This window comes from Gobio gobio, assembly GCF_949357685.1.
Source record: "Gobio gobio genome assembly, chromosome: 11".
Lineage (NCBI taxonomy): Eukaryota > Metazoa > Chordata > Actinopteri > Cypriniformes > Gobionidae > Gobio > Gobio gobio.
In genome coordinates this window covers 6,331,570-6,403,658 of record NC_137104.1, presented here as the reverse complement: position 1 = coordinate 6,403,658, position 72,089 = coordinate 6,331,570, and the positions used below count along the sequence as shown (strand labels likewise).

General features: G+C 39.0%; 4 protein-coding genes across 6 annotated transcripts in view; 3 read left to right on the top strand and 1 right to left on the bottom strand.

The window, feature by feature from the left end:
- klhl43 (kelch-like family member 43) overlaps positions 1-2,419 on the bottom strand; it is a 16,410-nt gene extending 13,991 nt beyond the window's left edge. The window contains exon 1 of the mRNA XM_079829195.1: positions 2,124-2,419. The gene's annotated coding sequence lies outside the window, so the exon portion shown is untranslated. The remainder of the gene's footprint in view (positions 1-2,123) is intronic.
- Positions 2,420-13,025: 10,606 nt separating this feature from the next.
- eloa (elongin A) lies at positions 13,026-33,663 on the top strand. The gene is made up of 12 exons (XM_079829194.1): positions 13,026-13,304; positions 15,192-15,248; positions 15,347-15,462; positions 16,520-17,049; positions 17,357-17,631; positions 17,708-17,819; positions 21,293-21,445; positions 21,735-21,832; positions 22,148-22,328; positions 25,553-25,679; positions 27,866-28,014; positions 33,056-33,663. Exons 1-12 carry the CDS (start codon positions 13,233-13,235, stop codon positions 33,115-33,117), a joined length of 1,932 nt encoding a protein of 643 aa, XP_079685320.1. The 5' UTR covers positions 13,026-13,232; the 3' UTR covers positions 33,118-33,663.
- Positions 33,664-34,897: 1,234 nt separating this feature from the next.
- Positions 34,898-46,975, top strand: pithd1 (PITH (C-terminal proteasome-interacting domain of thioredoxin-like) domain containing 1). The gene is made up of 6 exons (XM_079829675.1): positions 34,898-35,281; positions 36,515-36,558; positions 36,706-36,783; positions 44,921-45,025; positions 45,114-45,222; positions 46,525-46,975. The coding sequence occupies exons 1-6, from the start codon at positions 35,081-35,083 to the stop codon at positions 46,624-46,626; spliced, it is 639 nt and encodes a 212-aa protein (XP_079685801.1). The 5' UTR covers positions 34,898-35,080; the 3' UTR covers positions 46,627-46,975.
- Positions 46,976-49,790: 2,815 nt separating this feature from the next.
- lypla2 (lysophospholipase 2) lies at positions 49,791-69,709 on the top strand. 3 transcript variants are annotated; one of them, XM_079829673.1, is made up of 11 exons: positions 49,800-49,840; positions 50,915-50,944; positions 51,060-51,152; positions 57,585-57,616; positions 57,703-57,768; positions 57,896-57,943; positions 60,679-60,749; positions 60,943-61,016; positions 61,105-61,206; positions 63,381-63,557; positions 67,949-69,709. In XM_079829673.1, exons 3-11 carry the CDS (start codon positions 51,075-51,077, stop codon positions 67,997-67,999), a joined length of 699 nt encoding a protein of 232 aa, XP_079685799.1. In that variant the 5' UTR covers positions 49,800-49,840; positions 50,915-50,944; positions 51,060-51,074; the 3' UTR covers positions 68,000-69,709. The 3 variants fall into 3 exon arrangements, with proteins under 3 accessions (XP_079685798.1, XP_079685799.1, XP_079685800.1); XM_079829674.1 differs by having other exon boundaries at positions 49,833-49,976; XM_079829672.1 differs by lacking the exon at positions 50,915-50,944 and having other exon boundaries at positions 49,791-49,840.
- Positions 69,710-72,089: the final 2,380 nt, after the last annotated feature.

Sequence of the window (72,089 nt, the reverse complement as noted above, 5' to 3'; positions counted from 1 at the left end):
GACGCTAATTCACGCTGCTCTTGGTAGATTGTGTTGGTCATTATGGAAATGATTCGGCTGCGTCTGTGTTCTTTCATTTGCGTGTCGTCAGTAGATCATGTGCAGAACTTTCCACTCTCTTCAGCACTTTTTTTGGAATTGCGCTCTCACACTAATTTACCGTTTAGTAAATCTGGCTCTAAGATACTTCTCTCTCTTGAGATGGTTACATTCAGTTCTGGGTATATTTACAAAATGTAGTTATTGATTCCAAATTACATTTGACAAAATTTTTTGTAATCCATAACATTACAAATTTAAGGTAACAGACTACTTTTGGATTACTTTTAGATTACTTTTGATGTAACTCGTTTAATTTGAATAGGATAGTCTTGTACCATAATAATATAAAAATATAAAGAGGAAAAAAAAAAAATTCTTTGTTATCAACAACATTAAGTGTACTAAATATTACATTACGTCACGGTTTCCTTGACTAGGTTTTGTGAAGGAACTGCATTTTTTTTTTAAAGTTTAATAATAAAAAAAATAATAACAATCAAAATAAACCACTAAAAAAATTGTATGTCATGTGACCATTAACCAACATCAGAGAACAATGAACCTAATTATTATTATTGACTTAATTTTAATTTTAGTTACTTCAAGTAAATATATTATGTCAAAGAGTCAAAAACGTTGAGGAATCTCTGCATTGCATGTAAATATGAAATAACATGAATTTGTACATTTTAATGTGTTTGAAAGACTAAAACCGTCTCAAGACAGTAATACAGGTTAAATGAATTTTAACCTGTATTACGAGAACCTGTATTACGAGAATTAATTTAAATAATGAATGTGTTCGTTAATGTGTTCGTCAGGAGTCGATTAGATATGCAATGTTGAGAAAACACTTGATCTCTGTATTTTTTGGTCTCAGTTTGGAAGACTTTCTGAACGTATATTAGAAGTAAGCTTTCATAGAAAGGAAAATTTACAAGATTAAAAAGTAGAGAATCAATGGATTATGAATAATTTACTGCCATTGTGAGATTAACATGTAATCATGTAATGAATAAAAAGTAACTGTAGTTTGATTACGAGTATTCTAGAATGTAAAATAATCTAATTACAAGTACCTATTACATGTAATCAGTTACATTGGGTATGCAAGTTATATGTTGATGCTTGCCTTGATTTTTCTATCATTTGGATCAGACCTACAGTTGTCTGCATATGTTTAAATAATTTCAGGAGTGTTGCAACATAATGTCAGTCATAAAGACACTCTGTCACTTCTTATATTACACCACGGCAGCTGCTGGCCCTGCTGACCATGACGCGCACACACAAATCCACAGCACATTTACAGCTATTTACAGCGTAGGGAGGAACATGCATGAGGGGGATGAATCAATTACTAAACATGTTTTCAGTAGTTTGATGAACGTTACAGCGATGGAACCATCTGACCCAGATATCCTAATAAACATCAACAGGAGACCCTGTAAGGTTAATGAAAGTGATAGGCTCATGTTCGTCAATCTGATGCTGTAAACATGAGTTCAAGGCACTCAAGATGAAAGGTGAGAGGTAAGCAGGGGACAAGGACATTTCTATTCCTTGCGCAAAGGGAAGGATAAAAAGAGAGGGTATGAGAGGAAATGGAAAAGAAGCAGCTGTCAGTCCTAAAAGCTGAAGGCCAGGCTATCCGTCTTCTATCTAAAAAGCTGTAGTGACATGCAAAGTCCAACTATAGTATTTGTGTCCAACCTCCAACAAGCTTCTCCCTCTGCTGGGTATTTATAGAGTGAGAAACAACCCTCATTGTGTAAATTTAGACCACCCCACTACAGTAGGATAAGAAAATCTAAGTGTCTGTGTTTGGATTGTGAGATGTCAGGGATGCATATCCAAAGTTTAGTTTTAATCATCTCATATAAATTGAAGCATTTCTATATGCAGTGACCATATATTAAGCTGATATTAAACCCAGAAAGAGTTAGTTTGTGCTACTTCATGCATTAAAAGTATATGCAATGTTCTGTTGCCGTTAAAACATTCACATGTCGATGTCTAAGATGCATTATTACGCCTTTATGCATTCATCAAAAGAAAGAAAAGCAGTTTGGATGTTTTACCTCTGCTTTACAGCTCTCTTCCTGCTCTCCTTCTTTGTCCTTCCTTGTTCTCTTATTCGCTTTCAGTTCTTGAATCCGCACTGTTTTCTTTCTCTTCTTGCTAATCTGTCTCTCTCACTGTCTGTCTGTCTGTCTGTCTGTCAGGCCGAGCTCTGTTGGCAGCAGGGGTTAGTGGAAAAGATGAACCAACCACAGCTCTGCAACACAATCCTACCAGTCCCCAACCCCACCTCCATATACAGCCATCCACCCCTCCCCAAAAACACTGTCCATATCCAGCTTGCCCTCCTAACTCCATCCTGATAGGACATAGAGGCTGTGTTATTCTTACAGCCATGACAAGATCGTGGCCATAACCAACATAGCTATTGCTTCACCCAATGTTTAGATCAGAATGTGTTTTTCAATGGCAGATTCTAATGCTTTGATGTTTGGTCAAATATCCTAATAATAATATTATAATAACCAGCCAGTACGGTGGTATTGACACAGCATGTAAGGCTAATGTGTGATGTTATGTATATTTTGCTTATTCACTGTACATCACTTGAACGTTTGCTTACATCCTTAGGAGATGCTTTACTGTTGTTATGGCGAGTCCTTGTATTTTAATCATTTAAAGGGATAGTTCACCCAAAAATGACTAATTAATTAATCTTCTGAACACAAATAAAGATCTTTTTGATGAAATCTGAGAGCTTTCTGTCGCTTTACGCAACTACCACTGGCGCTTCAAAAAGTTCATAAAGAGATCAAAATTATCCATCTGAATTGAGCGGTTTAGTCCAAATTTTGAATTATGAACAGATTGAATTTAGGCTTTTATTCACATATAAACATTGATCAGCGAACATAAACAGAAGCTCAACTGAACCTGCTTGATGCATGAGAACAAACCTCATTGGTTCTCGCTGAAGCTCCGACGTGATGCGCAACACGAGAATGAACCTCATTGGTTCTTGCTGAAGCTCGAACGTGATGCGTAACACAAGAATTAACCTCATTGGTTCTTGCTGAAGCTCAAATGTGATGCGTAACACGAGAATGAACCTCATTGGTTCTTGAGAAGCTCAAATGTGATGCGTAACACAAGAATGAACCTCATTGGTTCTTGAGAAGTTAAAATGTGATGCGTAACACGAGAATGAACCTCATTGGTTCTTGAGAAGTTCAAATGTGATGCGTAACACGAGAATGAACCTCATTGGTTCTTGAGAAGCTCAGACGTGATGCGTAACACGAGAATGAACCTCATTGGTTCTTGAGAAGCTCAAACGTGATGCGTAACTTGTGATAACCTCATTGGTTCTTGCTGAAGCTCAAACGTGATGCGTAACACGAGAATTAACCACATTGGTTCTTGAGAAGCTCGAGCGTGATGCGTAACACGAGAATGAACCTCATTGGTTCTTGAGAAGTTCAAATGTGATGCGTAACACGAGAATGAACCTCATTGGTTCTTGAGAAGCTCTGACGTGATGCGTAACACGAGAATGAACCTCATTGGTTCTTGAGAAGCTCAAACGTGATGCGTAACTTGTGATAACCTCATTGGTTCTTGCTGAAGCTCAAACGTGATGCGTAACACGAGAATTAACCACATTGGTTCTTGAGAAGCTCGAGCGTGATGCGTAACACGAGAATGAACCTCATTGGTTCTTGAGAAGCTCGAACGTGATGCGTAACACAAGAATTAACCACATTGGTTCTTGAGAAGCTCGAACGTGATGCGTAACACGAGAATGAACCTCACTGGTTCTTGCTGAAGCTCGAACGTGATGCGTAACACGAGAATGAACCTCATTGGTTCTTGAGAAGCTCGAACGTGATGCGTAACACGAGAATGAACCTCACTGGTTCTTGCTGAAGCTCGAACGTGATGCGTAACACAAGAATGAACCTCACTGGTTCTTGAGAAGCTCAAACGTGATGCGTAACTTGTGATAACCTCATTGGTTCTTGCTGAAGCTCAAACGTGATGCGTAACACGAGAATTAACCACATTGGTTCTTGAGAAGCTCGAGCGTGATGCGTAACACGAGAATGAACCTCATTGGTTCTTGAGAAGCTCGAACGTGATGCGTAACACAAGAATTAACCACATTGGTTCTTGAGAAGCTCGAACGTGATGCGTAACACGAGAATGAACCTCACTGGTTCTTGCTGAAGCTCGAACGTGATGCGTAACACGAGAATGAACCTCATTGGTTCTTGAGAAGCTCGAACCTGATGCGTAACACGAGAATGAACCTCATTGGTTCTTGAGAAGCTCGAACCTGATGCGTAACACGAGAATGAACCTCATTGGTTCTTGAGAAGCTCGAACGTGATGCGTAACATGAGAATGAACCTCATTGGTTCTTGAGAAGCTCGAACGTGATGCGTAACACAAGAATTAACCACATTGGTTCTTGAGAAGCTCGAACCTGATGCGTAACACGAGAATGAACCTCATTGGTTCTTGAGAAGCTCGAACGTGATGCGTAACACGAGAATGAACCTCATTGGTTCTCGCTGAAGCTCGAACGTGATGCGTAACATGAGAATGACCCTCATTGGTTCTTGAGAAGCTCGAACGTGATGCGTACCACGAGAATGAACCTCATTGGTTCTCGCTGAAGCTCAAACGTGATGCGTAACAGGAGAATGAACCTCATTGGTTCTTGAGAAGCTCAAACGTGATTCGTAACATGAGAATGAACCTCATTGGTTCTTGAGAAGCTCGAACGTGATGCGTACCACGAGAATGAACCTCATTGGTTCTCGCTGAAGCTCAAACGTGATGCGTAACATGAGAATGAACCTCATTGGTTCTCGCTGAAGCTCAAACGTGATGCGTACCACGAGAATGAACCTCATTGGTTCTCGCTGAAGCTCAAACGTGATGCGTAACATGAGAATGAACCTCATTGGTTCTTGCTGAAGCTCGAACGTGATGCGTAACACGAGAATTAACCTCATTGGTTCTTGCTGAAGCTCAAACGTGATGTGTAACATGAGAATGAATCTCATTGGTTCTCGCTGAAGCTCCGACGTGATGCGCAACACGAGAATGAACCTCATTGGTTCTTGCTGAAGCTCGAACGTGATGCGTAACACAAGAATTAACCTCATTGGTTCTTGCTGAAGCTCAAATGTGATGCGTAACACGAGAATGAACCTCATTGGTTCTTGAGAAGCTCAAATGTGATGCGTAACACGAGAATGAACCTCATTGGTTCTTGAGAAGTTAAAATGTGATGCGTAACACGAGAATGAACCTCATTGGTTCTTGAGAAGTTCAAATGTGATGCGTAACACGAGAATGAACCTCATTGGTTCTTGAGAAGCTCAGACGTGATGCGTAACACGAGAATGAACCTCATTGGTTCTTGAGAAGCTCAAACGTGATGCGTAACTTGTGATAACCTCATTGGTTCTTGCTGAAGCTCAAACGTGATGCGTAACACGAGAATTAACCACATTGGTTCTTGAGAAGCTCGAGCGTGATGCGTAACACGAGAATGAACCTCATTGGTTCTTGAGAAGCTCAAATGTGATGCGTAACACGAGAATGAACCTCATTGGTTCTTGAGAAGTTCAAATGTGATGCGTAACACGAGAATGAACCTCATTGGTTCTTGAGAAGTTCAAATGTGATGCGTAACACGAGAATGAACCTCATTGGTTCTTGAGAAGCTCTGACGTGATGCGTAACACGAGAATGAACCTCATTGGTTCTTGAGAAGCTCAAACGTGATGCGTAACTTGTGATAACCTCATTGGTTCTTGCTGAAGCTCAAACGTGATGCGTAACACGAGAATTAACCACATTGGTTCTTGAGAAGCTCGAGCGTGATGCGTAACACGAGAATGAACCTCATTGGTTCTTGAGAAGCTCGAACGTGATGCGTAACACAAGAATTAACCACATTGGTTCTTGAGAAGCTCGAACGTGATGCGTAACACAAGAATGAACCTCACTGGTTCTTGAGAAGCTCAAACGTGATGCGTAACTTGTGATAACCTCATTGGTTCTTGCTGAAGCTCAAACGTGATGCGTAACACGAGAATTAACCACATTGGTTCTTGAGAAGCTCGAGCGTGATGCGTAACACGAGAATGAACCTCATTGGTTCTTGAGAAGCTCGAACGTGATGCGTAACACAAGAATTAACCACATTGGTTCTTGAGAAGCTCGAACGTGATGCGTAACACGAGAATGAACCTCACTGGTTCTTGCTGAAGCTCGAACGTGATGCGTAACACGAGAATGAACCTCATTGGTTCTTGAGAAGCTCGAACCTGATGCGTAACACGAGAATGAACCTCATTGGTTCTTGAGAAGCTCGAACCTGATGCGTAACACGAGAATGAACCTCATTGGTTCTTGAGAAGCTCGAACGTGATGCGTAACATGAGAATGAACCTCATTGGTTCTTGAGAAGCTCGAACGTGATGCGTAACACAAGAATTAACCACATTGGTTCTTGAGAAGCTCGAACCTGATGCGTAACACGAGAATGAACCTCATTGGTTCTTGAGAAGCTCGAACGTGATGCGTAACACGAGAATGAACCTCATTGGTTCTCGCTGAAGCTCGAACGTGATGCGTAACATGAGAATGACCCTCATTGGTTCTTGAGAAGCTCGAACGTGATGCGTACCACGAGAATGAACCTCATTGGTTCTCGCTGAAGCTCAAACGTGATGCGTAACAGGAGAATGAACCTCATTGGTTCTTGAGAAGCTCAAACGTGATTCGTAACATGAGAATGAACCTCATTGGTTCTTGAGAAGCTCGAACGTGATGCGTACCACGAGAATGAACCTCATTGGTTCTCGCTGAAGCTCAAACGTGATGCGTAACATGAGAATGAACCTCATTGGTTCTCGCTGAAGCTCAAACGTGATGCGTACCACGAGAATGAACCTCATTGGTTCTCGCTGAAGCTCAAACGTGATGCGTAACATGAGAATGAACCTCATTGGTTCTTGCTGAAGCTCGAACGTGATGCGTAACACGAGAATGAACCTCATTGGTTCTTGCTGAAGCTCAAACGTGATGTGTAACATGAGAATGAATCTCATTGGTTCTTGCTGAAGCTCGAACGTGATGCGTAACACGAGAATTAACCTCATTGGTTCTTGCTGAAGCTCGAACGTTATGCGTAACACGAGAGTGAACCTCATTGGTTCTTGAGAAGCTCAAACGTGATGCGTACCACGATAATGAACCTCATTGGTTCTCGCTGAAGCTCAAAGGTGATGCATAACACGAGAATGAACCTCATTGGTTCTTGCTGAAGCGCAAACGTGTTGCGTAACACGAGAATGAACCTCATTGGTTCTTGCTGAAGCTCGAACGTTATGCGTAACACGAGAATGAACCTCATTGGTTCTTGAGAAGCTCGAACGTGATGCGTAACACGAGAATGAACCTCTTTGGTTCTTGAGAAGCTCGAACCTGATGCGTAACACGAGAATGAACCTCACTGGTTCTTGCTGAAGCTCGAACGTGATGCGTAACACGAGAATGAACCTCATTGGTTCTTGAGAAGCTCGAACCTGATGCGTAACACGAGAATGAACCTCATTGGTTCTTGAGAAGCTCGAACGTGATGCGTAACATGAGAATGAACCTCATTGGTTCTTGAGAAGCTCGAACCTGATGCGTAACACAAGAATTAACCACATTGGTTCTTGAGAAGCTCGAACCTGATGCGTAACACGAGAATGAACCTCATTGGTTCTTGAGAAGCTCGAACGTGATGCGTAACACGAGAATGAACCTCATTGGTTCTCGCTGAAGCTCGAACGTGATGCGTAACATGAGAATGAACCTCATTGGTTCTTGAGAAGCTCAAACGTGATGCGTAACATGAGAATGAACCTCATTGGTTCTTGAGAAGCTTGAACGTGATGCGTAACATGAGAATGACCCTCATTGGTTCTTGAGAAGCTCGAACGTGATGCGTACCACGAGAATGAACCTCATTGGTTCTCGCTGAAGCTCAAACGTGATGCGTAACAGGAGAATGAACCTCATTGGTTCTTGAGAAGCTCAAACGTGATGCGTAACATGAGAATGAACCTCATTGGTTCTTGAGAAGCTCGAACGTGATGCGTAACATGAGAATGACCCTCATTGGTTCTTGAGAAGCTCGAACGTGATGCGTACCACGAGAATGAACCTCATTGGTTCTCGCTGAAGCTCAAACGTGATGCGTAACAGGAGAATGAACCTCAATGGTTCTCGCTGAAGCTCAAACGTGATGCGTAACACGAGAATGAACCTCATTGGTTCTTGAGAAGCTTGAACGTGATGCGTACCACGAGAATGAACCTCATTGGTTCTCGCTGAAGCTCAAACGTGATGCGTAACATGAGAATGAACCTCATTGGTTCTTGCTGAAGCTCGAACGTGATGCGTAACACGAGAATGAACCTCATTAGTTCTTGCTGAAGCTCGAACGTGATGCGTAACACGAGAATGAACCTCATTGGTTCTTGCTGAAGCTCGAACGTTATGCGTAACACGAGAGTGAACCTCATTGGTTCTTGAGAAGCTCAAACGTGATGCGTACCACGATAATGAACCTCATTGGTTCTCGCTGAAGCTCAAAGGTGATGCGTAACACGAGAATGAACCTCATTGGTTCTTGAGAAGCTCAGACGTGATGCGTAACACGAGAATGAACCTCATTGGTTCTTGCTGAAGCTCAAACGTGATGCGTAACACGAGAATTAACCACATTGGTTCTTGAGAAGCTCGAGCGTGATGCGTAACACGAGAATGAACCTCATTGGTTCTTGAGAAGCTCGAACGTGATGCGTAACACGAGAATTAACCACATTGGTTCTTGAGAAGCTCGAACGTGATGCGTAACACAAGAATTAACCACATTGGTTCTTGAGAAGCTCGAACGTGATGCGTAACACGAGAATGAACCTCACTGGTTCTTGCTGAAGCTCGAACGTGATGCGTAACACGAGAATGAACCTCATTGGTTCTTGAGAAGCTCGAACCTGATGCGTAACACGAGAATGAACCTCATTGGTTCTTGAGAAGCTCGAACGTGATGCGTAACATGAGAATGAACCTCATTGGTTCTTGAGAAGCTCGAACGTGATGCGTAACACAAGAATTAACCACATTGGGTCTTGAGAAGCTCGAACCTGATGCGTAACACGAGAATGAACCTCATTGGTTCTTGAGAAGCTCGAACGTGATGCGTAACACGAGAATGAACCTCATTGGTTCTCGCTGAAGCTCGAACGTGATGCGTAACATGAGAATGAACCTCATTGGTTCTTGAGAAGCTCAAACGTGATGCGTAACATGAGAATGAACCTCATTGGTTCTTGAGAAGCTCGAACGTGATGCGTAACATGAGAATGACCCTCATTGGTTCTTGAGAAGCTCGAACGTGATGCGTACCACGAGAATGAACCTCATTGGTTCTCGCTGAAGCTCAAACGTGATGCGTAACAGGAGAATGAACCTCATTGGTTCTTGAGAAGCTCAAACGTGATGCGTAACATGAGAATGACCCTCATTGGTTCTTGAGAAGCTCGAACGTGATGCGTACCACGAGAATGAACCTCATTGGTTCTCGCTGAAGCTCAAACGTGATGCGTAACAGGAGAATGAACCTCATTGGTTCTTGAGAAGCTCAAACGTGATGCGTAACATGAGAATGAACCTCATTGGTTCTTGAGAAGCTCGAACGTGATGCGTACCACGAGAATGAACCTCATTGGTTCTCGCTGAAGCTCAAACGTGATGCGTAACAGGAGAATGAACCTCAATGGTTCTCGCTGAAGCTCAAACGTGATGCGTAACACGAGAATGAACCTCATTGGTTCTTGAGAAGCTTGAACGTGATGCGTATCACGAGAATGAACCTCATTGGTTCTCGCTGAAGCTCAAACGTGATGCGTAACATGAGAATGAACCTCATTGGTTCTTGCTGAAGCTCAAACGTGATGTGTAACATGAGAATGAATCTCATTGGTTCTTGCTGAAGCTCGAACGTGATGCGTAACACGAGAATGAACCTCATTGGTTCTTGCTGAAGCTCAAACGTGATGTGTAACATGAGAATGAATCTCATTGGTTCTTGCTGAAGCTCGAACGTGATGCGTAACACGAGAATGAACCTCATTAGTTCTTGCTGAAGCTCGAACGTGATGCGTAACACGAGAATTAACCTCATTGGTTCTTGCTGAAGCTCGAACGTTATGCGTAACACGAGAGTGAACCTCATTGGTTCTTGAGAAGCTCAAACGTGATGCGTACCACGATAATGAACCTCATTGGTTCTCGCTGAAGCTCAAAGGTGATGCATAACACGAGAATGAACCTCATTGGTTCTTGCTGAAGCGCAAACGTGTTGCGTAACACGAGAATGAACCTCATTGGTTCTTGCTGAAGCTCGAACGTTATGCGTAACACGAGAATGAACCTCATTGGTTCTTGAGAAGCTCGAACGTGATGCGTAACACGAGAATGAACCTCTTTGGTTCTTGAGAAGCTCGAACCTGATGCGTAACACGAGAATGAACCTCATTGGTTCTTGAGAAGCTCGAACCTGATGCGTAACACGAGAATGAACCTCATTGGTTCTTGAGAAGCTCGAACGTGATGCGTAACATGAGAATGAACCTCATTGGTTCTTGAGAAGCTCGAACCTGATGCGTAACACGAGAATGAACCTCATTGGTTCTTGAGAAGCTCGAATGTGATGCGTAACACGAGAATGAACCTCATTGGTTCTCGCTGAAGCTCGAACGTGATGCGTAACATGAGAATGAACCTCATTGGTTCTTGAGAAGCTCAAACGTGATGCGTAACATGAGAATGAACCTCATTGGTTCTTGAGAAGCTTGAACGTGATGCGTAACATGAGAATGACCCTCATTGGTTCTTGAGAAGCTCGAACGTGATGCGTACCACGAGAATGAACCTCATTGGTTCTCGCTGAAGCTCAAACGTGATGCGTAACAGGAGAATGAACCTCATTGGTTCTTGAGAAGCTCAAACGTGATGCGTAACATGAGAATGAACCTCATTGGTTCTTGAGAAGCTCGAACGTGATGCGTAACATGAGAATGACCCTCATTGGTTCTTGAGAAGCTCGAACGTGATGCGTACCACGAGAATGAACCTCATTGGTTCTCGCTGAAGCTCAAACGTGATGCGTAACAGGAGAATGAACCTCAATGGTTCTCGCTGAAGCTCAAACGTGATGCGTAACACGAGAATGAACCTCATTGGTTCTTGAGAAGCTTGAACGTGATACGTAACACGAGAGTGAACCTCATTGGTTCTTGCTGAAGCTCGAACGTGATGCGTAACACGAGAATGAACCTCATTGGTTCTTGCTGAAGCTCAAACGTGATGTGTAACATGAGAATGAACCTCATTGGTTCTTGAGAAGCTCGAACCTGATGCGTAACACGAGAATGAACCTCATTGGTTCTTGAGAAGCTCGAACGTGATGCGTAACATGAGAATGAACCTCATTGGTTCTTGAGAAGCTCGAACCTGATGCGTAACACGAGAATGAACCTCATTGGTTCTTGAGAAGCTCGAATGTGATGCGTAACACGAGAATGAACCTCATTGGTTCTCGCTGAAGCTCGAACGTGATGCGTAACATGAGAATGAACCTCATTGGTTCTTGAGAAGCTCAAACGTGATGCGTAACATGAGAATGAACCTCATTGGTTCTTGAGAAGCTTGAACGTGATGCGTAACATGAGAATGACCCTCATTGGTTCTTGAGAAGCTCGAACGTGATGCGTACCACGAGAATGAACCTCATTGGTTCTCGCTGAAGCTCAAACGTGATGCGTAACAGGAGAATGAACCTCATTGGTTCTTGAGAAGCTCAAACGTGATGCGTAACATGAGAATGAACCTCATTGGTTCTTGAGAAGCTCGAACGTGATGCGTAACATGAGAATGACCCTCATTGGTTCTTGAGAAGCTCGAACGTGATGCGTACCACGAGAATGAACCTCATTGGTTCTCGCTGAAGCTCAAACGTGATGCGTAACAGGAGAATGAACCTCAATGGTTCTCGCTGAAGCTCAAACGTGATGCGTAACACGAGAATGAACCTCATTGGTTCTTGAGAAGCTTGAACGTGATACGTAACACGAGAGTGAACCTCATTGGTTCTTGAGAAGCTCGAACGTGATGCGTACCACGAGAATGAACCTCATTGGTTCTCGCTGAAGCTCAAACGTGATGCGTAACATGAGAATGAACCTCATTGGTTCTTGCTGAAGCTCGAACGTGATGCGTAACACGAGAATGAACCTCATTGGTTCTTGCTGAAGCTCAAACGTGATGTGTAACATGAGAATGAATCTCATTGGTTCTTGCTGAAGCTCGAACGTGATGCGTAACACGAGAATGAACCTCATTAGTTCTTGCTGAAGCTCGAACGTGATGCGTAACACGAGAATTAACCTCATTGGTTCTTGCTGAAGCTCGAACGTTATGCGTAACACGAGAGTGAACCTCATTGGTTCTTGAGAAGCTCAAACGTGATGCGTACCACGATAATGAACCTCATTGGTTCTCGCTGAAGCTCAAAGGTGATGCATAACACGAGAATGAACCTCATTGGTTCTTGCTGAAGCTCGAACGTTATGCGTAACACGAGAATGAACCTCATTGGTTCTTGAGAAGCTCGAACGTGATGCGTAACACGAGAATGGATCTCATTGGTTCTTGCAGAAGCTCAAACGTGATGCGTAACACGAGAATGAACCTCCTTGGTTCTTGAGAAGCTTGAACGTGATGCGTAACACGGGAATAAACATTGGTTCTCGCACGTCAAACGAACATGCTTGCCATTTACCTATTTGTCAAGTAAAAACTCCCCACTCTATTTGGCCTCTCTACAGGATGTACCTGAAATGCCTGCTTAATTATAAAAGCGTCCAATAAATACATCATGACATCATCGAGTGATCAAGATGCCGTTATGACAGCGGCATGACGTGTTTCCGGGTTCTACACTCGGAGTGACGGAAGTTCGTAGCAGTCAGAAACAACAGCAGGCCCCCACCACTGCTGCGGTGGCTTCCGGGCAACATGTACCAGCTGTAAACATGGCGGAGGAGCTATTGGAAGCAGTCGAGAAGTTGCAGTTGAGGCTCGCAGAGAATCAAGAGCCTCGCAAGGTAATAAACCTTTTCGCTGAGACGAAGCGAACCCGTATGTACCGTGTATGACTGTGTTATACGCGCTTCTGCCCGTGGCTAGTCTGAGGATCGGGCAAAATTGCTATTCACAAATCCCACGTATAACAATTACAACAGCAGCAGACCGTGAAATTGATGATCGGTTGGATAGATCGATCGGGATGGGGCTTTTCCCCTCAAATATGCCTCGATTTAGTCGATCAGGATCAGATACTTTCTCACAAGCTTGAGCTCGGTTAGCAGAAATGACAACCACAGCGATTTAATATGATAACAGTGACAGATGAAGACGGGCCGTGAGTAACGTTAGTGCTACAGAGTTACTCTACAAGACGCGATTCCTCCTCAATAGTCAATGTACTTTACACTAAGGCTGTGTCTTTATTTAACGAGCTGCCTACGTATTATTGGGAAGAGCCGACTTTCAGATCGATGCGACCCCCCCTGTTCCTCTGTAGGCCACGACGACACTTTAAGTGCACTTAAATGTCTGTATAGCTAATTCTGTCATTAAAATGAGGGTTGGACAAGCTGATATCGCTGTCATTTACACTGATGTCTATGTGTACACACAAAAAAACATGTTTTTTGGCTTGAACCATTCATTGAAATATGTAAATCTCGGTGCATTGTATGGTCCTGCCAGTGTTTTTCTAAGGGTAATACATCCATATATTTGATATGTATTTGGGTATATTATGTGCTATCTATAACTGTACTCTCACATCTCTTTTCTGTGGTTAGTTTAAGGTTTATACAATGATGTGATTTAGTATTTTAGCATTATATCATGCGTTAAATACATTGTGAATGATCTTTTTAGGTAATAATAACAATAGTGTAATTGTCCACATACAGTGCAGATAAATGAGTGATTTGTTCACAAGGATTTTGACAATATGTTCTTTACAATATTGTTGTTGTCATGGTCCAAAATGATAATTTTCCACAATTGGCACTGGTGAGTTTTATGAGAATGCAATAGCCATATATATATATATATATATATATATATATATATATATATATATATATATATATATATATATATATATATATATATATATATATATATATATATATATATATCATGACAATGGATTAATATGCATATTTTGCACGATTAATGAATTTGTAATATACACACAGTTGCATTGAGGGTAATAAGTATAGTATTTATGGCTAATAAATTCTCTCATAAAACTCACCATTGCCAGTTGTGGAAAAAAAATCATATTTATCTGCCGAATTTGATCAAATTACATCCATTGGCATATCGGCAATAGACCCTTTACACATTTCTGTGTTTCTCAGAAAATAAGTTGCATAGTTGGGTTAATTATTATAGTTGTGAATGAGAGAATACATTAAATATTTTTTTCTGTGCCCATTTGCTCAAATAGCAAACGAAAACGTCACAATAGTGATTTCACAACTTTCAAAAAGAGGGAAAAAATAGAGTGAGATTGATAACGGCAGTGAAAAGAGAGAAATATGTGAATTTTTACCATCACTCCCATAGACGCTGTATTAGAAACAACCTCACAGCAGCGGTATTTTGTTGTTTGTAATTTGATGCAAAAGTAATAAAATACAAAGTATTAGTGTTATAAATTTACATATATTTAAAAAAAAAAAACGTTGCAGGATTTACTATATCACAGTCTGTGAAAAGGGTCTGTATAGCATGAAAAAGGCAGATATAATAAACCAATGGGTTATTAATTAACTGCATGAAAGGCACTGAGTTGTATAATATCTGTTGCATAATCCGGGTAAAATAATGAAATAATCATGACAATGGATGTATTAATTTCTTGTCTGTGAGATGCATTCTTATTTTTTCCTTCGTCTTGTTCTGTCCAGCTTCTGAAAACTCTCAAAAGGTTGGGGGATCTGCCTATAACTGTAGACATCCTGGTGGTAAGATCAAAGTATTAATATCTTCAAAATGAGTACTTTTGGTTTGAAAAAAATGCAGTTGGTTCGCTAATACGTTTTAGTACGTTTATGTCTTGCAGGAAACTGGCATTGGGAAGACTGTGAATTCTCTGCGCAAACATGAATTTGCTGGAGACGCGGCGAAGAACCTTGTGGCCAAGTGGAAAAAGCTGGTGCCCGAGAAATCTGCAGACCGGTAAGCTTTTTAAAGCGATCTGTTATCTGCACATCTCATTGCAATGATTGTTTTTAGGTAATTAAAATGCAGAACTTCTTAGTAAAGATGTTGAAAGTGAAACAACTTCTTTAGAATATGGTCATGGTCCAAAAATAACTTCTTGCCACAACTGTCAATGGCGAGTGAATTGAGAAAAATGTATGGGCCATAAATATTTCTATACAAGTTTGAGGAAAGCATCTCTTATGCTAAGCAAGTCTTTTTGATAAATTCAGTAAAAACATATACTGGGTAAACCCAGCCTGATCTACCGGCTATTTGATTTCGCCCTGCAACTCCGTCTGGAAACCTGTACATTAATTTCTACTGCTTCTGTTACACTTTTGCGGGAACCAATCAGAGACTGGCTTATCCACCTGGCGCGCTATTGGCGGGTTTAACACGATGACGGCTAGAGAAGTGATGGATCATTAGTCTGATTGGTTGAAGGACTATCCAATTGCATACAGAGTCATTTGAATTATGCTCGTTTATCACGCCTCTTGTGCAGTAGAAAATACAGAGCAGACTCCCCAGACCAATGTTCAATCTTAAATTGAGCTTGGTCTGGTGATAGCCAGACAAGTAAAAACAGTAATATCGAGAGAAATCAATACACGTAACTGCTTTTTATTGTGATATATTATAAAATGTAATTTATTCCTGTGATCAAAGCTGAATTTTAAGCATCATTACTCCAATCTTCAGTGTCACATGATCCTTCAGAAATCATCTAATATGCTCAAGAAACATTTTTGATTATGAATGTTAAAAACACATATTTTTTGATGAATAGAGATGTCAAAAGAACAGCATTTATTTGAAATACATATTTTTTTTTGTGGCAATGTAAATGTCAAAGTGTTAAAAAAAAATATTTTAAGAAAATCTTACTGACCTTAAACATTTGAACCGTAGTGAATATAAGTTACCAGTGCTGATGAGTTTTACTCGAATTTGATGTTAATTTTGGAGCCTTGGTTGATTTTTAGATAAGAGATTTATACGTTTAAATGTGGTTCATGTTTATCAAAAGAACACCAGTAAAGGAGGGGCGTTCCCACTCACGCATTAATGAGTCTGGAGGGCACAAACGAGTTCGGGAACGGTCTCCAGATGAGCCTCCGCTTATGGAGGAGGAGGAGCAACACGACGAGATGGAATACCAGCATGGCTACTCGCCCTCCCCTCCACAGCAATACAGCTCCCAGTACAGACACAGCAGTGCAAGGGGGTATCAGTCAGATGAGTATGAAAGCCCTCCAGAGGAGGAGGCGGAGCCGGAGCACGAGCCGGAACCAGAGCCAGAACCAGAGCCAGAGCCAAGCCCCCCACGAAATGACATTAGACACAACAAGCCACACAAAGAGCCAGTCAGAGAGCACAATTCCCAAGACATACGGGAACAGGAGAGACGGAAACACCGTCCCACGGGTGGCAGCAGCAGCAAGGAGAGGACGCATAGAGCCGAAAGGGAGCAACAGGGCGGGACGAGTCACAAATCAAAACAGGAGCGACATTTAAGCTCGCACGAGAGCAAGAAGGAAAGGAAAGGAGGAAGTGATGGTAAGAAGTCTCTTATGCTCATTTATTTCATGACAAATACGGTAATATTGTGAAATATCAAAACAACTCTTTTCTGTTTTAATATATTTTAAAAATCAAATTTATCCCTGTGCTGATTTTTCAGCATGATTAATCCTTCAGAAATCACTCTAATATTATGAGTTGACATTTCTGATTATCAATGTTGAAAACGGTTGTGCTGCTTGATTTTTTGTGTTTAAGGATTCTTTGATGGATCGAAAGTTCAAAAGAACTGCATTTATTAGAAATTACAAGATTTTTAGTTGGATCTGCTTTTGCCTTTAAGGAAAATCAAGAGAGAGGGGTGATGTTCCGGAGAAAATGGATGAGGATGAGGAGACATTTGAAGCTCCAACCATGTCTTTCGAATCCTTTCTCACGTACGACGCTCCGACCCCAAGCAAAAAGAAGAAAAAGCAGCCCTCGCGACCCCCTCAGCCTCCTGCCTCGGTTCCTTCAGCTTCCTCGAAGTCTAGCAAGGCTAACGGGACCAGTAGTAAACACTCAAAGTCATCCTCTTCCTCGGTGACCACGCCTGCAGTTCCAGAGAAACGCAGGAAGGTAAGGCTGAACTTGTATTTCTGGTGGGGTGATGGGAAACCAGCTGTCAAAGGATTTCTAATCATTATTTCTCCAGGTAGTGGATGTGGTTCCCACTCTGCCTGATATCGCTTTGCCAGCCATCCAGCCCATCTACAGACCACTGCCCTCCATTGATCTTACGCCACTGTCCCCCCAGAGACGCAAAAGTACGTGTTGTTTAGTCTTAGCACACTTTATAGAGGACCTATTATGTTCAACTTTCTTTAGTGTGTAATGTTTGTGTTTGAGCACAAAGGTCACTCCATTGGAAGTTATTCTCTATATCAGTGTCACTGTTTCTGAACTCCCTGAAACGCCTACATTGCAGTCTTGATGTTTCTTCCGGGAACATCACAATATTCCTCATTTAAGTAATTAGTATGTAGAATAAATGGGCGGGGCCTGGTTGAGGTAGTGTGTTGAAATTGACCAAACACGCTCAAAGCGGTTGACACCACACTGATCCAGCTCACCAATCATAGCCCATTGTTCTTTTCAGAAGGAGGGGCTTCATAGAGACTAGGGATGTAATTCCGTACTGAAATTTAAAAAATGTGACGATACCAACATTTCTGTAGTACTGCGTATATTCGGTACCTGCTAATAGGCAGCTGCTTTCAGTCGCTTCCGTGTTTTTCTTATGGTGCGTTCACACCGGATGCGAAAGATGCGATTCGTGATGTTACATGTTAAGTCAATGCAAAGACACGAATAGACATTCTGCAGTGCGATTCGCGCAAATGACTCCGCGCTAACCAATCAGGAGCTTGCTCTAGTAGTGACAACAATGAGGAGAAAATCTGTATATTAATATCTGGTTACATCTACACAAGACGAATTATAGCTCGAGACACCACAGAGACATCACAGCCAGCGGCAGACGGAAGAAGGACTGGCAGAGGAAAGGCTGCTCTCGCCGCTGATCCACTGGAGCTCACAACTCCCAAAACGCCAGATAAAATGTTCAAATAGGCACTCTTTTTATAAATAAACCACAGATTTGAGCTTTAAAAAACTACATTATCGCCTGAAAAATCTTAAAACTACGTTTTGTCACACATTAATAGTAGAATTTAAAAACACAGCCCATGTCAGCCATTTCTCGACGAGCCGGCTGGCAGAAGCCCCTCCCATGATTCGTGTCTGTTGTGAAGTGAATGTCACACGCGAATGAAGCGAGTAAACTTAAAATGTTCAAGCGTCCAACTTCGCGCGAATAGCGCAAATTATTCGCGTCCGGTGTGAACGCTACATAAGTACAGGGCTCCAGACTAACTAACCACAAAAAGACTATTTAAATTTGAATCCTGCATGTTCTGTGTGAGTGAATGGCGCAGATGCACGATTTCATTTACCCCACACACACTGAAGGTGGTTGCACACCTGACGAGAAGTGACGCGCCACATTTTGCGGTTTCATTTGAGAAAAAAAGTAGAAAAAGAGGCGTATCGTCATATCATACATCATACACCCACAGAAACTCAAAGGTCTTCACGGCAACACGTCAAAATAAAAGTTTGGTTTAACTTTAAATAAATATATTATGCTACTTTTATACAGTAGATTTAGCTACGTCTCAATATAATAATAATAATGGTAACACTTTACAATAAGGTTTCATTAGTTAACATGAACTGCGCTTCTACAGCATTTATTAATCTTTGTTAATGTTAATTTCAACATTTACTAATACATTATTAAAATCAAAAGTTGTATTTGGTAACATTAGTTAATGCACTGTGAACTAACAATTACAAACCATTAACAGCTGCATTTTTATTAACTAATGTTAACAAAGATTAACAAATACAGTTACAAATGTACTGCTCATGGTTAGTTCATGTTAGTGGATACATTAACTAATGTTAACAAATGAAACCTTGTTGTAAAGTGTTACCATAATAATGCTAATGAGACCTGAACATGGTGTTTTAAAGGGGAAACCTGGAATAAATATGTTCTCATTCATTTTTAAATATCTGTATCTACAAAGTGTGTGTGGGTGTGTGTGTTTAAAGGTCCTGTTCTTCGTGATCCCATTTTTCAAACATTAGTTAGTGTGTAATGTTGCTGTTAGAGCATAAATAATACCTGTAAAATGATAAAGCTCAAAGTTCAATGCCAAGCAAGATATTTTATTTAACAGAAGTTCCCTTTCAAAGCCTACAGCGAACGGCTGGTTTGGACTACATCCCTGTACTTCCTGCTTTAATGACGTCAATTGAACAGTTTGTTGACTAACCTCTGCCCACAAGAATATGCAAAAAAGGGGGCGTGGTCTTGTTGCTCTCCCAAATGGAGAAGAGGAAGTGTTGCATATGTAGAGTGTGTTTGTCGCCATGTCGTCGAGACGCTGTTATTTTCATCCCGGGTCTGATTCCGGCTCAAATTGATACGGTAATATAGACATGTTTACAATAACATTGAGCGCATGCATCTCCCCGTTATGGTAAGAGGCGTGACCTTTCCGGGCAACGTGCGTGAAGCTGCTGTCGAGTCACAACACGGGAACCGCTGGAACAATCAGAACTCGTTACGTATTTCTGAAGGAGGGACTTCATAGAACAAGGAAATCATCAGGCCGTTTTTAGGACAGTGAAAAAAGCGGTATACAGATAAGTAAATTGTGTGAAAAATGCTGTGTTTTTTTACACGTGAAACATGAACACGTTATATTGCACACTGTAAACACAATCAAAGCTTCAAAAACACAGGAAACACAGGACCTTTAAGCATGTTTAATAGAGTTAAGATGGAAAATGTACTTTGAAACCAAACACAGACGCATTAAAAAAGAAAGTGAACCAATTACTGATCCTCTACTGCCACCTGCTGGTGATTTTTGGTCATACTACTCACTAATATTGTTCTTTAATTCACATTTAGACTTTATAAAGTCACTATTATAACATTTACAATCACATTTTGTCAGTTTATCACTTAATTTCACCTGAGCTCTCAGTTTTGGTTAGTTTAGTGCTTAAAGGTATTAAATGCAAAATGTCTTAAGTACTTAAAGGCCTTACATGCTTCAACCCCGATAAATGCTGCTCGCAGCTTTACTTATTATTGTTATTAGGTGTGTGTAGCGGGTTGCTTTTATTTTTGACTTGATTTTTTTTTATAAACAATGTTTACTTTTAAACATCAGGTAGCCTTCAAATATTTATATGAATTATTTACTTAGAATGATCACCATCATAAATTATAAATTCATTGAAATTAATTTAATATTTTTTTCAAATAGTTAAATAAAATGGTAAAATAGTTACAACAGATTTGGCTGTAGTATTGAAATTGGTACCGAGAACCGTAAAATTTGAACGGTATTGGTACTGACAACTGGAATTTTGGTATCGTGACATCCCTAATAGAGACAGGAACTAAACAGAGCGTTATTGACAGGCTGGGAAGAGAAGAGCTGCAACACCGGAGAATGTGTGAAAAATATGTTGTTTTTTTACATACAAGCATGAAAACCTATTCTAGTATCTAGCAATCAAGACATTGTAAAAGGGCATAACATGGCCTCAGACATTTGCCTTGCATACCTGAAATAGTAACAGAATTGAAATAAAAAGAACTGTATAAATCCCAATGATTCTGTCTGTCTCATAGCAACATGTTTTTCTCCTCCAGTCCTAGTGCCACACGACGAAGAGGATGCTGGCTGCGCAGGTCGACGGCTGAACTCCAAAATGGTGGTGTACTCTGGGTCCAAGTCCGCGTATTTGCCGAAAATGATGTCTCTGTATGATCAGTGCATTAGAGTCCTGCAGAACAATATAGATTGTGAGTTTTCTCATTCTCTGATTATTTGTTTTAATAGTATTTTAATGAAACACTTCAGTATAGTATTTAGCCCTCATGTCCTGTTACTGGGTCAGTTTGACATTACATAACAAATCACATCTCTAGTCACAGATGGCTGTGTGTGAAAAATGTCAACGTGACAGCACTTTAAATTGCCATGTTCAAATCACTGTACAAGATGTCATGATGTTTCAGGCTGGCCAAAGTGTTTACCACGTAAATCACCTAAAAACGAATCGGCTTTTTACTGATATTTTTTTTTTTTTAGCAATTGATGAAGTGGGCGGAGTGCCATTTGAGATTCTGGAGCCGGTTCTGGAGAGATGCACGCCTGAGCAGCTTTATCGGATTGAGCAGTGTAATCAAGTATGTGTGTTAACACAGTCACGTGCAGATTATTTATTTCACAGTTTTAATTGCATATCTGTTATGGTCTTCTACATGCATTATTAATACATTCAATGGATCATAAGTGGCAGTAAAGACATTTGTAATGTTACTAAAGATTTAGCAGAGCAGGCTTTAGAGAGACCGAATCCATTATCGAACTGTATCAGACACTGAGAAAAGATGTGATAAATGATGAGAAAATTAAGGCAGTGCTAAGTGCAAATAGCTGTAGATGCTATTTACTAAGTGAAAATGAAAATGTTTAGCTAATTTTGGACAAATCTTTCTCAGTATTTCACAGAAGAGTCAGATGATCTTTGGATGAGACATTGCCAGCGGGATTTTAAACGTGAAACTCCTCAAGAGTATGAATCCTGGAGGGAGCTGTATCTCCGGCTCCATGAAGAACGGGAGGAACGTCTGCGCAAGCTCACGATGAACATTAGTTCTGCCCATGCAAACAAACCTAAAGGTGCTCGCAGCCAATAATCAGTGCATTTAAATCAAATTTAATTAATGCATGAACCCTTGATGTTTTTTTTAGCAAAGCTGTCAATTTAACACACAAGTGTCAGGGGAAATGTATTAATATATTATTATATATTAGATATATTTATTTGACTTTCAGGTGCAGTATGCGATTTCTGAGAATCAACTGTTGATATCTGAAATCAACCTAAACAAACACGGCCCTTCCTTAATTGCTCCACCCCCAAAATGCATGAACACATTTCTGCTATGATAAAGAGACAGCCATTGCATTAATGGATGTCTCTTTAACATAGCAGAAGTGAAGCAAAATTATGCTTTGTGAAAAATAAAGCGAAGATGACAAACTAACGACAAGGAAGCACAAAAAATTAGCATGCAGTATACAAGACAAGCAGGAGTTTGGTGTTAGTCGCCAGCAGCTCTAGACAAACAATGACACTCTAAACTGTCCTGTTATTAACATAGCTAACATTACAACAACAGCATATCTTGGTTTTAGAAAACATAGCAAAACCAATTTTACTCACGTACAGAGCAGAAACAACCTTGGCGTCCGTTTTCAGGCCTGTAGATTTTGCCTGATCATAATCTGAATCTGAATCTTTTTCCAGTGATATTCCAATGAGATTTTTTCTTTTGTAATGTCTCTCAGCCATCTCTTTCTACAGGCTTTCTTCAAATCTCCCTCTTGCTCACGCTCTTTCCTCCCCCATCACGAGGACACACACCCTATTGCTGATTGTTTCTCTTTCACTTCACCCCCATCATGAGGACACACCCCCTGTTGTCAATTTGCTCACTTTCACTCCTCCCCCATCATGAGGACACACCCCCTATTGCTGATTGGCTCACTTTCACTCCTCCCCCACCATGAGGACACACCCCCTATTGCCAATTTGCTCACTTTCACTCCTCCCCCATCATGAGGACATGCCCCCTATTGCTGATTGGCTGATTTCACTCCTCCCCCATCATGAGGACACCCCCTATTGCTGATTGGCTCACTTTCACTCCTCCCCCACCATGAGGACGCACCCCTATTGCTGATTGGCTCACTTTCACTCCTCCCCCATCATCAGGACACACCCCCTATTGCTGACTGGCTCACTTTAGGCTTGTTTGAGATGAGCAAAATCTGCGCAGAACCGATCACCGGTGATCAGCGCCAGATGCATGCTGGTTAGAAATGTGTCTGAGGGCGGTCCACCTTGCTCTGATGTCATGCTGACGTATGTCAAAAAACTCTCGTAAGCGAAAGGCGGATGTGTCGGATTCTGCAGTCGAGCGCAGTTGCTCTCCACCGACTGCGCTGAGCAAAAGCATGATGGGAAACGACTTGCTGACGACACAGCTCAATGCTTATTGGGTTAAACAACCGTGATGTATGGTTCTTTTTTAAAATGTTCGATTTTAAAACTCTGATATCATGTTTTTATGTTCAAACTCTCGGACAGTGCGATCTCTATGTGGGTTATGTGATTGTCATATATAAAAAAATATATATAAAAACTAGTATGTAAGTAAAGTAAAAATGATTGATAAACACGTCTTTCGAATGGAAATAAATAACAAAAACTTTTTATATTTATTTCATATTTATTTTCATATAAAAGCAAAAGAACTTAAATTACATCCAGTTTATCAGCAACAAAGCGCACGAGTGTGGATCCCGTGATATCCGCCTTTGATCTCGCAGGTGTCTGATCCACTACGAGAAGAGAGAACTGTCCGTCTTGGCAGCACTTTTTTCACTCCTCCCCTCACTGCAGCCGCCTAGTCTCGGCTGAATTTCAGGCAAGGCGTATCTCAAACAAGTCTTTTCACTCCTCCCCCACCATGAGGACGCACCCCTATTGCTGATTGGCTCACTTTCACTCCTCCCCCACCATGAGGACGCACCCCTATTGCTGATTGGCTCACTTTCACTCCTCCCCCACCATGAGGACGCACCCCTATTGCTGATTGGCTCACTTTCACTCCTCCCCCACCATGAGGACGCACCCCTATTGCTGATTGGCTCACTTTCACTCCTCCCCCACCATGAGGACGCACCCCTATTGCTGATTGGCTCACTTTCACTCCTCCCCCACCATGAGGACGCACCCCTATTGCTGATTGGCTCACTTTCCCTCCTCCCCCATCATGAGGACACACCCACTACTGGTGATTGGCTCACTTTCACTCCTCCCCCATCATGAGGACACACCCCCATTGCCAATTTGCTCACTCTCTCTCCTCCCCCATCATGATAGAACACACTCACTACTGGTGATTGGCTCACTTTCACTCCTCCCCATCATGAGGACACACCCCTATTGCCAATTTGCTCACTTTCACTCCTCCCCCATCATGATAGAACACACTCACTACTGGTGATTGGCTCACTTTCACTCCTCCCCATCATGAGGACACACCCCATTGCCAATTTGCTCACTCTCTCTCCTCCCCCATCATGATAGGACACACCCACTGCTGGTGATTGGCTCACTTTCACTCCTCCCCCATCATGAGGACACACCCCTTTTGCCAATTTGCTCACTTTCACTCCTCCCCATCACGATAGGACACACCCACTACTGGTGATTGGCTCACTTTCACTCCTCCCCCATCATGAGGACACACCCCTATTGCCAATTTGCTCACTTTCACTCCTCCCCCATCATGATAGAACACACCCACTACTGGTGATTGGCTCACTTTCACTCCTCCCCCATCATGAGGACACACCCCTATTGCCAATTTGCTCACTTTCACTCCTCCCCCATCATGAGGACACACCCCTATTGCCAATTTGCTCACTTTCACTCCTCCCCCATCATGAGGACACACCCCTATTGCCAGTTTGCTCACTCTCTACTGCTGATTTGCTACAAGTTTGTTGTGTTGCTCGGTCCAATCCACTTTCAACAGCGTTTCTCAGAAATCGCTTACTGCACCTTTTAAATCACTTTTTATAATGTCTATTCAAAGCTTTACTTTTCTGACATGTCAGATGTCGATGTCTTTGAATATCATCCATTTCAATTTTTGGGGAGACAATCCCCCAAATGAAGATAATTCAATTGAATTAATCAGCATATCATGTTCATGTTTAAGCAATTGACTTAAGCTATTTAATTTCTTAAAATGTGCTATAAAAATGTGGGTGTGGATTCCGTGACCAGTTCTCACAATGATAAATCAATATATTATTGACTTTAACAGGGCGGCAGGTTAAAATGGCATATGTCAACTCTGCCGCAAAGCCTCCGCGGAATATCCTCCGTCTACAAGAGAAGTTTGGCACTAAAAATGGTTCTACCAGCACAAGCTCTGCTCCTCCATCTGCCAGGTGAGTGAATGCTGCATTAGTCACACACATCAATCTTTATCATGAAGTTCCTGCTGACAATCTGCTTTTCTTCAACCCCCCCCTCTCCAAAGTTTCTCAGACGTTTTTAGTTGTAACTGCATTTTAGGCTGTGTTCACACTTGGCATGTTTGGTTGGATTAAAACAAACCCTGGTGCAATTGCTTCGTTAGTGCGGTTCATTTGTGAACGCTACCATGGTGCAGTTTGAATGAAATATGAGCGCAACACTGACTAAAGACAAACCAAACCAAACAAACCATGAACCAAAAACGTGACAGGATGTCACAAGATACAACCGTAGAAAGGACAGATTGCTCAAGCATACCCTGTTTTTTTTTCTCGTCATAGTCGTGATGTTGCTCATCGCAGTTCGGTACAGGCGTCAGAACCGCGTCTCCTCGCAGCAGATCTTCGTTTGTGTGTGTGACGGAGGGATTCCTGCCGCTGTTTTGACTCCTTTACACATTTTATAAGCTCTTCACGAGTTCTCAGCTGGTCAAATACCATCATATGTAGCTACACACACACATCAAGCACATTTAGCCCTGCACACAGCATTGTTTTGGATGTTCGGTAAGATCCAATGTGAAATGTACATCATAAAAGCCGACCAATCAGGTTGTGAACTAGGGCTGAACGATTTTGGAAAAAAATCTAATTGCGATTTTTTTTTTTTTTTTTTAACCAATATTGCGATTTAATATGCGATTATTTTTTAAACTCTTTATCTTCTGTATTATTCAACAATACATCATTGTATAGTAATGGTGGAAATCTTTAATTGGTACCTCACGATCCGATTCCGATTCTGGGAGTCACGATCCGATTCCAAAACATTCTCGAACTTTTTCCTTATTAATTAATCTTATTAATTTAATAAAAACTTAAAATGTTTTTTATTATGATATATGTAATTATAAGCTTTTTAAAATAACTAGGACATTATAACATTTTAATTAAAACAATTGCATGTTAATAATTTTAAATATATAAACTAATATAGCTGCAAAACATAAGCTAGTAAATCATAAAGAGAAACAAAAAAACATATTACAAGCAGTGAACAAAGAGTGCTTTCAGTATTTAAGAATGTCTGAACTGTGAGTGATTTTTCTCTTTCTCAGCTTTACTGTTGTTTGATTATTAATCATGACATCATCATAGACAGCGGGAGACCTGCATTCACACTAATGCACAGATATGTTTTGAAATATAAGATGTTTTTGCCCTGTCTGTTTAATTCATTAAGACATTACTGACGGTGTTTACATTAATTTTGCGTCATAAAAGCATTTTGAGACTCACACAGGCGCGTGCTCGCGAGCACTCTTCACAAAGCGCCGCGTGAGCATTTGAAATGGAAAGCCTTCTGTCAGTGAGTTACTTATTTTTTAATATACAAGCACACTGCATTCCTAACGACATGAATGAAGCCTTCGTCGAGCATTTGTAAGGAAAATACCGGCGGGCGAGAACACACACTGTAAGCGTGACATCAAGCAAAGTTTCTCACAGCGCATATCCTGTGCAAAGAAGCCTGCGCATGTCATTGCGATTCGCGCCGTCAACCGTTCCGGACATTATGAAATATTATTTTATGGTTCGTGTGTGATTGTTTGTGTGTGTGTGTGTGTGTGTGTGTGTGTGTGTGTGTGAGAGAGAGAGAGAGAGAGAGAGAGAGAGAGAGAGAGAAAGAGAAAGAGAAAGAGAGAGATAATGGCTTCTTCTGCAGACTTTACTCTTGCGTGTCACGTGACCAGACTGTAATCGCAACCTTTGCGGTTAGGAAATCGTGTTTTATCATTTCGCGATATTATCGCAAATGCAATTAATCGTTCAGCCCTATTGTGATTTGGTATCTTTAGGTTCGATGTTAAAATGCCAATGGACCAAACAAACCAAGCAAACCGAAGTATAAGTGTGAACACCCCCTAAAGTCACCATGAAATCAAATGGATCAATTCTTGTTTTTGTGTGGAATATTGCAGTATTTATTATAAAAGAATCAATCAATTCCTGATGGACAAAATCAAGTCCCGCACTACATTTGTTCTTGTTCGAGAAGCCGTTTCACTTGGATATGTCACAATATGGCAGGAAAAGACTATCCCAACTTCCGTTTAATGCTGACTTTATGATGCTAATTCTTGTTTCTTCATACGCAGAATCAGACCAGCAACAAACTACAGCGCCCAAAGCAGATCCAGCGACGGTGGTCCGTCTTCTCTCAGCAGCCCCCCTGAGTCCTCCTCCCGCTCCTCTGCTCCCAGCACCGCTGCTGGCCACAGTGCCAGAGACAAACCACAAGTCAAAAGTGAGTCAAAAAGGAAATATGATCGCTCCGCTGCTGCTATTACATATTTATCTACAGCTACATCTACTTTAGCTCCTTGTTTACAATGATTTCTTTCATAGAAATGGATGTATTGTACAGTAGTGGCCAAAAGCGATGTCTGGCATAGGAAAATTGACTTTACCCTTTATTTAAAAAAAAATCAAAAAAAGATTTTGTTTGAAATGCAAATAAACATTTTTGGACAAACATAATGTTTTCATACACAGGGTTCCCGTGGGGTCTTAAAGGTCCTGTTCTTCGTGATCCCATTTTTCAAACTTTAGTTAGTGTGTAATGTTGCTGTTAGAGCATAAATAATACCTGTAAAAGCGAGATATTTTATTTAATAGAAGTTCCCTTTCAAAGCCTACAGCGAACGGCTGGTTTGGACTACATCCCTGTACTTCCTGCTTTAATGACGTCAATTGAACAGTTTGTTGACTAACCTCCGCCCACAAGAATACGCAAAAAAGGGGGCGTTTGTAGTGTGTTTGTCGCCATGTCGTCAAGACGCTGTTATTTTCATCCCGGAGTCAAATCACCTTTGTTTGGCCTTCAGGGGCTGTAGTTTGAGCGCGTTCATCTCCCCGTTATGGTAAGAGGCGTGACCTTTCCGGGCAACGTGCGCTAAGCTGCTGTCGAATCACAACACGGGAACCGCTGGCACAATCAGAACTCGTTACGTATTTCTGAAGGAGGGACTTCATAGAATAAGGAAATCTTCAAGCCGTTTTTAGGACAGTGAAAAAAGCGGTATACAGATAAGTAAATTGTGTGAAAAATACTGTTTTTTTTACACGCGAAACATGAACACATGTTAAATTGCACACTGTAAACACAATCAAAGCTTCAAAAAAACAGGAAAAACGTGACTAGGGTTGGGCGATGTCCCTTAAATTGGCAGTTGACGATGTTTACAGTAAAACATCGTGATGGTCGATGATATCGTCGTTTGGGGGGGGGGTGTAATTATGTAAATAGGTAGATAATATACTATATCTCTTTACATAAATACTATTTTCTACTTAAAACTATCATTTCGTTATTTTTACTAACCCAGATAATGAATCATCCGCTAGGTTGCACGTGAGGGGAAAAAAATAGGTTCCTTCCACTTAAGAGTTGAGCTCTTTTTTTTTTTTTTAAATATATCTCTTTACATAAATACTATTTTCTACTCTTAAAAAAATAATTTCGTTATTTTACTAACCCAGTGTTTTGTATGTGAATGCTGTTGCAACTTGCACGTGAATATTAGCTACCACAGGAGTGAAGCACAAAGCTTTTAGCCTAGAAAGGAAATAATGGTCAGATAGCACTTTTTCATTCTGCTTTGCAATCTGGATCTGGTCACTCGATTTTCCGTGAATTTAACAATAGGCCCAGTCCATTTTATCCCAATGGACATGGACATCTCGTTTCTTTTCCTAAATCTTCACTCACGTCGCCATTTTCGCAAGGGATTATAATCGTTTCTTTCGTTTGCTTATAATTAAGTCTATTAACTATTCACATCCTTTACTGTGGTAAAGTATAAAAAGCACTGTAGGACGAATACCTTTTTACTTCAAACTTTATTTAACACAGTTTGTTCTAGTTATTAAACTTGGTTAGGCGCGTCAAGAATAGCGGTCTATTTGAAAAGCGCATTTCACACACACACACACACACACACACACACACACACACACACACACACACGCCGCGGTGGTTTTAGTTTCGTTTTCTCTGGCAGTGAATAATCAAACATTGCCTAAATGTCTTGCCCTTGTGGAAGATAAAATCCGCCGCTCTTCAGAACTTTTACAACAAGTGTTGCCTTGCAACATCAGGAGAACACATGAAGATGAAGATATTCGAAAAGGTGTCTTTCCAGCTTGTGTCCCACATTCCTCTCAAAGCGCAGAGAGGTAAATGACGCATCTTTGCAGGGAAATAGTATGAATAAAATATTTTTCTAACTAATATTTGATTTTCTTATATTCTTGAGGTAACGATTATTTACTGAAAATCGTTTAAATGTTTTATAGGCTGTGTAGTTTCACTGACGGAAGTGCTAAAATAAACACGCATGCATATGGATGTTTCAGCCTCAAATGATTTCAAAATGTAGGCTATATAGGCTATATCTGGCATAGACTACAGTATTTAAAATAGCATAGGCTATATGCATTAGTTACATTCTCAATTTGATTTACAGAGCAATTCCTGCTAAGTTTTTAGTTTAAATACTATAGAAGAGGATTAGTGTGTGTCGCACTCGCAACGGGGGCGTGGCATCACGATGGTCGCGCTCCATCGTGATGTCGGTCAGCCATCACGATGGACGATGATATCGTCCATCGGCACAACCCTAAACGTGACCTTTAAAGTCTAAAATTTCAAAATCCAAATTTTAGGCCTTAAAAAGTCTTAAATTCGCTGAATTATTGAGTTCTAGGTCTTAAATAATTTTAAACAGGTCTTAATTTTCCTACGCCCATGCAGCTCTGTTGCTCATTGAAATGCTCCCGCAGCGCTTTAGTGTGTGTTTTATGAGACCACTACAAATGAGACCAACATGCATCTTGTATTGCAGCCAATCAGCTTTCATGTTATTGGCGCAAGTCTCTTTCGGATTGTACCACAGACACATCGAACGGATTTTATTCTTCAATCTTCAGCTAACAGTTCTCCAGTTCCGCGATCGTGAAAGCAAAGACGAATCTTTCTCAGCTGCCATCTCGCATAATGACCAAATAAAAGTACGATATTTCTGATAGCACTAAGAAAGAGTTAATAAACCACAAACTCAGTTCGTTACTGAACGATGTCAGACTGTGCACGCGTTTGCCGCCTATCAGTGATCGCGCGAATGTGTTCTATTTCTAGGCTTATCGCCCCTGAACGATTAAATACACACAAATACACACCCTTTACTTGATTACTGTGTGAACTTTTTACTTATATTAAGCAATTGCTTATTGATGTGGTTTACCTTATAAGATTTTGGTTATATTTCCCATTTTAAGCGATCATGTTATTAAAGCTAGATAGCACAACACTGGACCTTTTATTGTCACTATTTTAGCCTGGCTCCGCCCTCCTACGTACTTCCGCTCAATTTTAACCCATAAGAACCCACAGTGACACGGGTGTCACAAACACTGGTGATTATCTGGAAAGGTCTTTTTTTAAAGCAATATCCCTAAATTTCAACTCAGGAAGTCCCTAAGTGACATATAAGGAACACCCAGATTCAGTCATGTGACAATTTGTGCATTTTTTTGTTGCCATGGCAACATTTCCAAAATGGTGGCCTGTCTGGTTAGCACATGTTGCAGTGTGAGCAATTTTTAAATATGCTTGTTTTTGTTACTAAAGGTATGTTTCAACCCATGCAACAATTCTAACATTTTAATAACTTATCGTAGATTACACTTAACCTGATTTTAATACATTTCTTAAACAAATTGATATAAAACAAGTTACAACCCACGTTAAAATCCCCTCCGAATTACCTACTGTTTTAGACAAACATCAAGGTCGTGTGGTAATTTAATTGTTCTCCGAATCCGCATCTCTGAGTTCTCAAGAATATATCTTATATCTTATCTATATCTTTGACCAGAATATAACCTTTTTTGACCACTGCAGAGCACTGTGCGGTTGCGCTTCGCTGTAATTTGGATGCATTTCTAGACTTGTATTTCTTTAAATGCTGGCAAGTGTTTACAAGAGCAATATATTTCATCACCTTTAAAAAAATAAAAAGATGAAAAGCACGTAAACATTTGAATTGGGCCGTTATTTACGGCAACATTTATTCTTATCATACCAAGCATATGACCAGCATATTTACAGCATACAATCATGAGCAGCAAAACTCACCCCTCCACCGTGATAAATTACAATCTGAATGCACAAGTTTTAGGTTTTATCCATAGACTGTAAACAATTTTTATCACTGAGGAGGCACATTTATTTGCGGATTTCCATGTGAGATTCAAAGGCGAACGGCGCGTGACATACATATATATATATATATATATATATCTAATCTATCAGGGCTGTCAAAAGATTAATCGCGATTAATCGCATCCAAAATAAAAGTTTGTGTTTACATAATTTATGTGTGTGTACTCTGTTAATTATTATTTATATATAAATACACATACAAGCATGTATATATTTAAGAAAAAAATATTATTTTTATATATAAAACATTTATATATATTATAGATTATATAAATGTATATACAGTATATACATGCAAATATTTCTTAAACATATACATGAATGTGTGTGTATTTATATAAAAATAATAATTAACAGAGTTAACAGAACTTTTATTTTGGATGCGATTAATCGCGATTAATCTTTTGACAGCCCTAATATATATATAAAATGTATGATTATTATTATTATTATTTCTTTTTTTTAATCCTGGTGGGATTGAGCTATGAGGAAGTGCAAGTTTACTAATACTAATAAATTCATTATTTTACTTTGCAAGTAATTTTGTGATTCTGCATTTCCATTGTACGTTTTTTATAGCTTAAAATGGGTCTTAAATTTAATTCATAATGGTCTTAAAGTCTTAAAAAGTCTTAAATTTGACTTAATGAAACCTGCAGAAACCATGATACAAAGAAATGATGGACACATGCAAAAACAAGAGATAACCAACAACATATTAATAACTGTTTATGTTGTAGTTATTGTATGCTTTTTTCCCCCTGTGAGCTTTTTGTTTTTCTATGCATTCTTTGCATGGTAAAATAAAACCTGTTGCTGTAGTTTGCCTTTTTTGCCAAATAATTTTGTCTTTATAAATACTTTAACCATGTTTAGTGTTTTGTTCTTTCCTCATATTTAACAATATAAATCAAACTTGTAGGCTCATTAAAACCAAATATCCCCTCCAGACATCACTTTTGGCCACAACTGTATATTCACCATTAAATTGTGTCCAATATTTGGGTCAGACTGGTTCTGTTTGAACATTTTCACCACTTTTTTCCTGTTCTTTCTGTTTCAGAAATTGCTCCAATGATGGCTAAGACTATCAAAGCATTCAAGAACAGATTTTCTCGGCGGTAAAGGGAAAAATATTTTTGTGTGTGTGTTAGAAGAGAGAACAACTGGAGGAAGAAACCTTTTATTCTGTAATGCTTCATAGGAAATGTGCAATGCCCTCTCACTTCTTATGTTTTAATGCTTTTTAATATTACCAGTACAGCTCAATGGACGCAATCACAACAACAACAAAATAATGTGCATCAGCAACCATCCACACTCAGTTGTCATAGCATGTCGTAAGCTTTTTACCAACCCCGAAAAACAAGTGGTACACTACAGATTACCATGAGAACACCACAACCCAGATTCACTGTTACATGTTTATTTAATTGCTTACTATAATCACTGCATCGTCATGGGACTAAGTATATGATTTTATGGTAGAGTGAGAATGAGATAAGATGTAAAAAGTTCAAGGACTGTACACTTCCTCACCATCATATTTATTATTTTAAATCTTGGATCTGGCAGCCCTGGACCTTGCCTTGAATGAAAGATCAAGTCATTTTAATAGATTTTATGAAGTGTTCTATGGACATTTTTAATAAAATCCATGTGTTGCTCTCACCATTTTCTTATTTATTCATGGGTGGATGTATATTTAAAGGTGCAGTGTGTGGTATTTATGAGGATCTATTGACAGAAATGCAATATAATATATACAACTATGTTTTCTGTGGTGTATAAAGACCTTACATAATGAACCGTTATGTTTTTATTACCTTTAGAATGAGCTATTTCTATCTACTTACACCCTTACAGTGAAGTCGCCATTTTGTGCCGCCATGTTTCTACCAACCTCCCGCAGTTTCTCTTGAAGCCAATACGGAAGTGACTTAAACTACAATTCATCGACTGGCCACTAGAGACGGGCTCCAAAGGAAAAAAACATGTTTACAGCCTGGTACAAATTGTGGTTTTGGTCTATACGGCTAATGTTGCCCTTCATGACGACTGTGAGGAGGGTGAATGTTTTTATAACTCATTCGTTTACATTATATAAAGCCTTAAAGTTCTGCATAATTAAGGGCGTGGCCAATTTGAGTGACAGGTGGATAGCCATTTATCTGCTGTCTGTTAGTCATCGCATCACCTCAGCTCCGCCCATGTCCCGCCTCTTTGCCCATTGTCAGTTATCAGGGAGTGACGAGCGTTGACGCGCTGCCAAGATGGCGACAGCCAACTCGACCCTACTCTACGCTTCAAAACTGCTCTTCAGAATCCTATGGGTGAAGTCACGGACACTACGTCCATATTTTTTATACAGTCTTTGGTGTCTACAGTAACCCTAAATGGACAAACTGCTCTAAAGAGCGCTAGTCACTCTCTAATCTCTCTCCCGACGACATTTTTGTCCTGTGTTGGCCACCGTAGCTTCTCTATGTGCTTCGAAAGGGAGGGGTCAGCTAAAATTCACACACTGCACCTTTAATATCATTTTCCACTGAATTGTTTTGATTATGATCCTGTAAGTAACCTTTCACTCTATCCTTTCACTTAAACGTTTATCCCAAATCTGTATGACTTTCTTTCATCAGTGGAACACAAAAGATGCTAGCGGCTAATCTTTTTTCCCTATACAAAATAAAGTAAAATGAGGGGCTGTCTTTCTGCCAAAACATTTCATTTTTGAAGTCGTAGCGGTTTAGATCAGCTTTTGAGTAAGTAAATAATGACAATTTTCTAATTTATTTAATTTATTGGAACAGATTGTTTTGTTTTAGACCAGGACGCGCAGACGCAGAGCGACCAATGCGTCACAAGAACGCGACTCCAAACTCCGCTCCTCATTGGTTCCCTTGCTTTTTAAGGTCCAATCACATTCCACCCTTCGTGTTTGCGTGTTGTCTACTTTGCCACTTCTACCACCTGTGTGTAACTGTACGACTTTAGCTTATGTCACAGAAGCCGCTCGAGCTCTCGAATATCTCTCTCCTTTGAGCATAGTTGTGAGGGTTTTGGCACTTTTTCCGTTGTTCACACCATGTCTGGGCACGGTCACGGCCACGGCGGCGGACACGGTCACGGCTGCTGTGAATGCGAGCACGAGCCAGCGGAGCGAGGAGTGGAATATGAGCTGTACAGACGCATTGATATCGAGAAGCTTCAGTGTTTGAATGAGAGCCGAGACGGAGACGGTAAACTGGTCTTCAAGCCTTGGGATCAACGCACTGACAAGACGAAGGTTGGCAGATCTTTTGCAGATTTTGACAGCAAGTTTAAAGCCATATTTGTTCTATGTGTGTGTGTCTGTGTCTGTCTGCCTGTCTGTCTGTCTATCAATCTGTGTATCTATCTATATATTTATCTGTCTGTCTGTCCATCTGTGTATCTATCTATATATCTATCTGTCTGTCTGTCCATCTGTGTATCTATCTATCTATCTATCTATCTATCTGTCTGTCTGTCTGTCTGTCTGTCTGTCTGTCTGTCTGCCTGTCTGTCTGTCTATCAATCTGTGTATCTATCTATATATTTATCTGTCTGTCTGTCCATCTGTGTATCTATCTATATATCTATCTGTCTGTCTGTCCATCTGTGTATCTATCTATCTATCTATCTATCTATCTATCTATCTATCTATCTATCTATCTATCTGTCTGTCTGTCTGTCTGTCTGTCTGTCTGTCTGTCTGTCTGTCTGTCTGTCTGTCTGTCTGTCTGTCTGTCTATCCATCTGTGTATCTATCTATCTGTCTGTCTGTCTGTCTGTCCATCTGTGTGTCTGTCTGTCTGTCTGTCTGTCCATCTGTGTATCTATCTATCTGTCTGTCTGTCTGTCCATCTGTGTATCTATCTGTCTGTCTGTCTGTCCATCTGTGTATCTATCTATCTATCTATCTGTCTGTCTGTCTGTCTGTCTGTCTGTCTGTCTGTCTATCCATCTGTGTATCTGTCTATCTGTGTATCTCTGTCTGTCTATCTCTCTCTCCATCTCTCTCTCCATCTCTCTCTCCATCTCTCTCTCCATCTCTCTCTCCATCTCTCTCTCCATCTCTCTCTCCATCTCTCTCTCCATCTCTCTCTCCATCTCTCTCTCCATCTCTCTCTCTCTCCATCTCTCTCTCTCTCCATCTCTCTCTCTCTCCATCTCTCTCTCTATCTCTCTCTATCTCTCTCTCCATCTCTCTCTCTATCTCTCTCTCTATCTATCTCTCTCCATCTCTCTCTATCTCTCTCTCTCTCTCTATCTCTCTCTATCTCTCTCTCTCTCTCTATCTATCTGTGTGTATATGAATGTGTGTATGTATTTGAGGAATTGAGACTTGTATACTAAAATGAAGAATTATATTTAAATGTTTATTTTACTTAATGCGAGCTCTTCTGACTAAAAGAATAGAGAATTAAATGCACTGGCTGTTTTATTATCTGATTGCTCTTCTGTTTGTTCTAATGTATATCTCCCATTTTATTTTCAGTTTGTTGAAAGTGATGCTGACGAGGAGCTTCTGTTCAATATACCGTAAGAGTTATATCACAACAGCATTCATCCTCTTGTACTCGTTTCTGTTTTGATCCTATTCATGTTCTGTTTAATACAATTTGCCTGGGTAAGAAATGCTTTGCCAGCAGATGTGGATGTAGTTAATGCGCGTGGTTAAATCTGCAGGTTTACAGGTAGCGTGAAGCTGAAAGGGATCATTATTGCTGGAGAAGATGATGAGTCACACCCCGCTGAAATGAGACTGTGAGTTTGCTCTCACTGTGAAATGAGACCTCTTGCTCCCTCACATGTGGATAATGCAACTACAGTTTACATTAATGAGTGTTGCAACTTGCTGAGCATTTTTTTTAAAGGGGTCATAGAATGGTACATGCACTTTTACAAGTTGATTATACGGAAATGTGTGTTGGCAGTGCCTGTACACAACCATCCTATAATGATAAAAATACATCCAGTGTTTTTTTTTAATCTCCTTATATATTTTCCCCTGTCTCAAATCGAGCCGTCTGATCGTGTGACGTTACACGGTTACGCCCCTCCTAAGATTGTTGATTGACAGCAGCGTTTCAACACAGACCCGCCCTGAGCGAGCTGTCATCAGTCCGCCATTGTTGATACGCTGGAGCAGAATGGCGTCTAAGCGATTGTGGTGTTGTGTTGTTGGGTGTAATAACGAACACAGCAGTCATTTTGATGTTCCTAAATCCGAACCGCTGAAGACCCAGTGGCTGCTGAGTTTTGTTTTAGAAGGGAATATTCCCCCCGATCAACGTCAATGTTAGCGCGAATCATTTCTCAGCAGACTGCTTTATAAACGAGCGTCAGTATAAAGCAGGTTTTGCTAATAAGCTGCTCTTGAAAAAAGGATCGTGTTCCTACTGCACCTCAGGAAGATGTGAGAGTAATGTTTTATTAACCTTTATATTAATCTTTGCAAATCGCTTGCACGCTTCACGATGAATGAGGCTAAAGTTTACAGGGTAAGTTACATTACAGCATGCTTTCTGTGTATGACGTTCTCAATATAATTCATAATCCCACGTTTATAATGAACAACGCGTTATGTTTGTTATTACAAACTGTGTACTCGGGTGATAAAGTTAACGTGGTAACACTACACTAAGCTTACTTTTGTACATGGTTTATAACGGTGCCTGTTACTGATTAAGAAATAATGTAAAAAAAAATCTTATAACATCAATCTGTCAATGAACTAACACATCAGTAAACACATAGCAACTACACTACTCTGCCAGTACAAAGATAGATCAAAGTGACATGACGTTAACCAACCATTCAGAAACGTCCTGTTCGAACTTCGATGGGTTCGTCATCTGTTCCTGGTCCGACTCCGGTTCAAAATGATAAGGTTGCTTAGATGCGTCCTCAGAGACTCCCGTTGCCATTATTTCTCGAAAATATACCCTCAAATGTTGTCAAGGCAACACTCCACGTGTGTTGTGGTGTTGTGTCGGGTCGAACCGAACTCCCCACAGAGCAGAGGGGGCGGGGTGAGCAGAGCTCATTATCATTTAAAGTCACATACACTGAAATGACTTGCTGAAAACTGAGCTGGTTTTGACCAGGTAAAATGAGTGTTTTCTTACAATACTAATGAGAATTTTTAATTAAAGTATATTACAAACTTTTCATTTAGACACTAAAGAATCATATTAACTTGTACAAAAATGTCATTCTATGACCCCTTTAAGGAATATTAACATGGGCAGTTGCAACACTACATTTTAGAAACTGTAAAATACACCCCTGGGCACAAAATGGCTAAACACAAAGCTTTTAATTGTCTTAAGATTTTTGGAATAAAATATCCAAAAACCACTAGAACAATGTTATATATTTAGTTGACTTGTGTACTTACATTATCTCAAATGTTTCCAAGAATGTTTAAAGGAACACACCGACTTTTTGGACTTTAGCTTATTCACTGAATCCCCCAGAGTTAGATAAGTCCATACATACCATTCTCATCTCCGTGTGTGCCATAACTCTCTCTGACGCACTCACCGCTAGCCTAGCTTAGCACAAAGACTGGAGGTAAACGGCTCCAGCTAGCCTAGCTTAGCACAAAGACTGGAGGTAAATGGCTCCAGCTAGCCTAGCTTAGCACAAAGACTGGAGGTAAACGGCTCCAGCTAGCCTAGCTTAGCACAAAGACTGGAGGTAAACGGCTCCAGCTAGCCTAGCTTAGCACAAAGACTGGAGGTAAATGGCTCCAGCTAGCCTAGCTTAGCACAAAGACTGGAGGTAAACGGCTCCAGCTAGCCTACTGCTCAATAAGTGACAAAATAACGCCAATATTTTCCTATTTACATGTTGTGATGTGTATAGTTACCTCGTATACTAACTGTGCGTTCACACCGCCGCCCTGCCATCGACGCTGTAGAAAGATTTGTGGACGCGCTGCCGCTCTGATGCAGATCGAATGCTTGGTCTTTTTTAAAATTGTATTTAAAGCGGCTGCAAAGCAAACAATCATGTTGATCGGCATTTGTGCAGACTGACCACAGGTAGGGTATAACCGTATAAGATAACCTCATGAAATAATTTAAATGTAAAAGTAAAAAAAACTATTAAAGCCATTTGTGTGGTGTGGGTTTTGTGTTCATGGTTAAGTGCTAGTCTAATTTCAACATGCAGTTTATAGGAGTCTTTAATTAACATTAATTTGTGTACAGCCTACATTACAATAACTGACTCCTGGGTGAAGTGCAGCATTAATGCAATTGGTCAAATCGGTGTTGTTTTGAGGAAATTAATTGTATTCCCGCTGAAAAACAAGCGTTCTGGAGCTAAAATGTTGCCTATAAATAATGCTGCGCGCCTTCTTATCAAACCCGCCACAGCAACGATCAACCTCTCCTCCATTTTTTGCTTGGGAACTAATGTGGTCAGAACAAAAGTTTACAGCACTGCGTTCTCTTGAATCATCTCAAGCGGTGCACTTCTACATTCCCATTGGTTGCCGCCGAACCGCGTCATAGCTCATTACCATAAAGTTGACCTGATTTCAACTCTCCTCAACGGCCAAATCGTCCAAGACTCGCTGCACCACTCTCGCCGCCGGGCTTCCATTGAAAATGAATGACTTCCGGCCACTTTGAGAACGCACAGTAAGACCAACGGAAAATGAAAAGTTGTGATTTTATAGACTAGTATGGCTAGGAACTATTCTCTTCCTGTGTAATAATCAAGGAACTTTGTGCCGTCCCATGGGTGCAGCGGTGCAATGATATTACACAGCGCCTAAAAATAGTCCCAAGCATGCTCTCTGTGAAAGCAGTTTTTCACGTTGGTTATGTTGACGGAAGTTAGCCTATTTTCAGGTGCTGCGTAATATCAGGGATAGTTCCTAGCCATATCAGTCTAGAAAATCACAACTTTTAATTTTCCTTCGGTCTTGGTCCACGATGTAACTACACACATCACAACAAGTAAACAGGAAAATGTTGGCGTTATTTTGTCACTTATTGAGCAGTAGGCTAGCTGGAGCCATTTACCTCCAGTCTTTGTGCTAAGCTAGGCTAGCGGTGGGTGCGTCAGACAGAGTTATGGCACACACGGAGATGAGAATGGTATGTATGGACTTCTCTAACTCTGGGGGATTCAGTGAATAAGCTAAAGTCCCAAAAAGTCGGCATGTTCCTTTAAATCCAGAGAAAGAAGCAATTTCACCAGGACGCGGATCGTGTCTGTGCGTCGCTTATCAATGACATCATACCCGTGTTACCTTCGATTTCTGGTTTTAATTAGTAGAAACCATGGAAACACCAAATATGTTTTAATTAGGGCTGTCAAAAGATTAATCGCGATTAATCACCATCCAAAATAAAAGTTTGTGTTTACATAATGTGTATGTGTACTCTGTTAATTATTATTTAATTAATTATTAAATAAATACACACAAGCATGTATATATTTAAGAAAAAAATATTATTTTTATATATAAAACATTTATATTTATATATATTATAGATTATATAAATGTATATACAGTATATACATGCAAATATTTCTTAAATATATGCATGAATGTGCGTGTATTTATATATAAATAATAATTAACAGAGTACACACACATATATTATGTTAACACAAACTTTTATTTTGGATGCGATTAATCACGATTAATCTTTTGACAGCCCTAGTTTTAATATGATGTGTTTATTAGACAGGAGAGCAACTGTTTGGATTTTTCATGGCCAGAAAACTAATCATTGTTATGTAGCTCAACACTGTTAGTCTTATTGTTTATATCTCGTTTTCTTGATTTACTGTGAGTACCATGTTTTACCGTCCCTAACATCGATCTAGCTCACTGCAGTATGAACAAGTGTCTCATTCGCTGCAGAGTGAACGCACAGAGTAGCATTATAACAACTTTCAACACATTCAAATGTATCTAATATGATAAACAGCACTGCGTTCCCCCACATACGCATGAGCGGGAGAAGCGGAAGCGCTCGACTGAGGCAGAATAAAAGCTTCGTGAAATCAAGGCGTCATCAAGCTACACCTTTGTTTTGAATAAGTGACTTCTAGTGGCAAAAAATTACATATTGTGGCTTTAACCACAAAATATTGGTCAGAAAATTAGCCAAAATTAAGCTAATGCACTTCTTAAAAAGCTAAAATCAAAGGCAGAATGAAGTGTTTGGCAGAATTTGGCAAGTTGTGTGTGAGTGATGACTCGCAATGAAACATGAGTTGCATGGTGATGCTCCAGAGCAGCGTCCTTGAAAATCTGCTGAGAAATATAATAATAATAAGTGAAGCATGAAGTGTGCAGGGAGCCTTTTTCAGCTGCTGGCATTGGTGAGCTACTTCACTATAACAAGACATTTAATGCTTTGGAGTACAGAAGAATATTGCAGAATGTCTTGCTTCCCACAAATGACAAGTTGTTATGAAAAGAGGAACAAGATGGTATTTATCAACGAGGCAATGCTTCAGGAAGTGGCTTGAGAACATGTTTTGGCCCGGTCAGAGTCCAGATTTGAACCCTATAGTGAATATTTGGTCTCACATTAAACTAATTAAAGGGTTAGTTCACCCAAAAATGAAAATTCTGTCATTAATTACTTACCCTCGTACTTACTTACACCCGTAAGACCTCCGTTCATCTTTGGAACAGAAATGAAGATATTTTAGTTGAAATCTGATGGCTCTGAAAGGCCTCCATTGGCACAATGCACGGTTCACTCTCAAGACCCTTAAAAGGCACTAAAGACGTCGTTACAAAGTCCATCTCACTACAGTGGTTCTAAAATAACTTTATGAATCGGCGAGAATAGTTTTTGTGCGCAAAAAACCCTAAATAACGACTTACTTAGTGATGACGATTTCAAAACAAGGCATCATGAAGCTTCGAAGCGTTATGAGTCAGTGAGTCGAATGAGCAGTTTGAATCGCCAGATTTCAGCAGTTTGGCGGTTTGACACACGATCCGAATCATGATTCGACTCACTGACTCATAACGCTTCGAAGCTTCATGATACCTTGTTTTGAAATCGTCATCACTATATAAGTCGTTATTTAGGGTTTTTTTGCGCACAAAAACTATTCTCGCCGATTCATAAAGTTATTGTAGAACCACTGTAGTGAGATGGACTTTGTAACGACGTCTTTAGTACCTTTTAAGGGTCTTGAGAGTGTGAAGTACATTGTGCCAATGGAGGCCTTTCAGAGCCATCAGATTTACACTAAAATATCTTCATTTCTGTTCTGAAGATGAACGGAGGTCTGAAAACGGGGTGTCGAACGACATGAGGGTAAGTAATTAATGACAGAATTTTCATTTTTGGGTGAACTAACCCTTTAAAGAAATTTTTCAACTACTCATGAACAGTTTGAAGCCATTAACATTGAGTGGATCAACACTGACTCTCCTTCCTGTAAAAAGCTGTCTGCAAGTTCACCCACACAGCTTAAAGGGTCACTTTAGTGATTTAACATGAAGCTTTGTATCAGTAGAAACCCGGTAGTTTATTTGAATTATGGTGCTCCCCCCTCATATCCCCCTGAGACGAGAGAATTATGCATTTTATTTCTGGAAACAATCTTCTGATTACGCAAATATCGTCATTTAGTGTCATCGGAGGATTTTTTTGGCCAGAGGCTAGAGACTACAGCCAGTAGAAGGAGCTGTTCTGCATGTCATCAACCCGCCCATAGGGGAGAGATCTCACTCACAGAATGTAAATGCGCTCGGCTCGACCTCGGGCATTCATAACGGAGAGGTGCAGAGAAAAGTGAATGTTTCAATTAATTCCTATGAAAGTTTAGCTAGGGATGCACCGGTTGACCGGCCAAAAACCGGAACCGGTTTTCTTTGTATTTTTCTGCCGATTTTTCCGGAAGTGCGCCCGCGTGCACATACGCCTATATTGCAATCATTCGCAAACATGTCACTTGTGTGTTACAAACGGGAACTGGAGAACTGAGGGAAGAGACGAGATCCGCTGAAGGGAATGAAGAGCCGCTTTCCTGCGCAAGCTGAAATTGCGCGAGCCTACCTCTCCGCGCCTGCACAAGCGCAGATAGTGAGCGTTTGTTCAGCTCAGCTTCTCACGTGTTGGATCGGATGAGAACGAAACAGACTAACTTGTGACAAAGCCGAAATACTTCTTTTTGTAGCCTAAAGAACATGCATGCACTTTTGAAATGAAATACTATCAGTTCTGTAGCCTATAGGATGAACATTTTTATTTGGTAACACTTTAGAATAATGGTCATTAGTTAATATTAGTTTACTACATTAGTTAACATTAACTAATAATGAACTGCACTTATAAAGCGTTTATTAATCTTTGTTAATGTTAATTTCAACATTTACTAATGCATTATTAAAATCTTGTTAACATTAGCTAATGCACTGTGATGTTTATATTAACTAACGTTAACAAAGATGAACAAATACAGTAACAAATGTACTGCTCATGGTTAGTTCATGTTAGTTAATACATTAACTGATGTTAACTAATGACCATTATTCTAAAGTGTTACCTTTTATTTTACCTTAAAATTACATTGACTTAATTTGATTTAAAAAGCACCTGCTGTAGCATCTTAGTTTTTTTCGTTGCACTAAACATTATTTGATTTAACATTTTGGAACAATTATATACTTTGGTTTTATTTAATTTGACTGGTAAAGACTTTTTTTCTTTACACTGAATTTAAAAACAAATGCTGATTTAAGTAACATCTTTGTTTGGATTGCAGAATATGCAGTTGTTGCCTTTAATTTCACCTTTCAGCCTTTTAATTTCCAATTCAATTTCCTGTTAATTTCAGATTGAGGACTTGTTTTCATTAGCCAAAAGCCAATTTAGCCTGTTAAATACCAAATAAACATCTTTTATTGTGCAAAAAAAAAAAACATCGGAAATCGGTATCGGAATCGGCCAGTTTTCTTGAAAAAAATCGGTATCGGAATCGGCCATGTAAAATCATGATCGGTGCATCACTAAGTTTAGCTTCCATATGCGATCTGAAAACGCGCCAGAGATGTAACCAGTAGCCGTGGCTTTGGGAGTGGCCTTGTTGGGCAGCAAAGCAAGTGCATTCTGGGAGTTGTTGTCTTTCATCCACATAGAAGGCACCAACTTCAAAAATAATTTCACATTTCTACTACATAAATGACCCAGTTTAAATACACATTCATCTTCCCAGCGCTGAAGTGCCCCTTTAAAGGGGAAGGCTAGTCCATGTTACTTTAACTACAGTATCTGTGCAATTCTTGCTCATTTCATTACCAGTAAATTGTGATTTTAAGACTATTAAAAGGCTTTTTTTTTGCCCAGGGGTGTAGTTTTGGGTCTATTTAACAGATTTAAATAATGATAATAAAGTGCAAAAAGTGGTGACATGGATTTTAAGGTGACATGTTTACATGTACTTACTATAGTAATATCAGTAAACGATGCATAATTACAAGTAACAAACCCTAACTGCAAATCTATGAGTACATTAATGAATTAATTAATATTACTCCGTACTTATTTGAGTAAATACAATGTAACTAGGTCCCCTTAAAATAACGGGTTACACTTCAAGGTGTCCGACTGTCCGTGTTACAGTGTAAAAAGTAATATTAATTAACTACATGTACTTACTATAAGGTTAGAGATTGGTTGAGAGTTAGTTGCATGTAATTATGCATAATTTACTGTCATTACTATGAAAAGCACATGTAACAAGGACACTGTAAAATAAATGTTTCTTATAGTAGATATTCCTTACAGTGTCTGTTGCATCCTAAAAACACACCCAGCTGAAATGAGCTCCGACTTCTTGCAGTATCGATAATGCAACTACAATTTACCTGACTGTGTGTTGCAACTGGATGCTTTTTGAGCAGGTACAAGAACATCCCCCAAATGTCATTTGATGATACGAGCAGAGAGCCAGAGCAAGCCTTTCGTCTAAACAGGGATCCGCATGCTGAGCTTGAGTATCCAACCAAGTAAGCAATTTTAAGTATGTTACCATGCACTTTAATTATACCTCCTGTGCTACAAATATATGTTGACCACTCCCAACATTTTCTATAGGATTGCGAGATTCTCCAACGTGGAGCACTTATCTATCCACATCTCTCGAAACTTTGGTGGAGAATCCACTCGTGTGTATTACATTGGTCTGCGGGGAGAGTTCGCACAGGTCAGTACTGGATAAAACAAATAACACCAGTTCAATCATCACTATTCTTAAAGAGCACCTATCATGGAATTTTGAAATTTACCTTTCATGTAGTGTGTAACCTAGATCTAAGTGAACAAAAACATCCTGCAGAGTTTGAAATATGACAGTGCACCGTATATATAGTTATTTTCTTTCAAAAGTAAGAGTCGACTCGGAGTCATTTTTAAGAATCGTTAGAAGACCGAAGCTTTTTCTCTGACTAGATGACGTCAACTTGTCAAGTTATTTGAATACGATACGCCCACTTATTGCGCTCCAAGACGCCAGTGAAAACTAGAAAATATCATGGCGACGAGACGCTGTGTTCTGAAGTGCGACTCAAAAGCAAACTTTTTTCATCTGCCCAAGAATGAGCATTTGAAGACTAAGTGGCTTGAAGACAAACCATACATCGTCGCGATTGAGTGTTTATTAGTCGTCAAATGTCTCTATTTGCATGTTTCGCGATCTCAGGAAGCTTTTATTATGGACTTCTATTATGGCACATGGTATCTTCTTCGTCTGTCTGTACCATATATGGACTACATGTGCACAGAGCGCCCTCCGGCTGCCAGGATGAATTGAAAACAACACATAAGAGTCTCCATCGCTCATGAATAGGCTACATCTGCGCATTTTGAGGAAGTGTTGAATAAAAAATACTCCTCTGTTTAGAAATTTGACACAGACATATGAGAATCTATCAATATGTCTCCTCATCTGCACACTTTTGAACTAAAAGCCCTGAGGGATGTTGATTTGTCGCGAGTCTTCGTGAGGAGAATAGAGGAGTTTTTTTATGAATGAGATCAGCTGAGGCTCATATTACAATCAAACGGTACAGACGCGGTTTTCATATTCATAACTCCTGACACATATTAACAAATTACTGTCACTATAAGACTTTGATGGGCGTTCCTTTTCCAAAAATATCTGCACAGACTATACCAATGACAACTGACTGGGTCATCGGACCAATCACCACAGATTAGCGTCACGTAAAGGCGGGGTTTTGAAAAGTGAATCACTAAAGGAATCATTTGAGAATCGCTGTCAAAACAGGTAAAAATAAATGCATATTATAAGAAAACTAAAGTCTTTTTTATCATTGCATGCATGCAAAACTGTTGTTGGGGACTTCTAAAACAATATTTGGAACATTTTAAATGCCATAATAGGTGCTCTTTAACTAATGCACCATATTCTTACAATGTCACACCTTGAAATGGAAAATAGGATCATAAAATCCTTCATCTGGTATCTTTTTCCTCCCTCTTACAGGCTCACAGACATGAGGTGACAATCTGCAACTATGAAGCAGCAGCCAATCCCGCAGATCACAAAGTGAAGAGCATTACGCCACAGACGCACTTCATATCATGACAAACGGAGGAAAGGGAATCTCATGCGTGCTGTGTGAAACTATAAACGTGTGCGTTTGATAATGGCCAGATGAACTGATGTGTTTAACAGGGATTCATTCATTCACGAGGGTTTGTTCGTCTGCTAATGTGCCAATAAACATTAAGATAAGCATAATTACTGAATGTATGCTTATGTCAAATAAACTCTGCGCACTTCAAATAATAGAACAGATGAGCCATGCAAGAAGTCTAGTGGAAAGCTTATGTTCTCAGTTTGGTTTTGCAATATCGTATTCATCCATTTAATATTTTCTGCTTTATTGCTTTGGGTGAAATGTGAGATTAAAAACGTGTTTTAATCAAATCCTTAAAGTGTTTAATATCGATGGATTCCTGCAGTTTGTTTAACCCCTTAACTGTCACCGTCCGGCTTTTTTTGTATCATATATTTTCGTAATTATTATAAATTGGGTATCATTTGAAAGCTTACGAACTCGAAATTCATCCTGTGAAAACCGTTTTGAAATCAGACGTTGCGTTACCATGGAAACGGTTCTCTAAATTCTTCTAGCGGGCTCCTCCCCTAGTGGGCGGTGTCATGTTTCGTATTACAAAAGGTATTTTAACTACTTTATGATCAAAATCTTGACAAAACACATATCGTCAGAAAGGTCTTGAGTCTCAAGGTTGCATACTTGGTGACTGTTTTGTGATGGAAGTGATATTTGGACAGAAATTTACAGGAAAATGCATCAAAAAAACAATCAATGGAAGTTGAATGACACCCGGTGGCTATTTTTGGTACAGCGCCTAAACAAAATCTCATGGGGACTTAAATTTTTGTGACATCAACTTCAAATTTGAAACACAACTTGGTTAGACATATGGCTTTGATTTGATAGTAATTTTAGAGTAACATTTTTTTTGTAAAATATATATATATTATATAAAATAAAATATTTAGTACAGTGTTTTTCATTTACAGTCAATTTAAACTTCCATTGCTTTCACTTCAGCAATAATCTGCCGAGTATCTTCTTTAAAACAAGACCAAACTTAGGTCTATATTCCAAAGCATTCTTGAATTACAGCCCTTTAAGTTTGGATAGTGCATTTTCATGACTATTCTCAAAAAGGGGGGTGACAGTTAAGAGGTTAAAAAACTAATTTCCACCACTTTTGGCATTTCATAATACCACACATATTTTATAACAACTAATGTATTATGCTTGGGTCCGTTCTTCATACGTCGCTAACTCAGTTAGCCGGGTTTGATTGTTGATGATTTGGCATGATCTTGGATTGTTTGGTTCTTTGACGCTCATCCTGGGCTTGCTGTCATAGCAACAGGCCCGGAAGCTTAAACTTGCTCGCGAGCGGCTGATTTAATATAAACAGGATTAGATCGCAACTTGAGGTGATACTTAAAATCTGTCCCAGCCACTGCTTCTTTATTACTGAACCAGGGGCAATCATTTTAAATAATAATATAAAAATGTTATATTGTATATGAGAATGTGTATATAATATTATAATGTTGTGTATAATAGACACAGCCACTTAATTGAGCGATTTATTTGTGATGGAATAATTTTATTGGAGGTTTACACACATGTTGTACAGTTACTCTGAGCCGTGCTTTGATTTAAGTGATCACGGATATTATGGGATGGCTTGATGCAGCGCAAGAGAGGATAATTTGATCTTGACTCTTAAGAAACTTTAATACTGTCACGTTACAAATCTGCTTCAAATTGAATTAAAAATTAAATTACAACATTGAAATAAAAATGTTAAGGGTGTACAAATACTGTATAAAATCGTGAATATAAATAATTGGAAATCATGTACAAAAAAAACATTTATCATAACTTTTATGTTGGTTAGGTCGTTTGGCTGTTTCCTTATAAAGGTCCAGTTTTTTTTGTTTGTTGTGTAATTCGTCAAGTTTTTTGCCAGGTGGCTTTTTTAATTATATGATGTCATACGTTGTCTTGACGCCAGCCAATCGCTGCATTGCTGATCGTGGTTTGGAGTATCGATGCATCTGCCCTCTTCAGGGACACAAGAACGCGCAGTGATCTTAGATAATTTAATCCAGATATTTTAATCCAATCCGCAAATTCATTTGAAGAACCAAATTAGCCAGAGATCAGTTATCACGATTAAAAGATCTGGGATCTGTCAAATCATCTCAGATGTATTACGAGGCGTACGAAGAACGGACCCCGGATCTCAGTTAAATAAAGATACAATCTCAATTCATGTTTTTTTCACAAATAAATATGACCGGAGCATGTGAATATGGAAACATTTTGAGCATTCATCACTACAATCTCTTCAATTATGCATAATAATAAAAAAAGATTTATCATAACTTTTTCTTTTGCCAGATCAACTTAGATAATTAATGTGTGGTTCAGATAGCGGTTTCTGTTGATTAAACCAATCGCCTTCTTTGTATTAACTCAATTTTTTTGTTTTCAGGCAGCCAGGTTACTTTTTTAAGTTAAACCAACAATTATTTTTTACAGTGTAAAACAAACCACTGATAAGTTAAGAAAACCTGTGATGATATTTAGTTTACAATTATAACTAAGAATTTTCTGAGCTTACAAAAGGTGTGTTGCAATTGCAACTGTGATGGGCTAAATATTAAAATAATATTAACGTTATTATTATTATTAATGTTTAAAAATGTTTTGGGCCTGGTATGGTATTTGTTTAATAGATTTCCAACAAATAAATAAATAGTTATTTTTATCAAAACAAATTTATAAGTTTTTATTGTGCTTTGCTTTATTTGGTGTCACAAAGTATGTTTTCATTCTGTAAATTCACAGTCCAGAAAATTTGCATTAGATTTACATTTTATATGGGACAGTTTACTAGACAATATATTTTTTATTAGACAGTCATAAACTTTGAGTGAATTAAAGAGACATAAAAAAAAAATAACATTAGCTTTTGATCGTGTAACTAACGAGGTAGGATATTTATTTATTTTTGTAATACTTTTATTTTATTATTTCAGTACCGGACTGTGGTCAACAATGTTGTTTTATTATCTGCTTTATAAATAAATTGTAATTTTTAGCCTTACACTTACAAAATAAGGTAGATCGCGAGCTTTTTCAACGTTTGAAGAAACGTGATGACGCCACGGCGCCGTGTCTCCGCCCCCTCTCCGGCAGTAGGAGCGGAAGTTCCGTTGTGACCTGGGATAGCAAGCGGTGAGTCAATAAATTTGTAGCAGTTGGCCGCTGTTTATATCTGTTTTTTTCCCTACCTGAACGCTAAAATGTAGTCTATCCCCTGGCCTTGGCTTTATCGATCGCTATAAAAGCGCAAGCTTGTCGCTGAGCAGCGGTAATAGTGTGTTTAATCGCGGGGGTAGAGGGAGAGATCCAGATAGCCCCATCTCTGAGGCTGTGGATTCATTGTGACAATAACACAGGCGAAACGGGATTAAGCCGCCTAACTGCGATCATGTCGCTCGAGTATTAATGAAACGACCTAGCGGATTTATTTATACAAGTGTCCTGTCCTTGATTCCGACTGGATGGAAAACATGAGCTATGCTTCGCCCGTGTCTCCATTGTTTTCACTGCCCATCCCTTCCTATTCATTCTGAATATATGATCGTGTGATTTCTAGTGAAGGATTATTGCACTGACGCATTAGGGATGATCAATACACTCATTTGTTAATGCGCATCAATAAGCCATTGTGTTCTCAAACTGGTGCATAAGGACACCGTGCACTTTCAATGGAAAAGTCATTCTGGTATTTAGTGGAGATGTCACTAGCAGGTGGTTTAATACAAGTGTTTGATAACGGTACTAAAGTCCAGGAAGCCAGACTGACCCTTAAAACCAAGATGGACCGTACATTCAGGTGTTTGTTTAAAACACCCCCAGCTTAAAGTCACCTAGGCCACTCACAAACACTAATGAAATCTTACAAACTGGTGTGTTTTGCCTCATTTGATTTCTCAGCACTGTCATGTGGTTCCAGGAAAACAGGGGCCCGTGGTTTTCATTTAGGCTTCATTAGAAACAGTTTTCTGGGAACTCGTCTTACTCAGACGTCTGCAAGTGCAAACTTGTGATCTGTAGAAAATGAAGCGCTCTGTGTATGATTAACATAAGCGTCTGTGCTTATCCAGTTGGCTAAATCACCCTGTAATTTTGCACTTTTTCTAAATAGGTCCAATAGAGCGCTTTTAGTTGGGCATGAGTTGCTACTAGTTAAAATGACTTCTACAGCACTGGTAATTAAACCAACTTTTGTTAATCATTCTGCAGCCTGCTGACAGTTTCTTTCTAAAATCGCTGGTTCGTATCTTTAATAACCATTTATCCAATACTTACTGCCTGGGCCTTTTGTGTTTTGCATAAACGCGGTGTACTGATGTCTTTTGAACATGTTGTTTCTGTATTTCTCTAAAAGCACTCCTCACATTGTATGTGTGGCAACAACATGTCTGTACCTCTGCTCGCTGAAGCCGTGACCGTTTCTGGGACGGAGAAGGAGACGGCTGTGGTGAGAGACCAGTCCAATCATTAACCAAAATCTAAAGTTGCCCTAGTGATTCATTAGCATTACACGGGCATTACACTTCAAATCAGTTTCCTCGAAGGGTTATAGTTCTCCACAAAATAATAAAATCACAATTTACACCTCATGTTGTTCCAAACCCATAAGACTTTGGTTGATATTCTTCAATGCACAAATTCAGGTATATTTAAAGGGATACTTCAGCGCTGGGAAGATGAATGTGTATTTAAATTGGGTCATTTGTGTAGTAGAAATGTGAATTTTTTTTTGGAGTTGGTGCCTTCTAGACTGAGAAAAGACAGAAAATGTATGTTTGGCTCGTATCCTTGTATGGTGCTATTACAAAAATTGGCTTTCATGCGCTGCCAAAACCAGAACAAAGCAGCATTATGGGAGGAAGCTATTTCAATATATTTCTGTTGTTCCATAAGCGCCATCTACTGTCAAAACCCTATTCTGATGGTAATTGTTTCTGGTGGGGTCGTAAGGTATTTTCATCATTGACAGTAGGGCTGCACAATATATCGAAATATCGCAAATGTACATATCGCGATATGCATATCTGAATGATTTTAATATGTTACTTCAACATTGTGAAAAGTGTACGTTTTAGGTCGACGCATATAGCAAGAAAATAGATTGTGCACACAACTGTTACTTATGTGACTTGCTTGACGTTAAAAAGAGTTATTAAACGCAATAACTTGCGAAAAACAACTCCTTGCAGTCTTGCGCTGTCTGACACACACACCGAAACGTGCACACAAGCCGCTCTTTTTTCCGCGTCTTGTTACACACTCGAACTGTCAAATACACACACAGTTATGTCAAAATGGCTGTCTTGATGAGTGTTCATGTAAACACAATCGGTTATGCTTTAAGTGAACGATTTTAGTTGGGGAAAGAAATAGATTTTACATACTTAAAGCAATATCGTATCGCATATCGCATTTTTTTTTTCAATATCGCACAGCCCTTATTGACAGAGGCTAGTCAGTGGTTTTTATGCTGCCCGAATCCAGAATGTCAGTGTTTTTCTCCCACCACCCGCGTAAAAATCCCTGGCCGAATTACCTACTGTTTTTAGACAAACACCAAGGACGTGTGGTGATTTAATTGCCGTCCGAATCCACATCTCTGAGTTTTCAAGATGAGATCTCTTCAAAATTTGCTGTTTATATCCTTTTTGACCACTGCAGGCCACCGTACAGTTGCGCTTCGCTGTAATTCGGATGTATTTTAAAGATCTAGACATTACTGAAATGCTAGCAAGTATTTACAAGAGCAATATTTCATCACCGCTCAAAAAATAAAAAGAAGAAAAGCACGTAAACATTTGAATTGGGACGTTATTACGGCAGCGATTATATCTGTTAAATATAATATATGTGCAGGTCTTAAAAGCCTTCAAATTGATTTTTAAAAAGGTACATGTGCAGGTGATTTTGCATATTTTTAATGCTCAACAATTAACTTGTCCATATCTTTTCATTTAATTGAAAAATTCAAGTATACAATATTATCTCTATATTTTGATGTTTTAATTAAGTAATGATTTATAAAAAAGAACTTAAACTAGTGTGAAATAAATGTAATAAAAAAATAAATAAAAGCAGGAATAAGAGCGCTGCAAACGGCATCTTGTACACCAGCCTCTTTCCTCATTGGATTTTGTAAAATTGGACATTTTTCCTCATTGGAAATTGTATTTTAGTTGTCAGTATATGCCTTAGCGTTACTGCATTAATGATAGACACCGGTATAGTAAGTATTTGATATATTGGCAGTAACACACCCACCTTTATCGTATCTATTGTGCCTTGATTTAAAATAAAATTTATAAAAGAAAGTGCATTAGCATAGTATGTGATGAATACAGGTTTGATTGGGACACTTTTTCCCCAGTCATTTCAATGGCAAAAACTGTCCGAATAATTTGATTTGTTAAACTATTGACTTTGTAAATTCTGTAAATAGTTGCTTTAGTTTTTCAGTAACTCTATGTTATAATTAGCAGTTTTGCTTGCTGGATAAAGTAGTTATCTACTGAAAAATTTAGTTAAGCTAGTAGGGTCGCAACCTGTATCTCGCTACAGCCCAACATTGGCTGTATGGCAGTGCACTTGATATGAGACCTGGATGACTCGTGGTCTTTTATTGCCTCTAATTTAAGGTTAGATGTTCCTCTAACAAACAAATTGTTTGAATTTTCTGACAGTAGCCGCGTTTCCATTAGCCTACAGTTTTGCGCAAAACGTTATATTTTCTAAATGTCAATAAACTATTGCGAAATGCCGGCGTTTCCATTAACCGATATTATGCGACTAAAAAGTATTTTTATCCTCTCGTCATAAGTCATTCCAAAAATTATGCCACGTATGTTGCTAGGTTTATGTATATCCCAGCCACCGCACTAGCCATTATTTTTAATGGAAGGAGACTGTGGCGTGTTATTCAAGCATTAATTAAAATGAAAAGAATGAAATGTTTAAATTTGCATGATGTTTTTTTTTTTTTTAACCATTTCGCTATTTTGGCTTGGAATTTCGTTTGTTGGAAATATGAACTGAATTTAGAAATGCTTTTTAAAATTAAAAACTTTGCGTTTAATAAACAAAATACATTTTTGAAATTAAGAGCGTTTGGAGTGCAAAATAATCCGTTCCCTGAGTTCACGACCTTTGTTGTTATTGTGAGTGTACACAAATAAAAGTTGACAATTTATAGTTTATAGTAATGTCTTGAACTTATCCATATGGCTAAAAATGACGGAGTATTTTGAGTTGTTTCCGCTGTCATAAAGGAAAAACTCCCGCCTTCGTCGGACAGAGGGTTAAAGAAACCGTAGCCTATTTAGTTTCATAGTTAGGCTATGTTTAAATATTAGCCTATAATATATATATATATTTTTTTTTTTAAAGTGAGCAGCATGAGTATGATGCTCACTCCGCGGCGGGCCTCTTAACAACGGGGATATGTCGGCACATTTTTGTAACCGATAATTTTCCTTTCGTCTGTATCAGCTCAGCGCTCAAAACCAATCAAATGAGTTACTCGACAAAAGTGCGTTATTGTTAGTAGCAACAGCATTCTTTGACAAAAGCTGTCCAATCCGTTACAAGGAATGTTTTAAGTAGTAACCAATAAAAATGTTTTTCAATCCACCCGCCAGCCACTGTGGCTGGTATACAAGGCAAAGTCACCCGCTGGTGGTGGGAGCTAATTTCCCAACCTGCTTGCTTTGCTCCGCACCGCTCTGTAATAAATGCCCGAGCGACCGTCTGTGTCTTACATTCACCTCTGTGGGCGGTTTGAAAACATGCAGAACAGCTCCTACTACTGGTTGTAGTCTCTAGCCTCTGGCCAAAAAAGCCTCCGATGGCGCTAAATGACGATATTTGCGTCATCGGAGGCTTTTTTCCTGACATAAAATATATAAATCTCTCGTCTCAGGGGGACATGAGGGGCAGAAGCACGTTCATTCGAATATACTACCGGGTTTCTACTGATACAAAGCTTAATGCTAATCGCTGAAGTAACCCTTTAATTATGTCTGAGAGGTTTTTGAAAGTCCTGGGGCCTCATTTATAAAACTTTGCGTAGGATTTGCGTCAGAATTGGCGTACGGATGAAACATAGGACGTGCGTACGCACAGAAATATTCGGATTTATAAAACCGTGCGCACGCACATCCTACGCAGTTTTCCCTTAATAAATCACAATCAATTCTAAATGTAGCGCAGCTTTTGCGGCTTCATGTCACGCCCATAGTTGCCCATAAATAGTCCGTGAAACGCCCACAAGTTAATATTCATAGGTTGCGAAATCATGGCAAACACAGAGAGGAAATTAAAAAAAAACGTAACTTCACTCAATGTGAGGTAGAAGTTATCGTTGGCGAGGTTGAAAAGAGAAGAAAAGTGTTGTTTGGAGGGCACAGTGTGGGCATTACTAATGCCAAAAAGGCACTTGAGTGGCAAAAGGTTGCAGACGCCATAAATGCTGTAGCCTCACAACCTCGGACTATCACCGAAATAAAAAAGAAATGATCGGACATCAAAGTCGAGGCAAAAAAGCGTCTAGTGCTCCATCGCCAGAGTGTGTCCTCTTGCTGTCTGAAGATGCGTTCACTCCGAATCCTTCCATTCGCCACATCTTCTAGAGCACAAGATCAGCCATTGTGCGTCATTACGCATTGAGATGGGCATTTTATTTCCATCCATTTAATTGAATCTGACAAGCTACAGATGTCGGTTATAATCTACGTGGAAATGGGAAATAGTTCCGTGCAAATGTAATGTCTTGCAGCTTTCTGAATGGTTGAGACATAGGCTACGTCATTTTATCAAAAATAAAACTAAAGGCATATGCATGAATACCATGAACGTAGCTGATGAAGAAATTTTACTATGAAAACAACTTTCCCCAGTGGACAATTAATACATCTATCTTTTTATCTATATATCTCCCTAATTATCTATCTGTCTAATTGCATCTATCTGCTCCGCCAGACGGACACTTGACGAGAATATCAGTTTTGTACATTAGCTATTTCGTTGTTTACCATATTTATGAGGATGAATTGCAATGCATAACATGCCAATATTATTGCAGAACATATTTCACTTTTCTTTTTGCAAATATGTGTTAATTTGCATTTATGTTGTAATTTTCGTTTGATTTTGTTTGTTTTACACTGCAGATCGATCAAACGGGTGTTCGTGTAGGCTGTTGATTGTAAGACTTGCTTTGTGAAGTCTTAATGTTATTTATGAGAGGCATAGCCATTTCTTTTACACAACGGTCTACAGTTTCACACACTTTCACGTGTTTCTTCCATCTGCCGACGGTGTCGCCATTTCTCATTTCACCCGTTTTTGTGCGTACGCCTGGGTCAGAGCTTGCGTGAAAGACCGCACATTTTCCCGTCAAGTTTGCTTTTTATAAATACCAATTATTGCGTAGAGAGCGGCGTACGCCTTCTTTTGTGCGTACGCAACGTTTATAAATGAGGCCCCAGGTGACTCAAAAAAAGGTCCTAAAGGTGTTGTAAAACAAGTCAATATTAATCGAGTGGTTTAATCCAGGTCTTTTAAAGAGACATGATCGCTTAATGTGATAAACAGATTTGGATATAAGCTTTTATTTACATCTAAACCGTGATCGACATGCATGCTCATCAAAAATGGTAAACATGGATGCTCAAAATGTGATGTGATTTTCTCTGTGTGATTTATATGTGAATAAAAGCCTTAATTAAATCTGTTCATCATATAAAGCGGTCACATCTCTGCACAAGACTTGGATTAAATCGTTAAATTCATATGGATTCATTTCATGACACCTTTATGACCTTTTTGGATCTTTTACGTTCTGGTTACCTGGACTTTCAATGGAGGGACAGAAACCTCTCAGGTTTCATTAATAAGATCTTCATATGTTTCAAACATTAACCAAAGTCTTACAGGTTTGGAACAATGTGAGGGTGAGTAAATTATGACAGAATTTTCATTTTTGGGTGAACTATCCCTGGGATCTTCTAAATGAAAATTCTGTCATTAATTATCACTCACCCTCATGTCATTTCAAACCCTTAAGACTTTTGTTTCGTCTCAGAACACACATTAAGACGAATTAGTCCACGTTGTCTGAAGAGACACGATCGCTTTATATGATGAACAGATTGAATTTAGGCTTTTATTCACAAAAAAAACACAAAAACAATAAACATTGTTTCAGCGAACATAAACAGAAGCTTAACCAAACCTGCTTGACGCATGAGAACAAACCTCATTGGTCATTGCAGAAGCTCAGACGTGATGCGAAACACGAGAATGAACCTCATTGGTTCTTGCTGAAGCTAAATCATGTGAACATCCTTCCATTTACCACAACTGATGTGTGAGTTGATCAATGTTTATATCTGTATAAAAGCCTAAATTCAATCTGTTCATTATATAAAGCGATCGAGTCTCTTCAGAAAATTTGTACTAAACCGCTCAACTCATATGGCTTAGTTTTACGATCTCTTTATGAACTTTTTGAAGCGTTAGTGGTAGTTGCGTAGCTGTCAATGGAGGGACAGAAAGCTCTCAGATTTCATCAAGATCTTCATTTGTGTTCCAAAGATGAACGAAAGTCTTACGGGTTTGGAAAGACATGACCATGAGTAAATGAATTTTCATTTTTGGGTGAACTATCCCTTTAATTGAGTTGCCCTTTCACAGTCTGAATGACAGTCTATTTGCTGCCTTCTGTATTGTAGAAGTGGTAGATTCACAGAAAGCTCAAGTTTGCTATTGAGATGGTATCTTCATATAAAATAACCAAGAGTCAGCATCGAACACAGGAAATCAGGCAGTCTTTTGGTTCTTTGCTGAGAGATTAGTTTCACATCATATTCTGTTTACTTTGCAGGTGATCTTCCTTCATGGCTTGGGTGACACCGGGTACGTTGTGTTCATTATCTGCCTGTTGCAGGATCTTTTAATGCCCCTCGTCCTGCATGAAACTAACCCTGTCGTGTTACTTATAGACATGGCTGGGCTGATTCCATGACGTCTATTAGACTGCCGTACATCAAATACATCTGCCCACACGCGTAAGTGACAGAAATTTTAAGATGCATTGGTTGTTATGCAAAAAAAAATATATATATATTGTTAGTTTCACTCACTTTTCTTTGTTTAGTTTATTGCTAATTAGTCTGTCATACTTTCTGACTCTAGACCCCGAATCCCTGTAACACTCAACATGAAGATGACCATGCCCTCATGGTAAGTTGCCTCAGTTGCGGATGACATTACAATTCTAGTACAAACCAAATAGTAAGACATTCTGAAAGTTGTAAATTTTTCAGTTTTTATGTTGCCCTAAATTGTTATTTTGAGTAATTGAATTAAAATTAAAATGTATTTAATTTTAAATTTAACTTAACACCGCTTTATACAGCTTTACAAGCACAAGAATAAATTACCTTAAAATGTATTACATTTTAAAATGCACATTAACATTTTCAAATATATTAAAATAGATTTATATTAAAATAGTAATAATTTCACAATTTCTACTGTATTTTTGATCAAATAAATGCAGCATTGGTGAGCATAAGACACTATATAATATAATCAGTGTTGTTTAATAGTTTTATTAATGTTTGTAATTAAATTTTTATATTTTTTAGTTTAGGTTAATTTCAGTTTTAGTAATTTAGTTATGCTTTTGTCATTTAAAAAAATACTAATTTATTTTAGTTTAATTTATTTTTGTCTTCGTTTTAGATAAGATTTCATGTATTTTCAGTTTAATGCCAAAGCAACATTTCTAGTTTAATTTAAGTTTTTCAACTAATAATTTATTTCATTTTATTTCAGCTTCATTTCAATTTACAAAATGTCTTTTTAATAGCTTTAGTTTTAGGGCCCTTTCACACCTGCCTTGTTTGGTCCGGATTTTTATAGTTTTCAGTTTGGTCCGAATCAAAATGACAGGTGTGAAACCTCCCCCAGACCACGGTCCGGACCAAACACACGAAATTTGCTCCGACGAAAAGAGGTAGTCTCGGTCCGGATCAAACTGAACAAAGGTTCGGTTCGTTTCTAGTGTAAAAGCTTTTCTGTATGGTTTGGACTTTCAGACCATTTACAGGAAGTTCCTGTTTATGTTTAAATATTAGAATGTTATTATTAAATTTCATCTAGGCTTTATTGATTATGAAAAGTGAAAAGATGCGCAATATGTCAGAAGACAGAAGGTCAGAAATGATTTTGACCACTTCATTAAGTTTTGTTTTGTAGAAAGCCTTTCTTTAAAGTGAATTTCCTTTGTATAAATTGTATATTAAAGGGGGGGTGAAACACTCAGTTTCAGTCAATCTCATGTCAATCTTGAGTGCCTATAGAGTAGTATTGCATCCTTAATATCTCCGAAAAGTCTTAAGTTTTATTATATTTATAAAAGAAAGATAGGCTGTACAGAGTCTTTCCGAAAAAAACTGAGTGGCTGGGGGCGTATCGTGTGGGCGGAGCTAAAGAATCACGAGCGCGCGCAGCTATTGCGTTGAGAGCTCAGAAAGCTGTGACATCCTTAAACGTGGGAGAAAAACGTTATCCTAAATAAACCATGGAGATCAATCAGATTTAGCCATACATATATGATCCAGAATCAGATCTAGAGGCTGAAATTGAACAGGAGAAGCAGCAACAACGACTACAGCAGGACGTCTCTGTTATGTAACTGTAACTTATATACTTGCGAAGCGGCTTGTCATGCGCGAGTTTTACAACATTTGTGTGTTGTTTACTCATGGTTTATGAGGACATGATTTGGTTTATGGACTATTGTATGCGATTTAATGTTCACAGAAGCAAGCGGAACGGTTTTGCACGTCAGACTAGTGCGTGTTTACATAGAAAAACAATGGAATAGTAGCGCATTTGAATGAACGAGTCTATAGCTAACAACACAAAGACATTTGAAGCAGCTTTACTCACGCCTGCTTCCAACATACAAACGTGAACCTTAATCGCTGGGACCGCTCCATCTTTCAGCATTAGACGAGCTACAAATCCGGAGTTGAACTGTACCTTGTTTATAAACCATCATCGGCGAAATTCAGGGAACAAACAAAAACACTTGCACAACTCCACTGTCCCATTAACGCTGGGTTCTTTGGGAAGCCGTGCAGGGTTGTCTTGCCCTGACAACCAAAAACACACTTCTTTGGTGAAATTGTTGATTTCGTGAAGTCCTATGACTGCAGCGCAGCCGATGACTTTCCTAAAGCCGAGCACAGCGCGTTAATGGCCGTGCATTTGCTCTCTCTCTCTAATTTCGCGCGGAAGAAGAGCCCGTACGGCCAAGGACATTCACTTTGGCCCATACTTGAAAAAAAATCATCAGCCAATTTCCTGGATTTAGTAAATAAGAGGCAAATAGGCTATAGCAGACAACAATCGTGACATGGAGGTGCTGGAGCGATCACTTGCATTGCTCTTGTCTCATAAATAAACCCAAACTCAGCAGCTACTTGCCTCACAGACATGAGAAATATGTGTATTGAAAGCTTGAAATGTCCACTTTTAAATTAAACAAACGAAAATAAAAGTCAAGCAATGGATTCACTAGAGGCAACGATATGCGTCTGTTCATTCATTCTGTTCAAAGACGCTGCCGTCAGACGCACGCTCGTTTACAAGCCAATCAATGTCAAGATGCCGCCCACATAGATGATGACGACAGGACAACGCTAGTATGTCCTGTATAAAGTTCTTTAGTGCGCTCGCATAATTGCAATGTGAAACCAAACCAAAACTAACCAAATGTATAAAATGTATCAAAACATGAACTTCGGTTCGGACCTTGGTGCTGACTTTCAGGTGTGAAAACGCCCTTAGTTAATATAATATAAAATGGGCAAAACTGTATTAATAAAATTCTAAATAAAAACATTTTCACTTGTGAACTGTCTTGGATTGCCCCTTTAATTTGTGTCTAATTTTTTTATTTTCAGGTTTGACCTGATGGGCTTAAGCCCAGAATCCCCAGAGGATGAAGCAGGGATTAAGAGAGCAGCAGAGAACAGTGAGCAAAATTTGTTTTTGGACACACATGCACGTTGGGGCGGTTTCCTGAATACAGCATAAGCTGTAGTCTGTGTCAGCGAATGTAAAACGCATCAGGTTTATGAGGGAGACATGTAATGCGAGAGAATGTTGTTATATGCTGAAATTTGATTATGTGGCGCTAAGTATAGACCGCTCCCTCTCTTCAACAGTAAAGGCCATCATCGATCACGAGGTGAAGAATGGTATACCATCCAATCGTATTCTTCTGGGTGGCTTCTCTCAGGTAAGCGATCCATCCTGATAGTTTGTACTGTTAGTTAAATGGCTGAGACTCCAGATGATTTTCAGTTCCTGTTTTGTCTGATGTTCAGGGTGGAGCTCTGTCTCTCTACACTGCTCTGACCTCCCAGCAGCAACTAGCGGGCGTTGTTGGACTTAGTTGTTGGCTTCCACTTCACAAGACTTTCCCACAGGTACAAGACAGTCATATATATATATGTGTATTAGAGCTGCAACTAACGATTATTTTTTCTGTCGACTAATCTAATGATTATTTTTTCGATTAGTCGACTAATCTAACGATTATTTTTCCGGATTAATTTTATTATTCTTTTTTACTGATTATTGTATTTCAAAGAGGGTAGTGAATTTGTGTATTATTTTAACATGAAATCAATGAATGATGACAATGTTAATTGTATTTCAGGAAGGGTAGTGTACATAGTATGCCATTTTATAATGAAATATATGAACACAAGAAGCTTTTTAAACATAATATATAATGATACTATTCATCATAAAATGTATACAGAGTAGGCCTAATTAGGAAAATTTGTTTACTATAGTAGTTGAGTATGATTTACCTATTGATTTGTGTCAATAGTAAACGAAAATGCACTTGTGTTTATCTGCAAAAGGTTCACATACAGGAGCTTTCAGCATAGTTTTAATGTATAACTAGTCGTCTATTTTGAAGATACATGTGCATAAACAACAGAGGTTTTTGCCCAAACTTCAAAGACACATTTAAATGATTAAAGCTAGAGGCATATCTTAACTTTAATGTTACTTTAATCATGTAAACTACCTATATACAGCATGTTATTATGCATATGTGTTTGGGACAGAGCGGAACCAGGTCGCATTAACAGGAGATATATGCAGCCCATAATAAATAAAAGCACGAGACGTACTGGGATCGGAGAAGAACACCGGAAAATGTGACCGTCTGTTGCAATACACGCGCCACGGTTCAGCTGCGCGAGAGAACACTGGCAGCAGGGTTGCCAGGTTTTCACAACAAAACCCATCCATTCGTTACTCAAAACAAGCCCAATCGCGTTTCGGGGAGGTTCTCTGGCAAACATCGCGTTCGGGGGGTTAAATATGTGTGTTTTTTTGCTTCAACCCGCGGACATGAGACACAGCCCGCGGCAACAGTGTAGAAGTAGCCCAATTCCGCAGAAAAAACGCGGACTTAGCAACACTGATTGGCAGTGTGAAAGCTCCCGCTCTCCACGCGCACAGCTTCTGCTCTGCCACCGCGCGCAGTGTGAAACCGGCGTTACAGAGCGAACAAAGCACACGTTTTATTCGGCTTCTGTTTAAAGTACTCCCACACTTTTGAATGTCGCGGTCTGGCTTTATATGATAAATGATCATTTTCACTATGCCCGGGAGCAGAAGCTGCCATTATTCTAGATCTGCTGTTCCATTCTAGAACGTAAATAATGTGCCGTCGACGCATTTCACGCACGTCAACGTATTTTCGTAGTCGACGACGTCGACGCGTCGTTGCAGCCCTAGTGTGTATATATGTGATGCAATGTAGTCATCAAAATATTGATCTTTCTATACATATCAGTTCTGAAATATCTGAAACCGAAAATATCATTTTCACCGTGGGATTGCGCATCATTTTACTCATTCCAGCAGATTGTGGAAGTCTTGGCGAGTATTCCCGTAAACACAGTCAGTTCTGTTTTAAGTGAACATAAACGCATGTGTAACAGCATAATGGATCTGTGTGTCAGCTCTTAAAGTGACAGCAGCCTAATATTCCTGCTGCCAAATTATGATTATGATAATATTAAAAATATCTATAGTAGTTTTTCGCCATGGTGTCAATGTCACAATTGTGGTCTGAAAATGCTGAGTGGCTATTCACTTTAATTGATTCTCATTTTGATGAGCTGTTATTAATTCTTAAATCCCAAGAATCGGTCTCTATGGCTGTTTTCACAATTATATTTGTAGCGCGCCTTCCATCCAATAAACCGCAATATCCTCTGCACTTTGTTACTTTTGATATGAAACAAATTCCATCAATTTCATATTAAGATTCACACAATAAATACTGATTCGCCGCTCTTTAGTGTGGCGTAAAACTGATAATCTCTTCCATTTTACTACTAGTTATAGCATGAAATAAATGTTTTAATACAAATTAGTTGTTAATTTGACTGTTGTTTTTTTTACTTGAGAAAAATTGACATGTAATGTGTAGGCTACATGATTTCTATCCAAATGAATTGATATTCAAACAAAATTGGAATTTCTTGTGAATCAATTTCGAATAGTGAAATATGTTTCAATGCCCAGCCCTAATACATGTCAAAATGTATCTGTTTTTTTTTTTCTCGATTAGGCTGCAAGTGGGAGCGGAAACAAGGGCACTCCCATTCTGCAGTGTCATGGCGAGATGGATCCCATGATCCCGGTGCACTTCGGGGCCATGACAGCAGAGAAGCTCAAGAGCATCGTCTCTCCAGATAACATCACCTTCCGCACCTACCCGGGTCTCATGCATAGCTCCTGTCCTCAGGTGAGTCTTTCACAGAAACCTCAGGCATTGTCCACACTAATACCTTCTCTACGAATGAGTTTTGGCCTTCCCTCCACATTGAGACGGTCAACGAAGACTGAATTTGCCGTTTTCACGTTGTAGTGTGAACTGTGAAAACCCTGATGCATGTTTAGTCATGTGACTCATATTTTACTAGGGGTGTGACGAGATCTTGTGCGACTAAACTGTGACGATATTTCCCGTTGAGATGAAAAGCTGTCTCGTGTCATATTGTCATGACGGGGCTTGAGGGTGAAGTTAGGATAGAATATGCCAACGCTACATTTACATTACGCCTCCACTCTAGTTTTGCTTTGTATATAAATAAAATCAATATAAATGTAAAATAAGTGTGTTATGAGTGTGTGTTACGTGTTAGTGAAGCGCGTGTTACGAGTGTGTGTGTTACATGTTAGTGGACTGCACAGTGGCGGAGAATTCGTTACGCTGCTGAAGCGTCAGACTTATATTTTAAAATGTGCATTCAGCACCACCACTATTCACAGAGTACGCACGATCGCAAAATTAATATTGAAAGTAAACGCGAGCGCGCATTCAAATGCGATTTCAATACATTACCGCTGTTTGAAAGCGTCTCCCTGAGGCACGCAAATATATCTCCCAATATAATCTCGTTGTAACCATCTCTTAGCTCTGTATCATGCTTGAAGAAAAATGTGCTCTCTATTTGCACTTTGAATATTGAGTACTTCTGGATTATGGTATTATGGTTATTGTTTGCACTTAATATCTATGATCAGCTTGTGGGAAGGAGTTCAGTTAGGAGGTCAAATGAAGCTCATGCGCAGTTCTGAGGTCTGAAGAGACAGTCATACAGGAGAGAAGCCGGTCAGTTGAGTTTTTGGCAACCTTTACCTTGTTGTCTTTTACTGCAACATGATAATTCATACTCAGAAAGTAGAACTGAAATGACATTCATTACAAGATGATGAGTTAAAACACTTCAAATTCACCTGGAAACAATTTTTCTAGTCATGAATTTCATCATTGAGGATTTCTTAAAAATACTATGTAAAAATCTCATCTCGTTCTCGTGAACCCAATCTCGTGTCTCGTCTTGTGAGATAAGTGTCTCGTCACACCCCTATATTTTACCCATAGATATCTATGGTTATACCATCATTATTGTGCCTGCTATATACTTCCATAGTGTTGTTAAAGATAAATGTTCCTTTATACAGTCTTCATATTGCATTCCTGCAAGAAGACTGAAAATGTACTCGCAATTGCTGTCCTGCGGCAATACGTGATGACAATTACGTTTCAGACCATGCGATTTTGAGAGCAACCTGGATGCAACACTGTGTGGTATTTTGTTAATAATATGACAGGGGGCGTTTTAAAATGAAAACACTGTTTTCAAATGTATCTGGATTAAAGGTGCACTATGTAAAATATCCAAAAACCACTAGGCCAGTGTTATATATTTTGTTCAGTTTAGTACTTACAATATCCCAAATGTTTCCAACTATTAGTAAATCGTGAGAAAATGCTATTTTAACCAATGAACCGGGACGTGAGGGAGTCGCCTGTCGATTGCGTCATGTTTTTTTTCCTGTCATTTTGCGGTTTTATTGTGCAGAAACGCTTTACTCTCACTGCAGTGTAAACAAGTGTCATAGCAGCCGCAGAGAGAACACACAGAGTAACGTCATAACAACATCATTAACACACTCAGATGTGTCTAATATGATAAACAGAGCTGTGTTACCTCACACTCATGACCGGAAAAGCGGAAATGTCATAATAAAAGTCCCGCTGCTCGCGAGGCGTGTGTTGCGTTCATCTTATTAACAATCGCTCCAGCGGTTCCTCAGCTCCACAACACTCGCTCCTGCTTCTGCTTCAGACTACAGTAACGTTAATAATCACATCCATGAACATGATTTCTGCCCGAGTCCTATCCCGATTCTTTCCCACCGGCTGTGAGGTGAAGACCACATGTCCCAAGATCCTGCGCTCAAACTTGGCATCATCAAACTACGCCTTTGTTTTGAATTGGCGACCTCTAGCGGACAGAAAAGTTACATAGTGCACCTTTAATGGAGATACAGCCTCAGTTTAACACATTTTTCCATGTGCAAATTCATTATGAAAGACGAATATCTGCCAAATCCATTTGGACCTACCTATATGTCTTTATTTGATAAGTTGTCCTTTGGGTATTACTGCACTAAAATTCAAAAGTTTGGGGTCAGTAAGATTTTTTTGGTCTCTTATGCTTACCAAGGCATTTATTTTATCAAAGATTTAGTAAAACAGTAATTTTGTGAAATATTACAATTTAAAAGACCTGTTTTTATTGTTATATATTTTAACATGTAATTTATTCCTGTGATCAAAGCTGAATTTTCAGCATCATTACTCCAGTCTTCAGTGTCACATGACCCTTCAGAAATCATTCTAATATGATGATTTGATGCTCAAGAAACATTATGATTATTATCAATGTTGCAAACAGTTGTGCTGCTTCATATTTTGTATAACCTGTGATACTTTTTTCAGGATTCTTTGATGAATAAGATGAATAAAATGTAAAAAAGGAAAAAGAACAGCATTTATTTAAAATGGAAATCTTGCATCGTTCAAAAGTTCATCATATTGGATCATGTGACACTGAAGACTGGAGTAATGATGCTGAAAATTCAGCTTTGATCACAGGAATACATTATATTTTAAAGAATATTCAAATAGAAAACCATTATTTTAAATTGTAATAAAATAATACTGTTTTTTCTGTATTTTTAGATGACATAAATGCAGGCTTGATGAGCATAAGAGACTTGAGTGCGGTTTGAAGTTGGCGTTATAGTCCAGTATAATGCAACTTATAGTCCAGTGTGACTTGTATATGTTATTTTTTCTTCTCCATGACGCATTTTTTGACTGATGCGACTTATACTCCGGAGCGACTTATAGTCCTGAAAATACGGGTAATATGATTATTTGATGCTCAAAAACCATATTTTTTATAACCTGTGATACTTTTTTCAGGATTCTTTGATGAATAAGATTAATAAAATGTACAAAAAAGGATAAAGAACAGTATTTATTTAAAATAGAAATCTTTTGTAACAATATACACTGCCGTTCAAAAGTTCATCATATCAGAATGATTTCTGAAGGGTCACATGACACTGAAGACGGTAGTAATGGCTGATGACAATTCAGCTTTGATCACGGGAATAAATTATATTTTAAAGTATATTCAAAATAGAAAACCATTATTTTAAATTGTAATAATATTAACCCATAAGAACCCACAGTGACACGGGTGTCACAAACACTGGTGATTATCTGGAAAGGTCTTTTTTAAAGCAATATCCCTAAATTTCAACTCAGGAAGTCCCTAAGTGACATATAAGGAACACCCAGATTCAGTCATGTGACAATTTGTGCATTTTTTTGTTGCCATGGCAACATTTCCAAAATGGTGGCCTGTCTGGTTAGCACATGTTGCAGTGTGAGCAATTTTTTAATACGCTTGTTTTTGTTACTAAAGGTATGTTTCAACCCATGCAACAATTCTAACATTTTAATAACTTATCGTAGATTACACTTAACCTGATTTTAATAAATTTCTTAAACAAATTGATATAAAACAAGTTACGAAAATATTGTGGTGACATGTGTCACATCGGGCTGTTAACCTTAAAAACAGTTGGTGGAATTTTGATGTTATGTATTTGTCATATTAAGAAAAATATTAATGAGCTGCTCAATTAATTTAGCAGATTCAATTATTTTTTTAGTGTTATATATTTTCTCTGTTTTATATAAAATCTGGGACTCAGAATAATGTTAACTTCACTGTTTAATATAATTGAAATATTGATTGGTATTGATCTGCGCATGATCTGCACCAAATGCCAGGAAGTCATGCATACTTGGGAAAATGACAAATTAGATTAGATTAGATTCAACTTTATTGTCATTACACAAGTACAAGTACAAGTACACCATGGTGTCAAATGACACCATGGTGGCTGACAAAATGTTACGCAACTGTTTTCAGACTTTCAGTCACATTTGTGTAACATTACAGATCTTTCACAAGGAGGGGCTGTATTTCAAAAACAACTGCAGAAACATGTTACAAGTGGTCCATTAAGCATGTTTTATATGCCCCATAATTTACCTATAAGGATAAATTGGTCCGGGTTCTTTCTGTTTTTTTATTTCTGTATTTTTTGATTACATAAATGCAGGCTTGATGAGCATAAGAGACCTCTTTCAAAAACATAAAAAATAGTGATGTTTCCGAACTTTTGACTTGTACTGTATGTCAAACGATATTATTTGCTCATACCAGTTCTAACACCCATACTGCTCTCTGATTGGCTCTACAGGAGATGTCTGCTGTGAAGGAATTCATTGAAAAGCAGTTGCCCCGAGTCTGACCTCAATCTAACTCACTGTGACCCTTAGACACTGACCTCTCACCTCCGACCTGCCATTCTCTCACAGGAAACAGCCATGATCCCCTAACAACACGAAACCACACACATGCGCATGAACATTCAGTTGTACATACTGTGAACATGCAAACCATGTCATCTCACGCCTTTCTTTGTAATTTCATACATCTTTCATAAAAATAAAAAAAGCGATATTATTACAACATTCGGCATCCGTACATACAGTAGTATCCCATGAAACTTGCTCTTTTCCTCGAGGGAGACACGTTAACGTTTATAATGCATTCCTGTTAAATCTTAAACCGTTTCCCGGTATCTCTCTTCCCTTCTCCTCTGTCTCTTTCTCTCAAGCAAGGTGGGAAAGGTAACATTTTTTTCCAGACAGCTCTGTATCAGAACTTGGGAAAGTTCGGATGCTGCAAATCTGTGGTGGCGGAGGAAGTTAGTGAGAGCTGGTGCCGTCTGGAGTGGCTCTGCATGCTGGTCACATGGTGCATGCCTTCGTCAGGATGCTGCGATTTTTGTTTTTTTAACTAGAAAAGCGAGAAAGGCAAGCTCAAATAAACTACGCAAATGACTCGTTCCGAATCTTTGCTTTGTTCTTTTATAGAGTTAGAATTCTGACACAAAGTCTATATGCAAAATTAGGTGATTTTTTATTACACCATGCAAGTACTTGTATAATAAACACATTTAAATGAATCATTTTAGAACAAATGCACATAACCAGCTCTGAGTATCTTACTGTAAAATAATCAAGGATACTAAGCTCTCGACATCACTTATTATTAATAATAATCAAAGTGAGTCACTCCAGACGGGGCTGATCATATTTTCCAGGTGCTTTAAATAGCTTCCCAAATCCTCCCTAATTCCCTGTTCACCTCATAACCACATCATCCTCCACCCATGTGACCAAACACATTCAAGTGTTCTGGGGTCTCAGATGGCACATGTATGTATATACATTTCAGGTTCCATATTATTGCATAAAAGTATTGTTTACTGACACGACCTATTAACAACGGACGGAAGGTCACAGTTGGCGGATTAAGCCTGCTGATATTATGAGGTAACCCTTGATTAGCTATTAAAAATGAAACGTGAGTTTGCAAACGTGGACGCTATAGTCAATTCTCTCACGGTTTGCTTGTATACATTTAAAACGTGTGATGATCTCTCTAAACCAGTTGTTTGCAAAGTAGTGAATGTTGCTTTTTTAATCTTCAATAGATGTTCTTCGATTATATTATTTCAGTGTTATTTTATCTTCTCTATCCAAGTCCATTTGACTTCCATGTTTTCATAACTGCTATGATCCCCTCTTTTGTAATTGGCATTACTCCTTATTATTAGTTTGACTCGTTTCTGAGCTTCAGACCGGTTTCTCTATAATGCCCTGTGGCTTGAATGTTTATTGTATGAATTATGGGAATGCCAGGCACAAGTTGGTCAGCAGACGCGGGCAATATCTTTGGGTTTAACGGTGAACTTGTCAGTTTATGTCCACCTGAGTTGTGTTTTGTTGCTGGGTTTTCTTTGTCATTTGTGCTCATTTAAAAAAAAAAAAAAAAATCTGTCATGTTTTGTTGTCGTTGTCTTTTTATTTGAAGTGTACTGAGGGACAATTGGTTCCTCAGAAACTCTCAAAACACCTGTATGTGAAATAAATGATGCAAATCACAACAACGCAGTCCTGAGCTTTATTGATAATGCCAACTTAAAGGCACCATATGTAAGATTTTTCGATTAAAATATCAATTTTGTTGACGTGTGTACTTAGAGTATCCCAAATGTTTCCAAGAATGTTTAAATCCAGAGAAATAAGCCATTTTAAACAGGACACAGACCGTGTCCGTGTGTCGCCTATCAATGACATCATATCCACGTCACCCTCGATTTGTAGAAACCATGGAAACCCCAAAAGAAGCTTTAATATATGATGTGTTTTATTAGACAGGTGAGCAACTGTTTGGATCATTCATCGACAGAAAACAAATCGTTATACAGCTCAACCAGTGTTGGGGAAAGTTAATTTGAAAAGTAATGCATTACAATATTGCGTTACTCCCTTAAAAAGTAACTAATTGAGTTACTTAGTTACTTTTAAAGAAAAAAGTGAGATATGTTACCTTTGCGTTACTTTTTCTCACCTGGGCTGGGCTTATTTTATTTTTTTTAATAACAAAAAAGTTCTATTTTTGTACAGATGTAAAGACCTCTTCATACCAAAATTGAAATAATAAGGTAAAAATGCAAATTCACGCATGAACAGTAGAGGGCGCAGCTCTGCTGCCATGCTGGATAATGGAAGAACAGGACAAATCGCTGATCGCTGAAAAAAGTTTTACCAATAAAAACAAAAAATCTAGTAATTTTTGCTCATGGCTTAACTGAGTCATCAAAGGTCAGCAGCACGACATTGGTCAATAAAGGTAGATTAAATGCATACAAATATTTATTTTATTTAACATTTAAATTTTTGGAGGTTTGCATAGTACTCAGATTTTTGTATTTGACTGATTTTATTAATTTTGAGGAGTACTGAATCTTTATTGTGCAAGTGAGATGAATAAATGGTTTAGTCTAGAACTACAATAACTATCATGTTCACACACAACGCCTCTGCACTTACTCTCAACATGGGGGCAGGAGAGCTGTCAGTCAAATAAATGTAAAAAAGTAACTCAGATATTTTGTTGTAAATTTGAAAAGTAATGCATTACTTTACTAGTTACTTGAAAAAGTAATCTGATTACGTAACTCAAGTTACTTGTACTCATGCCCAACACAGTCTTTTTGTTTATATCTCGTTTTCTTGATTTACCGCGAGTACCATGTTTTACCAGTAGGGCTGTCAAAAGATTAATCGCGATTAATCGCATCCAAAATAAAAGTTTGTGTTTACATAATATATGTGTGTGTACTCTGTTAATTATTATTTATATATAAATGCACACACAAGCATGTATATATTTAAGAAAAAAATATTATTTTTATATATAAAACATTTATATTTATATATATTATAGATTATATAAATGTATATACAGTATATACATGCAAATATTTCTTAAATATATACATGAATGTGTGTGTATTTATATATAAATAATAATTAACAGAGTACACACACATATATTATGTAAACACAAACTTTTATTTTGGATGCGATTAATCGCGATTAATCTTTTGACAGCCCTATTTACCATGCCTAATATCCATAGACTGTAAAAAAAACATGGAAGTAGTGTCCGTGACGTCACCCGTAGGTTTCCGAAGAGAAATTTTGAAGCCTGAAACCAAGTATAGGTCTCTGCAGGATAGTAATAGGAGTTACTAGATCAGTGGGCGAGGCCATAAACAGGGGGCGTTTTTCACTATGTTACCTGATTGGCCCATGTCACAGTGTGGGGTTTAGGGGTGGGGTCAGGTGAAGGGGATCATTTTCATTGCATGGTTTATAAACATCCATCAGTTTGAAAACACCCACAAATTTAGAAACGCCCACTTTTGTTTCCGCAGAGACCTTATACTCCCTAAAACCCGGCTGTTGCCATCTTGGCAGTGCATCACCGAGTGTCACTCCCGGATAACCGAAAATGGGCAAAGAGGCGGGACATGGATGGAGCTGAGGCCATAGACAGTAAAAGAAATGGACACAGCGACCCCATAGGCTTCGACGGGGAAAAGTGAAGTCAATTAGAAGCACTCACTTCCTGATGGCTGAGCGTAAAATATTTTGTCCCGTTGCTTTTGGCTCTCTATGGGCTTCTCTCTTGACTTTATCGGACTTTATGCCTCCACATCCCCCCCGATTGCCTCATAGACATTAAAAGATTGCCTGCGAGCTTCTCCTCGGGTCTATACGGTAATTTCTCTACTGCGCGACAGAGAGTCGCGTGGTTATGACGCAATCGTTAGCCTATTTTTTACAAAAACGGCTTCTACTGGGTGATAGTGTCAGATACAAGGTAATGGAGCCTTTTATACATTTTCGTGTTTGTTTAGAAATAAACAATGGACAAATGCCGTCTTTAAACGCCTCAGATGTAAAGATATTCACTGTCAA

Excerpts from the sequence above, each read along its gene's own strand:
- eloa (XM_079829194.1), top strand. The coding sequence starts at position 13,233 with ATGGCGGAGGAGCTATTGGAAGCAGTCGAGAAGTTGCAGTTGAGGCTC. Across the intron at positions 17,632-17,707 it reads TTCCAGAGAAACGCAGGAAG|GTAGTGGATGTGGTTCCCAC; the intron begins GTAAGGCTGAAC and ends TTATTTCTCCAG. Across the intron at positions 17,820-21,292 it reads GTCCCCCCAGAGACGCAAAA|TCCTAGTGCCACACGACGAA; the intron begins GTACGTGTTGTT and ends TTTCTCCTCCAG.
- lypla2 (XM_079829672.1), top strand. The coding sequence starts at position 51,075 with ATGTGTGGCAACAACATGTCTGTACCTCTGCTCGCTGAAGCCGTGACC. Across the intron at positions 61,207-63,380 it reads TTCACAAGACTTTCCCACAG|GCTGCAAGTGGGAGCGGAAA; the intron begins GTACAAGACAGT and ends TTTCTCGATTAG. Across the intron at positions 63,558-67,948 it reads TGCATAGCTCCTGTCCTCAG|GAGATGTCTGCTGTGAAGGA; the intron begins GTGAGTCTTTCA and ends TTGGCTCTACAG.
- pithd1 (XM_079829675.1), top strand. The coding sequence starts at position 35,081 with ATGTCTGGGCACGGTCACGGCCACGGCGGCGGACACGGTCACGGCTGC. Across the intron at positions 36,559-36,705 it reads GAGCTTCTGTTCAATATACC|GTTTACAGGTAGCGTGAAGC; the intron begins GTAAGAGTTATA and ends TTAAATCTGCAG. Across the intron at positions 45,026-45,113 it reads GAGCTTGAGTATCCAACCAA|GATTGCGAGATTCTCCAACG; the intron begins GTAAGCAATTTT and ends CATTTTCTATAG.